The sequence below is a fragment of the Sarcophilus harrisii genome, chromosome 1 (genome assembly GCF_902635505.1).
Source record: "Sarcophilus harrisii chromosome 1, mSarHar1.11, whole genome shotgun sequence".
NCBI classification, from domain to species: domain Eukaryota; kingdom Metazoa; phylum Chordata; class Mammalia; order Dasyuromorphia; family Dasyuridae; genus Sarcophilus; species Sarcophilus harrisii.
Window position 1 is genome coordinate 134768032 of NC_045426.1, and position 60948 is coordinate 134828979.

At 35.1% G+C, this 60948-nt stretch overlaps 1 protein-coding gene and 1 pseudogene across 5 annotated transcripts; both read left to right on the forward strand.

Moving 5' to 3' along the window:
* Window positions 1-4556: 4556 nt before the first annotated feature.
* On the forward strand, window positions 4557-7371 carry LOC111719112 (annotated as a pseudogene).
* A 21263-nt stretch (window positions 7372-28634) lies between these two features.
* ZNF131 (zinc finger protein 131) lies at window positions 28635-59491 on the forward strand. Of its 5 annotated transcripts, XM_031964665.1 has the most exons (8): window positions 29501-29772; window positions 29980-30118; window positions 31169-31270; window positions 37364-37508; window positions 46479-46839; window positions 46942-47164; window positions 56121-56251; window positions 57622-59491. In XM_031964665.1, the coding sequence occupies exons 2-8, from the start codon at window positions 29995-29997 to the stop codon at window positions 58285-58287; spliced, it is 1752 nt and encodes a 583-aa protein (XP_031820525.1). In that variant the 5' UTR covers window positions 29501-29772; window positions 29980-29994; the 3' UTR covers window positions 58288-59491. The 5 variants fall into 5 exon arrangements, with proteins under 5 accessions (XP_031820520.1, XP_031820503.1, XP_031820514.1 ...); XM_031964660.1 differs by lacking the exon at window positions 29501-29772 and adding an exon at window positions 28635-28669 and having other exon boundaries at window positions 46479-47164; XM_031964643.1 differs by having other exon boundaries at window positions 29498-29772; window positions 46479-47164.
* Window positions 59492-60948: the final 1457 nt, after the last annotated feature.

A 60948-nucleotide genomic window follows, 5' to 3' on the forward strand; every position in this document is an offset into this window, starting at 1 on the left:
TAAAAACCATTACATTGAATTCCCAGTCCCTATATTTATGCACACCTGCATCTTTGATTTCCTTCACAAGCTAATTGTACAATAATTCAGAGTCTGATTCTTTTTGTACAGCAAAATAATGTTGTGGTCATGTATACTTATTGTGTATCTAAGTTATATTTTAATATATTTAACATCTACTGGTCATCCTGCCATTTAGGGGAGGGGGTGGGGAGGGGGGGGTAAGAGGTGAAAAATTGGAAAAAGAGGTTTGGCAATTGTTAATGCTGTAAAGTTACCCATGTATATATATCCTGTAAATTAAAGGCTATTAAATTAAAAAAAAAAAAAAATAGTGGAATGATTTGCCATTCCCTAATGCAGCTCATTTTACACATGAAAAAATTGAAGCAAACATGATAAAGTGACTTGCCCAGGTTCACACAACTACTAAGTATCTGAGGCCACATTTGTACTCAAGAAGATGAATTTTCTTGACTTCAGATAGGGTACTCACTCTATCCAGTGCCATCTAGCAGTCCCATCTAGACTAGTTTTGGAATACAGTTACTCATATCTATTTCAATCTACCTTGCTCTCAGCCTACCCTTTAGGCAAAATTTCACAACTGCATAGATGGGATATGTGTAATACCTGTATGAGAAACCTTGTCAAAATCCTATGTAATGAAACTTTTAAAGCCTGAAGGAGAAAGAGCCTCATCTCCTTTCCAGCTGACTGTCCTGTATCAAATGACCAAATATAATTTCTTTTTAAAACTTTTTCATATTTTGGGGTCTGTTCTCTTGAACAACAAAGTAGGTAATTGGTAAGGAAAGAGAATGTCTTGAATTACTAGATAATAGCTAACAGAATGTTAATCAGATGATTCAGACTGTAAGAATCTCAAAAGAGAAGTTACTGAGTAAAAATGAGGGAGTCTGGATGTGGTAATGAAGACCAAAGAATATTCTGACTCCCCACCATGACCAAAGAGACTAATGATCATTATGCCTTCCTTCACTACAGAAGTAAGCAGAGCCTGACCCTACCCACAATTCCAAAGTCAAAAAACAGGCTGGAAGAATGTGCAAACAAAAAGAAAATCCTACTATAAAAAGAACTAGAAGAAATATAGTATTGGAGAAACACCTCAGATAGATCAAGAGTACCTTGCTCAGGAGAGTTGGTATAAGATTGGAAGGTTTGAAAAGGATGCTATAGCATTTGAAATCATATTTAGACTAGCTTTCTGAGGCTAGAGGAAGGTGGAAATGACTAGAAAGGTAGAATAGAGATTCAAAAGAATGACGAGGGTTTTGATTTGATTCTTTTTTGAATATGTGGGAAAAGTAATATTCTCTAACTTGGCTCTAACTAGTTTGCATCAGTCTCCAAATGTAAGTAAAGAAGCACAGTCTTATTTACTTAAGATAAACCTGTTTTGTTTTTCCATTTTTAAAATGGGACTATACTACTTAAAATACTTGTTTCACATAACTTTTGTCCAAAAAGACTTTCCATCAGTTTTATAGCTATTGCCCTTTTCACCCAAATGAAACTGACCTTTCCTGATGTTAACTAAGATGCACTTAACTCTTCAGCAATATAGTGATCTAAAACAATTCCAATAGGCTTTGGATGGAAAATGCCATCAGCATGCAGAGAAAGAACTATGGAAACTGAATGTAGTTTGAAGCATACTATTTTCACCTTTTCTGTTTAGTTTTATTTTTACCTTTTTCATGGTTTTCCCCTTTTGTCCTGATTTTTTCCCCCAACATTCCTTATGTAGAAATGTTAAAAATGATTGTACATGTATAACATATATGAGATTGTTTGCTGTCTTGGGAAGGGGGAAAATAAGGGAAGTAAAGAGAAAAAAAAATTAGAACTCAAAATCTTACAAAAGTGAAGGTTAAAAACCATCATTACATGTAATTGGAAAAATAATATATTATTAGAATAAATTTTTCTTAACGAACTTTGCAATACTTTGTAAAGAGCTTAGCAAATGCTTATATCTACGAATTATGCAATTCATAGGTGCTGAAATAAGCAGAAAGACAATGAAGCTAGATTGGTTGTATCTGAAGATAGCAATTTTGCAGTCAAATTATATTTCATATTTGCAAACAAGACTTTAAGTTTTTTATTCATTTGATCTTCAGAAAATACTATGGGAAAAGACTGCATGGAGTAGTCATCTCATATAACAAATAATGCTTTAATCTTGGACAAAAAAAGTGGATATCACTTTTGATTTGGGGATATGTGATTGTGCTTTCTGCTTACATTGTTGTAGTTATTGTGTATATTATATATAGTGTATATTTTCTTAGTTCTATTTTCTTCATTCTATATCAATTAATGCAGGTCTTTCAATGCTTCACTGTATACATTATATGCATAATTTCTTATGGCTCAGCAATATTCTGTTACGTTCATTTAGCACAATTTGTGAAGCCATTCCCCAGTTGATGGGCATTTAATTTGTTGCTAATTCTTTGCTATCATAAAATGCTGATATTAATATTTTTATGTGTATGGGCTCTTTCTTTTTATCAAATGATTTCTTGGGATATAAACCCAATAGTGAAATATCTGATTTAAAGGGCACAGGTATTTCAATCACTTGATTTACATAATTTCAAATTACTTTTCAAAACGTTTGGGTCAGTTCACAGCTCCATTAACAATGTATTAATATGCCTGACATTGAACAAGCCCTTCAATAATGACTATTGCCATTTATGGTCATTTTTGCCAGTGCAGGATGTGAGGCACAAGCTCAGAGTTGTTTTGATTTATATTCTTGTAATTAGTGGTTTAGAACATTCTTTCATGTGGTTATAAATATTTTTCAGATTTTCTTCTGAGAGCTAATTTGTTCTCTGACACCATATCCTCTGAACATTTATCAATTGGAGAATGGCTATTAGTTTTATAAATATATATTGTTTCTATTTATTTTGGAAACGAAGCTCTTATCCCAGAAAATTTTATAAGAAGATTTTCCCCTCCAAGGCAATCCCAATAGCCTTTGCATAGAAAATTCCATCTGCATCCAGAAAAAGAACTAAATCAACACAAGCTATGTTGTTCACTTCTTTTTTTCTGGTGTTTTTTTCTCTTCTATGGTTTTTCCTTCTTGTTCTGATTTTTCTCTCCTAGAATGATTCATACAGCAGTGTGCACTAAAAATAAACAAATAAATTGGAAACAATAACAATAACAAAGATTTTCCCCATTTGACCATATCTGTCTTATCTTAGGTGCATTTATGTCTGTGAAGATGATTTTCGGTTTCATATAATCAAAATTATTTATTTTATCTTTGGCAATTGCCTTTATTTCTCATTTGATTGAGACTATATGTGTGTGTGTGTGTATGTATACACTAGCTGTGAGAGGTATATCATTTGTGTTTTTATAATTTTTAATAGTATGGTCTTTAATATTAAGGATGTATATCCTTTTAGAATGTACTATGGAATAGGGTATTAAGTGTTGGTCTAAGCTCAATTCCTGCTAGACTGTTTTTCCAGTTTTCCCAGAAGTTTTTAACCAAATGATTTTTTTTTCCAGATAATTTATCTTTTTCACTTTATCAAATATTGGGTTATCAAGTTCTTTGTTTCAGATTGTCCTTTCTCTAGTCTGTTTCTTTGGTGTCTCCTGACTTCAGGGCTGATGCTCTATCCACTGCAGTACCTAGCTGTTCCCATGTATAATCTTTAGGACCTAGTTCAAATCTGACTTAAGACATTAACATTTCCTAGCTGTGTAACCCTGGGCAAGTCACTTAACTCCAATTGCCTCGGCAAAAAAATATAGATATAGATATAGACATATACATGAATATCTTCAACATTCACCCTTGCAAAACCTTGGGTTCCAAATTTTTTCCCTCCTTTCCCCCCACCCCCTCTGCTGCTACACAGCAAGTAATCCAATATATATTAAACAGGTACAATTCTTGTATAAATATTTCCACAAATATCATGCTGCACAAGAAAAATCAGGTCAAAAGGGAAAAAATGAGGAAGAAAATAAAAGGCAAGCAAGCAACAACAAAAAGAGTGAAAATACTATGTTGTCATCCATACTCAGTTCCCACAGTCCTTTTTCTGGGTGCAGATCGCTCTCTTCATCATATGAACATTGGAACTGGCCTGAATCATCTCATTGTTGAAAAAAACCACGGCCATCAGAATTGATCATCACATAATCTTGCTGTTGTCATGTACAATGATCTCCTGGTGCTGCTCACTTCACTCAGCATCAGTTCATGTAAGTCTCTCCAAGCCTCTCTGAAATCATCCTGCTGATTGATTCTTACAGAACAATAATACTCCATAACATTCACATACCATAATTTATTCAGCCATTCTCCAACTGAGGGGCATCCCCTCAGTTTCCAGTCCCTTGTCACTACAAAAAAAGGATTTTTGTACATACAGATCTCTTTCCCTCTTTAAGATCTCTTTGGGACTTAGGACCAATAGAAACACTGCTGGATCAAAGAGCATGCAGTTTTATAGCTCTTTGAGCATAGTTCCAAATTGCTCTCCAGAATGGCTGAATCGGTTCACAACTCCAACGATGTTTCAATGTAAGGACTTCCACTTTATAATAAAATTTGAGATCTGGATGTTCTATTACAAATGAATTTTGTTATTATTTAGTCAAATTCTATAAAGCATCGCTTTGATCATTTGATTAATATAGCATTAAAAGTGTAAATTAACCTTGGCAGCACTGGCATTTTTATTGGCACAACCTAGCCTTGAGCACTCAATATCCTTCAACTATTTAAACTGTTCTTAATTTACTTATGTGGCTAGTTGTCGTTCTTCAGTCTCAAAGAGGACCAAAATGACATCACTATGTTAGAGTCAAGTTATGGTGTGGCTGACTGTAGTCAATCAGATCAAATCCAAGTTTGGAATAAATACTCTGCCACAGGTTGGGCACAAATTGTCCATGTAAACATTTGGAGTGAATTCTCTAAGTTTGCGTATCTCATGTTTCTTTTGAGCTTTTCCCTCTTGTTCTGATTTTGTTCTGGTCTCATGGTTCCTCTGAGCTTTTTCAATTCTGCTTTGCTCATAGAGTACAGCATTTCTCTGAGGGGGGCTTGCTGTGCTGGGCTGTCCTGTATCAGTGTCTCACATGTTGGCAATCAATTCTAAAGTTCATAAGAGAGATCTTGGGAGTGTCCTTATATGGCTTTTTCTGACTAACAAATGAGTTCCTGCTCTGTGTGAGTTCTTAATAAAATAGTCTTTTTGGCAAATGTATATTTGGAATTCAAACGATGTAGCCAGGTCTATGCAGTTGCACTCTCTGCAGTAAAGTTTGAATGTTTGGTAGTTTAATTCAAGAAAGGACATCAGTGTCTGGTATCTTATGCTGCCAGGTGATCTTCACACTCTTACTAAGACAATTCAACTGGAAGTGATTAAGCTTCTTGGCAAGAAACTGGCATACCTCCCAGGTTTCAAGGTATTCAACAATGAAATCAGCACAAAGGTTTTAAGTTTGGTAGTGAGTCTAATACCTTTCCTCTCCCCCACTTTTCTTCTGAGGCTCCCAAACACTGAACGTTATAACTCTGGCAGCATGTGTGTCAAGCTTATTATCAATGTGAACATCCCTGGAAAGCATACTGCCAAGGTAAGTGAACTTATCCACAGTACTCAAAACATTTTCATTTGTTGTACCTGCATTTTCTTGATGTTAATTGTTAAGATAAAATGGACACAAATAGCAGATAACTGATCCATACTTTTGTCGCATCTAAGCTTTGGAGGTTGCACTGAGTGCACAATCAAATCATCTGCAAACAAAAAATCATGCACCAACAGTCCCTTCACTTTTGGTTTGTAGTGATCCTTGAACGTTATGTAGACCTAGAAGGAGAGTGCTGCTCTTTTTAGCTACTGTCTTAGCAATGGATAAGAGTGGGGGGGGAGCAGTTTATCAGGAGGACTGTCCTGAAAATCCCAGTTGTTGAAATAGTAGAAATCCTGAGAATATGGAACTTTCTTTATGTCCTAATATATGGTCAATTTTTGATTGAGAATATGGAACTTTCTTCCAGAAAGTCAACTGAAGAAAATAAATCTTCAAAAATACAATTTTTGTTAGTTTGTGACAAAGATATCTCCCAGCAAATGGTTGAACTTTGTAAGAAGAAACATGAAAAAATGAAAGCTGCAATTTTAGACATAATTTATCATCAAACTTGCTAAATCAAGAAAATTTGCATTGTTTATAAAATGACTAAACTCCCTGGTGAAGAGGTTGACCTTTCTGATATAGAAAAATTTAAAGATACTTTAAAGAAAATTCTTCAGAGAGCCTTAAGAAATGTACATACCAGCTTCAGAGATAGTAAGGATAATAATGTAATATGGATTTGAATTGCCTGGGGAACATCTTACATGAAACCAGACCAGTACAAAATAACTTATGTGATATATCATTCTTAAATTCTTTTCGTCTTCATCTCTTCCTGCCGTGTTAAGAAGTACATTCCAGAGCTCTGATACGCACTCATGACTACTGGCAATCAACATAAGATCCAACAAGTGGAGCTCCAAAGTCTATATCTGGATTCTCTTAAGGCTATTGTTTTTAAACAGTAAAGTCCGGATTTTCAAGCTTAGTATCTTACACCTTTGCAGGAAGGAAATACTGAAATAAAATAGTGGACCCAAGGATCATTCATGAAAATATAAAAGAAAAGGAAAGAATCCAAAAGAATGACATGGAAAATTTGGGGGGATTATATTCAACCCAGAATAGAATTTGCACAGTATAAGCTTAAAACCAAATTCAAAATTGACTCTAAAAATGGCATTTTGATTGAAAGGGAAGAACTTTTCACATACTTGGTTAAATTCTCTAGTCTACATCTTTTGGAAGCATTGAAATCTTTAGCACCAGATGGTATTCTCTATAAAGTGTATGCAAAAAAAAAATTTTTTTTTTGATGATTTTGTTCTTTAAAGTCAAAGCTACAGAAGTATAAAACCATGGGTTGGACATATAGAAAAACTATGGCAGTTGCTGCTTATGAGAATGCATAACTTTAGTGCTTAGTGCACAGCCCTCTTTATTTTAGGACATTTATGGGCCTACTGCAGTACCAATTCTAGAGTCAATCTTACTTTCATCTGCTGTCATGCTGGGAGAACAATTTATTTGGTTTTCTGAGAGAGAAGAATCCAGTTCACTAAGAAAACAAGTATTTTTTCTCAATGGACAGATAGTCATAGAAACATGCATGAACTGTGAATGGTTTAATTGGAACATACTTCTGTTGATTTAATGTTTTAGATTTACAATTCATTCAAAACACTATGTGCCAAACCACAGCTTATAAATAAAGATGTGAAAAAATTAAAAAATCAGTTATCTTAATTAAACTTCATGTGACTGGGAAAACAAACAAACAAACAAACAAACAATCTTTTGGCTTGTAGCCTTTTCAATTTACTACCAGTGTGATAGTTGATCTTGATTCCATGTTCATCTTCATTGAAGGTATTTGACAACATGGTTGGAAATATGCTAAAAAGCATGGGAGCAAGCACAGTCTTGTTTCACTCCACTGATGACTGGGAGAGTACAAGGGCATCGTCCACTGTGCAGAACCAGGCAAGCATGCCATCTTGAAATTGACAGACAATACTGATGGCAAACAAATATCTAACCAGTCTTTGGGTGCTCTCATAAGTTAGTCCCCAAATGTTTTGTGGATTTTGTATTTATTTGGAATGAGATTTCCTTGATGATTAGTATCATCCTCTCAGATTTTCCAAATATACTATCACTTTATCAGCAAAGAGGGAGTAGTTTTATTTTCTCTTGACCTCTGTTGGTTCCACTAATTTCTAGTAATTGAATTATTGCTATTGGTGCATTTCTGTAACTATGCCAAATAATTGTAAGGAAAGCAGACATTTTTGTTGTGAAAGAAGAATCAGAATAAAAGAGGAAAACCATGAATCTTTCTCAATTAAAAAAAAAATTTGTAAAGTACTGGTACTGTTTTTTTAAAAATGTATTTATTTAAAACAAATGAAAAATAAGAAAAAACAAAATAGAAAAAGAAAATGAAGCACTGTCATGTATCCAGAACTTTTTTTTTCTAAAACAAATTCCACTCCTGATCATTGTTATTGTATTTGTGTATATCTCTTATTTCTTTCTGTTTTTCAAAAGTTTTTTTGTTTTTGGTTTTGTTTTGTTTTGTTTTTTGCTTTAGTTGTTCCTTTCTCCTTTTCTGAGATTGGGCTAAATTCTCCATTTGATCTGATAGTTTTCATATTTCATATTTTTTAAAGAATTTCTCTATTTCTTTTGCTTTAGTTTTGTTCTTAGCTGTAGTCCCAGCCCAGGAAAAGTCCTATCACTTTTTCTCTCTCCAAGACTTCATTAGAACAACAGGATCCTTTACCTTTTCCAAGCACATCTGGTTCCTACCTCCAAGTCCTAATAATCCTGTTACTCTCTCCAGGAACCTGAAAGAACAAAGGCGACTTTTACTTTTTCCACACATACTTTAATCCTATCATAAGGACTTTTCCGAGATTGTCCAAAAGTATTCAAAAATCCCCTGAGATCATCCAATTTTTCTGCTCTGCCCAATTCTCCTGTTTTTTCTTCTCTAATCCCTCATCTCACTCTGCTGGGTTGCCCCTCTCTGTTAAGGAAGAGGCCTGCAGAAATGTGGCACTCCTAAAATCAACTAAATGCACATGCTTGATTTGGAGATAGTTTAAGCCCGAATTCTTTCAAAGATGAAATCATAGCCCATGCCCTGGTTCCCCAATATCTTTGATTTATTCCGATATTTTTATTATTCTTTTTAATTTCTACTTTCATCGTGATTTCATCTTGTTCTTTCCCCTTCCTCCTCAACAACTTCTTTGCAAGCTCTTCCTCAGAAACTAAAGGCATCAATTCTCCTCACTGCTAGCCCTTGATTTAACATCATACACACTTCAATATGGCCCTGCTCCCCTCCCCCCTTTCATGGACCCTCCCATTTGATAATGTCCTATAAAAAGCATTTACATCTAGGTAGGGTGGGTAGGGTGTCGTTAGATTCAGTACATAATGTCCCAGACTCCCTTCTTCCATGTTATCTCCATCTGATTAATTTTCTTGTATACAATTAGAAATAAATCTCTTATTGAACTCTGTCAATACTCTATTGCTAGAAATGTCCTTGATTTCTGTATTCCTTCACTTCCCCTACATTTTTGTTGTCTGGGGTGTTTGAGAAGCAATCTCCAAATTCTTTTAAAGAATGTTTTAAATGCCAATTTATTTTTGAACATCCATCTATTTTGAAATTTGCGGAATAAGTCACCCAGGGCTTTTTATTTGAGTTCCACCTAGAGTTTCTGATGGATGCAAAATACTCTAGTATTATTCAAATTTCCTCCTTTTTGTATTTAAAGGACTTTCTCCAGCTCACTTTCAGAACTTGTTTCTGAATTGAATTGTTAAATTGGGAAAGTTTGAAGCCTTGGTTTGTTTTTTGTTTTTTCTAGAGGTGATTCATGAATTGGTATTTCTTCCTGTTGGTATTTAATTTTCAGTATTGTGGTTCTATATTCTCCTTGAATTACACAGGGTCCTTTGCTCACCAAATATTGTATCATTTCCCTTTATAATACAGAATTGGCCACATTTCATTCTTTTAATGTTTTTCTTGTTGGGTTCAAGATCTTTGAGTTTTCTTCCTGAAATCTTTGATAATTTCAGACTTTTTTCTCCCTGTCTTTTCACCTTTCTTTGCTTCTCTACTTTTCTGTGGAGATTTTTTTTGCACTCCTAGAGCCTCTATTGCATGGGGAATATAGGAATGGGGAGTGGGGGGTGGGGGCTGGGAAGAGGGATATGGAGCTTGGTCATAGCTGTCTTAACCTATCTCTGAGGAGAGGTGGTGGTGGCAGATACCTTGCTACTTCATCTCCCTCAATTACAAGGAAATTGAGTTTCAGTTTTGAAGGAGGTTATGTAGGAATTCTGAAAGGTGGAAGAATGCAGTCTTAGCATAGAATATAGCCAACAACATGAAAACAAAAGGTATATTAGTGTATATGAGGAACAGAAAATAAGATCGTTTGGCATGAAAGGTAGTAAAGTAGAAAGAAATAAGATTAATGCCAGATCATGAAAGGGAAAGCTAGCTTTGACAAGAAGAAAGAACTAAGAACTATCTCTTTCTCATAAATTTGAGAAAAGAAAAATAGGAAAGATAAAAATATGGAATGATTTGAAGTACAATGCAATGAGTACTGACTCTGGAGCCCGTTGATAAATCACTTAACCCCCAAAGCACTTCAGTTTTCTCACTTATAAAATGAGGGGGATGGTTTCTTCCACTTCTAAATCTATGATCTTATGAAGTGTGGTCTTGAGAAGATGAAAACATTCAGGATTAATGGCTTCCAAATAATAACATTTAATCTTAATGATAAATACTATTAAATTGTTAAGTACTGTTAGTTGGTATTTTGGACACTAGGGGGCAATCTAAATCAATAAAGTGTAAAGCATACAACAAAATTTTATTTTATTTTTTTTCTGTTGTTGAAGTGGAAGAAAGTCTTTATAAGATTGGCAGAGCTAGATGACTGCCTCTGTAATTCTTGCTCTCTAGGAAATCTTAAAAAGACAGATTGGTATTATAGAAAATAAAATGTGAGCTGATGAAAGCAATGAAAAAGTAGATATTGGTGATTGCTGAGGTGCTATCACTGATCTTTGAAAAATCATGGAAAAAAATGAAATGCTTCAGGATAAAGATCAAATGTTGCCTTGATTTTTTAAAACTGTGAATTACTTTGTTTTTTATATCATATTCATGTCATAATATCTATTCATATGTATATACATATGAATTTCCTACTCTCCTGTCATTTCTTATAACAAAATGCTGAACAAGAGGGGGGGAAAGTTCCAGAAATGAATTTATCAACTATTTATGCCATCATACAAAGAATTATTTATTTTTGACTCCAATTAAAGTTTTCTTGGCTGAGACACCAGAATGGTTTGCCATTTCCTTCTCCAGCTCATTTTACAAATAAGTAGACTGAGACAAACAGGATTAATTGATTCACTTAGGGTCAAATAGCAAGTGTCTGAGACTAGATTTGAGCTCAAGGAAATGTCTTCCTGATTCTAGGGCCAGCTCTCTCAGCACTGTGCCACCTAGCTGCCTAGGCTCTGGAGTTAGAGGACTTAAGTTCAAATGCAACAGCATAGCTGACGTTTATTACTTGTAAGATCTTAGATAAGTCATTCAAATTTCCTGACCCTAAACAAATTCACAAATCATAGGTTAAGAACCCTTGACCTAAAGAGATCCTGGCTTCCATATTCTTTCTCTGCCCTTGGAAGTGGTAAGAAGAATCAACAGTTTTGCCCCACCACATTGAGCCTCAAACCAGAAGTTGAAATATAACAAAAGACAACCTCCAGAGGGATTCTTTGTCCCAACTTTTTTCTCTCCTACATTTGAACACCATGCATCATTATAAATCTTGAGCATTTGGATTCACTTTTGGTTTTGTTCCTTCTATTTACATTGTGGTAGTCATGGTATAATTGCTGATTTCCAACATCTTACTTCATTTACTTTCCATAAGTTCTTATAAGTGGTCCTAAGTTCCTATTCATTGATCGTGGCTCAGCACTCACAGCTATTTTTCCATTGATATTAAATCCAAGTTATCACTAATTCATATTTTATTTTCTATAGTGCCAATTTGTCTTTCTAAGCCTGTTTAGAGAGCAAACTGTTCATATTCATCCTATCTTATGATACAGTAATACATATCACTTCGATTTAGCCATTCCCCAAATGATAGGTACCTATTTTATTTTCAGTTTTTCATCACCACAAAAATGCTATTAATAATCTAGAACTTCCTGACTTTCCATCTGTTCTTGATTAAGTAAGAATATATGAAGTGAAATCCTTGGGTCAGAAGAATGCATACACATTTTTTCCTTTATTATAGCTTTTTATTTACAAGATATATGCATGGGTGATTTTTCAGCATTGACCCTTGCAAAACCTTTTGTTCCAACTTTTCCCCTCCTTACCCCCACCCCTTCTCCTAGATGGCAGGTAGACCAATACATGTTAAATTATATATATATATACATTTTTTAAAAAATTAATTCCAAATTATTTTTTCAGAATGGTTAGACCAATTCATAGCTGCACTAAGTATATTAGTATTGGTTCCTGCCCTTTGACCACTGGCACATATCAAGACCTTAATAAGTATTTTTTTCTTTATTATACCTACATCTGCTGTTTAAATATAGAGATAGGTTCGTAGATAGCATGCATAGATCTCTGGAAGTGCATTAGGATGAATAATATCTTCCCTTCCACTTCTACTCCTAAATCTTTCTAGGATAAGGACACAACAAGTTTAGAACCAGAATTATTTTCTGAGTTCTTAAGGGGGGAAGATAGCCCCAAGCTTATACTTGCCAACTTTACTTTTCAACAAATACTAGTTACATAAAAGATCATCATAAATGATAACTACAGAGATTTTATCTAGGAGTGAACAAGTTCAAGTTGGGAGCGAGGTAAGATCTTGGTTCAAACCAAAAGAGAGCTCTCACCAAGGGAAAAATTGTCTCAAGTCTATATAAAGAGGCAAACTAGAAAGCAGGGAAATCAGAAGCTGGCTTTCTCTGCAGCTTCTAAAGTCTTTCTGTCTACATTTTTCTCTGGGAAGGGTTTTTTTTGTGAAATCATGCATGTCTGATATCAAGTCCTTCCCTCACACAGTTATACAGTGTCATTTTAGTATTCTTCCCACCATGTACAAGTTGCCCTTCATATGCAGCATACAGTCCAGTGATGTTCCTCTTCATCCCTGCTTGTGTGGGAGATAGGATTACACAGATTTGAACTAACTCAAATTCATCAGATTTAAGATTAAGGTTTCATCATCTTCCTATCCTAAAGAATGAGACATTATTTGCCATATGTTATGGACTAAATTAAAGTTTCAACCATTAATTAAAATAACTAATAGAGACAATTCTTAGTGTGCAAAAAATTGTTGAGGCACTGCAATGACACTATACTTCTGTTTTGTATTTGTGCTCATTTGGAAAAGATTCTCACACGAACAGTTTGATATAGATAAGATAAAATAGATTTGTAAGGGTATGGAACAAAGAAGAAAATCAAATTCTTTTAGTGAATCAAAAACTCTATGATGGTGATAACAGTGCTATTATTTAACTTAATAGTATATATATTTTTTCTAATGACATCTAAAGATAGTTTTAAATATTCATTTCTGTAAGACTTTGAGTTTCAAATTTTTTTCTCCCTCCTTCTCTTCCCTTTCTCTTTTCTAAGACAGTAAACAAACCTGATATGGTTTATGCAATCATTTTAAAATATATTTCCATATTAGTCCATGCTATCAGAACAAAAGTGAAAAATATACAAGAAAGAAAAAAAGCAAACAACAAAACAAGTGAAAATAGTATACTTTGACCCACATTGAGTCTCTCCATAGTTCTTTCTCTGGATATGGATAACATTTTCAATCCAAAGGCTATTGGAATTGTTTTGGATGGGGCAGCTAGACCGTGCAGTGCATAGAATACCAGCCCTGGAGTCAGTAGGACCTGAGTTCAAATTTGTTATTACTTAACACTGTGACACTAGGCAAGTCACTCAACCCCAATTGCCTCAGGGGGGAAAAAAAAAGGAATTCTTTTGGATCATTGTATTGCTGAGAAGAGCTAAGTCTATAATAACTGATCATCACACAATCTAGTGCTGCTACTTTTAAGAAAAGAACCTCAGCAAATCTTAAAACAGGTTCCAGTTCATTCACAGATATTTTTAATTTGTTGTTAATGATTTTCTTATAGATGTACACACAAGGTATGGGTAGATGTGTCCTGTATCCTTTAATATCTCAAAAATTGAAATTTTATTTCTCATTGTTTAGGATTCATATATTTTAATTGTACTTTAATTGATAATTAAAACTAACCTTTAATTTCTTTAGTTTGACTAATTAAAAAGGGATTTGTGATTACTCGATAAAATTTAGCTTAAAAAATAAACTTCGTTGGGTACCCATCCTAATGAAATGTGATGTACAAGCCTTTGTGTTCTGTATCTTATTGTCAAACAAATAAATTCATAAAATACTGTTACATGGAAGCAGGCTTAGTGAGGGGAGTTTCTCTGTACTCCAAGTCTAGTCCTTTCTCCTGACCTTTCCATAATTACTCTTTACTCTTAAAGAGGTCCCTTCTTAGGGATATATAAATTATAGTATTGGATAAAGACGGAATATTAAATGGCTAGAGAATGCTGTGTAGTTCCTCTAAAACAATTTAGTTTCTGAAAAATATTTCACATTTCAGGATATTTCTCAATTTTGGATAACTTAAGAGAATAAAAGGAAGCATAGACAAGCAGAACAGTTTTGAATGTAATCCACAGAATTATATGCTTTTAAAATAAGACAAGTAGTATGAAATGGAGATAATTGGTTTCAAAGAAAATCAGCTTTTTGTGTTCTATGTTTATGGATTTTTTTGGCGTTTAAATTCAGATAAAAAGATAATTAATTTTTAAAATCTGGTATATAACTAGCTTATTTTGAATTATTACCTAGTATAGTAGATTACCCTGGAATGGTTTAGAAGGAATATGGGAGAGGAGAGTTAAATAAAAGAAAGTTTTGAACGTGACATGAGCAAATCATAGAGAGGCTCAGAATTTTAATTCAGGAAGGTGTTTTATAAATGGCTCTTTCTTCCCAAACCCCTAAATTTCAGAGACCAATCTGGTTCTAAGTCTTATTTACAAATGCAGGTCTAGATTAAGGGGAAATTGAAGATGAACTGAAAATCTTACTTCAGATCATGCCATTAATATCAAATATTCGAAGGGTGCAATAAATCACTGATTTAGAGATGGAAAGGATCTCAGAAAATATCTATTCTAGTCATCTCATTTTAGAAATAAGGAAACTGAAGCATAGAGAAGTAAAATGGCAAAGCCAATATTCCAATTCAGGTATGACTTAAAGCTCACTTCTCTTTACCACACTCTAGCTTTACATCTATTTTAAGATGGAGTCTAACAATCCCAAATTGAACCAGAAACCCAGGGCTGTGCCAGAATAAGAACTACCCATAGAAATAAGAAGGTAGATTTCACAAACATAAATCCAAAGGGAGTTCAGGACATAATTACTATTTAAGTCTTGGTAATTGATACTACCAAAAATCTTGGTAAAGAACCAACCATTTTGAAGAGCAATTAGAACTAAGCCTAAAGGGCTATAAAACTGAGCAAATCCTTTGCCCCAGCAGTGATACTACTGGTTTGTATCCCAAGAAAATTATAAAGGAGGGGAAAGGACCCACATATACAAAAATGTTTATAGCAGCTCTTTTTGTGGTAGCAAAGGATCGGAAAATGAGTAGATGACCATCAATTGGGGAATGGCTGAATAAATTGTGACATATGAAGGTAATGGTAATGGAATAATAATTCTATAAAAAATAATGAACAAGATGATTTTAGAAAGGCCTGGAAAGATTTACATGAATTGATGCTGAGGGAAACAAGCAGAACCAGGAATACGTTGTATATAGCAACAGCAAGATTGTGAGACAATCAATTATGAAAGATTCGGTTTAAGTGGTTCAAGTGATCCAAGGCAATCCTAATAAACTTTGGACAGAAAACGCCATCTGCTGGACGTGGCTCTTTTCAACAATGAGGTGATTCAGGTTAATTCCAGTAGACTTGTGATGGAAAGAGCTATCTGCATCCAGAAAGAGGACTATGGGGACTGAGTGTGGATCATCTTTTTGGTTGTTTTCCTGCTTTTTTTTTTTTTTTTTTTTCTCTCTTTGATTTGATTTTTCTTGTGCAGTGTAATGTTCGGGCGAGCTTTCTGTCAAAGTCTGACCCAGACTCAGTCTGAACCAGTCTCTTTGAGCAGTCCAGCAGTCTGGTAGTCTCAACCAGTCTCTCCCTCAGTCTGACTTTGTCCCCAGTTTAAATACCCTATTACAATTACATCATTACAGTATGCTGATTATATGTGAACTAGAGAACCTTCATCTCATCAATTCTACTGAGTTAACACTTTGTTTCGAGTATACTTCTCCAAATTCTGCCCTCTACATGGAATCATGATAAATTTAGAAATATTTAGAGAAGAACTGCACATGTTTAACATATTGGATTACTTGCTATTTAGGAGAGGGAGTGGGGAAGAGGGAGAAAAATTTGGCACACAAGATTTTGTAAGAGTAAATATCTTTGCATGCATTTTGAAAATAAAAAGCTATTATTAAAAGGAAAAACAAACAAACAAAAAAAACCCACCATCTGCATCCAGAAAGAGAATTAGGAGATTAAATGCAGATCAACACATGCTATGTTCACTTCTTTCTTGTTGTTTTTTCTCTCATATTTTTCCCTTTTGTTGATTTCTCTTCCAACATGATTCATAAAGAAATGTGTATTTAAAAAGTTAATATACTTGTATAACAAGAGAAAAATAAAGCAATTAGAAATTTGTTTTTTATTATTATTCTTTTTTTTTTTAAGAATAAAATAGAAAAGGAATGAAAAACAAAATGAAACAAAAGAGCACATTGTCATGTGCCCAGCAGAACTTCAGGAAGGATTCACAATATATAACAAATTCCCAGATCACAATAGGATATATATTAGAAATTATATTCATGACTGTTCATTTTTCTTTATTCCTTTGTAAATTGTTCTTTTGTTTTCCATTGTGAACTTTTTTATTTTATTCTTTTTCCCCTTTGCATCCTCCCTCTTACTCCCAAGCAGGCTATAGTTTTAAAAGGATATTTTTATGTATACATATGTAGGTATATACATGCACATACTATACATGCACATACACATATATCTTTCTGATTTCTGCAGGCTCTTTGCTTTAATTCTCCTCCTAATTTTCCTTGCTATTACTTAGTCTCCCCCACCCATGAATCCTTCCCTTGTCTTCTATTCACACCTCTTGCTTCCCAGTCGGCCCATCCTTCTCCCCTTATTTCTTATAGATTTTGGAGGGTGCTATACTGTGTATATATATAGTATTACCTATTTAATCAATTCCTGATGTGAATAGTTTTTCAGAACTACGAACTCTCCTCCAGCCTCTAATGACTTAAGAGTCAAGTTATATGGAGTACATTTAAGAGCAAAGTAATGACTGTAATGTTATAAGCAATGGGTGAAACAAATAATAGGATCATGTATTTAGAGCTAGAAAGGATCTCAAGTCCAATCCTTTCATTTTAGCAATTAAAAAAATGAGACCAGGAAAACTTAGATTTAAATTATTTTTTTTAATTAATTTTTTTTATTTTCAAAACATATACATGGGTAATTTTTCATCAACCCTTTCAAAACTTTGTGTTCCAAATTTTTCCCTTCTTCCCCCCATCCCCTCCCCTAGATGGCAAGTAATCCAATATATATATGGTTCCTCCTATGAACCTCATTTGTATAACATAATTACTATTTTTTATCTTTGTCCCAATCTTTCTTTTGAGCTGCCCTATTGTTGATGTCAACATAAGGTATTCGTTTTTCCATGTAAAAAAAAAAAAAATTTAAACAATTTGTCCATGCTGATTCCATGAAATTGATCTTTGATATTGGTCTTTTATGTTATATTTTCTATTAAAAGTTCAGGTTTGGTTGACAGAAAGTAATGAAAGTCTACAAGTTCACTGAATAAACATTTTATCTCGTTCAATATTATAGATAATTTTGCCGGATATGATATTTTTGGCCACAGGCCTAGTTATTTTGATTGTTGGTAGATATGATTCCTGGATCTATGGTCTTTTATTATGGCTGCTAAATCCTACACAATTCTAATTGTAACTCCAGCATTTTCCTCTTTGATTTGGGAGTTTTGAAATTTGGCAATAATATTCCTATGTGTTTTCCACAAAAGATCTTGAGATGGTGATCAGTGAATTTTTTCTATTTCTACTTTCCCCATATGTTCTTCATTCCAGGACAATTTTCTGGGATTATTTTCTTCCCAGACTCAAACCCCAACTCCATACACAGTCCTGGAGGTGAAAATTGCTATGGTTTCTGCTGAGGGTCCTGCCACACCTAGCTAGCCATTTTGGTGTTTCTATAGAGATAGCCTGAAGGTGTCTGCACTTCCCTTAGTTTAAGCCCTGCCCCAGGGTCTTTCTTCCCATCCTTTTGATTGCATCAGGAGGATCCCTATTTTGCCCCAAGTCTTCATTTTTCACTTATCTATGTACACGCTAAGGCGAAAAATTATTCTATTTGTGGGGGAAATCTGGAGAGCTTGAAATTTGCCAACCTACTCTATATCTTCCCAGAATCCTCCCTCATAATCAGTATTCTTAAGACAGTACTTGGACATCCAAAGTTGCTCAAATTTCAAATCCTAAAAAAAATCTCCTGGATCTACCCATTTCACTTAGCATCAGTTCATGTAAGTCTCTCCAGGCTTCTCTGACATCATCCTGCTGATTATTTCTCATAGAACAGTAATATTCCATAACATTCATGTACTATAACTTATTGAGCTCCAACTGATGGGCATCCACTCAGTTTTGGATATAAATTCTTTCCCCATCTAAATGATGTTCTAGTTTCTAGTCAAAGGCAGTGAGGTGGCAAAGGTACTGCACCTGGGGACAATAAAACCTGAATTTGAATTTGCCCTCAGATAATTTGCTAACTGTAGAAATCTGGGCAAGTCTCTTTTAACACCTGTCAGCTACAGTTTCCTCATCTGTAAATGGCAATAATTGTACCTCCTTTTCAGGGTGTTGTGAAGATCAAATGAGGTAATATAGAGTGCTTTGAAAATCATATAAATTATTTATAATTTTTTTTTTTTAATTCTAATTCCTATTTAACCAGACTGTTATGAGTCAGAGTTCTGACTCATAACAAGGATTCTTACAAGGTGTTGTTAAGTCAGTGGAATTGATAATACAATGGTTATCTAGTTTAGCATGGTGATTAAATAGTTCTCTAAGTTCATTATGACTGATTTAATCTTACAACAAATAATGGTTTCCTGGTGATATAATGATTGGTTTATACTCAGTGTAGAGCATAGAAGCTGGGACAAACTTGGCCAGGGTCAGAGCCAAATTCATTCACTTCACCTCCCGGTGGCTGGCCTCCTGCACATCCCCCACTGAGACCAAGGCCAGTCTGAAAGGCTCTCCAGAAAGCTGCCCAACCCCAGGCAAGGAAACTAGATTGTGAAGGAGATAATATAGGATTTGGCCTTTAACACCTGGCTATTCTAGTGGAGATTACTCTGCTGAAAGGAAGGCTGGTCCAAGACCTCCAGAAAACCCAACAGAAACACAAGACTCTATAAAGGAATACTTTCAAATGCAGCTTTTGCCTTGTTTTATCCAGTTTTCATTTGGAAACTTGAAGGGGGAAAACTTCCTTCCTAGACTATGCTAAGAATGAGCAGAGTGGAAAGATTGCTGTTCAAGGAATAAGTACTGAAATTTGTTTCCATTTCTGTTCCAATTAATTTTTTTTATTAGTTTTGTTGTTTATTGGTATTTCTCTTAGTGAGATACTACCTAAGACTCAAATTGACTTTAAAAGTTCCTAATCCCTGATTGGATAGAGGCATAATGAATTACTTGTAAATAAGGCTTAGAACCTGTCTGCTCTCTGGGAGTTGGGGTTTTAGGAAGAAAGAACCATTTATTTTTATTTTTTTCCTGGATAATTTAATTATGTTGTTAATAATGCTAGCATTTTAATAAAAGTGTGATCATTTTGGCTATCTCTCTCTTAGACCAAAGACCAAAAGAACCATTTATAAACTAACTCCTACCCCCCCCCCCCAACTCTTGACATAGTGTTTAATTAATGTTTTTTTCCAAAAGAATTCTCCCATATATTTGATTTCAAGTCTTCATGGACTAGTGTTGCCCAGAATTTAGTGACATATCCTTTTACAGAAAAGTGACATTACAAGGCTTACAAGCCTTTCCTTGAAAAAGGTAGGTAGTTTTTCAGTTTTAAAAAAAATCCATACATCAATTTCTAAATTTATGATTTCATCTAGATATTCCTCCAATGCTGCAGATAACCCTTCCATGTCTTCTCATGCTGGGAGAATTTTTCTTTTCTCTTCCCCCAAAACCTTCATAAGGGAATGATAGGATCTAAAGGTATGGAGGACTCAATCTTGAAATATTCCATGGGTACCAGTGCAACATTTGGGCTATCTGTCCCTGAACATACTAAATGCTTGGCCTAACTCCTTTTCTGCTTATACACAAAAAATTAGTCCCATCCTCAAGAAGCTTACATTTTAATGGGAAAACAATGTACAAACATATCCGTGGCTACCTATATGCAAAACAAATAGAAAATAACTAACAGAATGAAGGCATTAGAATTAAGAGGGTTTGGGAAAGGTTCCTGTAAAAGACGGAATTTTAGCTAGAACTTAAAGGAAGCCAAGGAGGCTCAGGAGGGGAAATTGAGGTAGGGAAGCATTCCAGGATGGAAGCAGCCAGAGAAAAAGCCTGGAGCTAAGAGTTGGAGTGTGGATCTAAAATACAGGATGGGGAGAAATAAAGCTTAAGAAGAGTGACAAAATAGAAGGGGTTAGGTTATATGGATTTTTGAATGCCAAATATAACACTTTGTAATCCATCTTAAAGGAGGTAGAAAACCATTGTAGTTCATCAAGTAGAGTAACTTGGTTGGATTTGAATTTTAGGAAAATCACTTTGGTAGCTGAATGAAGGATGGGTCAGAGTGGAGAGATTTGAAGCAGGCAGACCCACCAGCAGGCTACTTTGATAGACCACGTGAAATGATTCTGAAGATTACACTTATTAAAGGTTTCCAATGGACTTTGAGAGTGGCCTGCACAAGATTTACTCTTGACTCTGACTACAACTTACTTAAACCTGGGTCTCACTGTACCTCCTTATAGTCTTAATATTACAGTACTATTTTATTGAATGATTTGTCAAATTCATCACCTCTGTTTAGGAGTGTTTAGAGTTGCAAAGGATCATAGCAGTGAAAATTTTAGAGGTTATCTAATCTAACCTCTAATTTGGACAGATGTGGAACTAAAGTCCAGAAAGGTTAAATGATTTACTGAGATCATGGCTGAGTTGAGAGTCAAACCAAGGTCTTTTGATTTGGAATTCTTTCCACATTCATAGAATATTTAAATTTATTCTGAGCAGAGGCTATTTCCTCATTGGCCATGTTGGTCACAGTGTTATGGGAAGAGGCATTGGACCAGCCATAAAAGGACTACATGAGGACCCTGAGCCTCAATCCTGCCAACTGGAGACTGGGGGTGATAACAGCTTTGTTCAATCATTTAAGTCGTGTCTAACTCTTTAAAAAGAAATAGTATTTTCTTTTTCCAATTACATGTAAAAATAATTTTCAACATTCATTTCTGTAAGATTTTGAGTTCCAATTTTTTTTTCACCCTTCTTCCCTTACCATCTCCTTCCCCAAGACAGCAAGCAATGTGATGAAGGTTATGCATGAACAATAATTTTAAACATATTTTTGTATTAGTCATATTGTGAATGAAAAATCAGAACCAAAGGGGAAAACCACAAGAAACAAAAAGCAAAAAAAAAAAAAAAAAAAAAAATGAAAATAGTTTGCTTTGATCCACATTAAGTCTCCATAATTTTCTCTCTGGTTGAGGATGGCATTTTCTATCCCAAGTCTTGGAATTATCTTGGATCACTGCATTATTGAGAGTAGCTAAGTCTACCATAGTTGACATAATCTTGCTGTTAATGTAAATAATATTCTCTGTTCACTTCACTCAACATCAGTTCATTTAAATCTTTCCAGGCTTTTCTGAAATCAGACTGCTTATCTTTTCTTACAGAACAATAATATTCCATTACTTTCATATACCATAACTTCTTCAGCCATTCTCCAATTGATGGGAGTAATATGAAATATGCCTGGAAAGACAGGTGGATATCATGTAAAAGGCTTTAAATGCCTTCCTTAAGATTTTGTATTTTATTTTAGAAGCAATAAAAAGCCACTGAAGATTTTACAATGGTGAAAGGTAAAGTAAAATAGTCAGTCAGATTTGTATTGTAATAATATCATTTGCCAAGATAAAGTGGTACTTGCTTAAAATTCTTGCTATTAGGAGTGTCTGGTGGATTGATTGAATTTTGGAGTGCTCTAAACTTCAGTGAAGCTAAAGCCAATTTGGATATCTGCATTAAGCCCAGTACTAGCTGATTAAAGATGTGTGAACCAGCCCAGGTCAGAAAAATGGAGCAAGTTAAAGCCTCTTCACTGATCAGCACTGAGGTCAGACCTTTGAGTAGATACTCAGTTCCAGTCTAGGCATTATGGGGAGAAATAGTCTCAAAATAAAAGAAAATCAGTTTGGCAGCTTGTAGAGAATAGATTGAAAAGGGGATGGATTGGAAGCAGAGAACCGAATTAGAAATTATTAGAATGATCCTGGTGAGGTAAAAACAAAGGCCTGAACTCAATAAATTAGAGGCTGGGAGTAGAGAGAACACAACTGTTTTCAAGAGATATTGTGGAAGTAAGATCATTAAGACCTGGAAGCTGTTTTGATAAAAGAAAAAAGGAGTCAGGATGATGCCAAAGTTGCAAAACTGGGTCATTGGAAGGATGGTGGTACCAGGGGAAGGTTGGAGGAGGAATGGGTTTTGGAAAAAATATGACTCATACTGTTCTGGACATGTTGAGTTTGAGGTTCCTTTGGGACCTCTCCATCTCAGAGAGAGATAGCCATCAGAGAACTGGTAACCTTAAGGAGGCTCATGGCAGAGGGGAAAGAGCTCAAGATTTGGAATCAAAAGCTTTTGTTTTGAATTCTGTCACTTGCCTGTGTGACTAGGAAAAGTACTTCAACTCTCTGACTCTAGTTTTTGTTGTTTAGTTGTTTTTTCAGTCGTGTCTGAGTCTTTGTGACTCCTTTTGGGAGTTTTCTTGGCAGAGATAGTAATTTTCTATTTCCTTCTCCAACCCATTTTACAGTTAAGGAAACTGAGACAAATAGGGTTAAATAATTTGCCTAGTAGATCTATAAGTAGGAAGTGTCTGAGGCTGGATCTGCACTCAGACCCTTTTGACTCTAGGGCCAGTACTCTATTCACTGTGCCATCTAACTGCCCAATAGTTCATTCATCAGAAAAATGAAGTTAGAAATAGTAACTTCTAAGTTTCCTTTAGATGTAGGTCTATAAGACGAATTTGAGACATTAAAGTTAGATATACCTATTTGGACTCATCTGCATAGAACTATCAACTGGACTCCATAGAAATTGATGAGATTGTCAAAAGATGGAGTGCAGAAAAAGCAGAGAGCCTCAGACAAAACTTTGAAGGACACACATTTAAAAGGCAGGACAGGAGTTTAGGAAAGAAGATTAAGAAAGATCCATCAGACAGGTAGGAGAAAAAACAAAAGAGAACATAGCCACATAAGTCAAAGGAAAAATGTCCAGAAGGTTACTTGACAGTGACAAAAACTGAAGTCAAGAAGAAAGAAAACTCAGAAAAGAAGGCCCACTCATTTTTCAGCAGCTATATTTGTAAATTTAGATAAAGTAGTTACAGTCAAGTAGTAGGTTAAGAAAGACATCATTTGTCAATAAAAAGTTATTTAAAAAAAAAAATGACATCAAGATAGCAAACCTCAACGACTGGAAAAAGGTTCTTTCCCTCAACAGGAGAGTGTCTTGAGACCAGCCCTGTGAAGTAAAATATCTATGATAAAATACATATGATAATCCCCATCTTACAGGAAAGGAATCAAAGCCCAGAGCCATAACTAGAAAGAAAAAGAACCAGGGCTCAAACTTGCCACAACTGGCTCCAGTTCAAGCTGTCTTTCTAATACTACTAGAAGAGAAAACAGGCCCTCCTCTCAGGGAGCTTCCAGTCTAATTCACAACTAAAGAGAGAAAAAAAAAATGAGAAAATTATAATTACTTTTTCTGTTTCTTTTTTTATTAGTAATTTAAAATTTTTTGAGCTTTTTTCTTTTTATAAAGCTTTTAATTTCAAAAACATAGGTATAGATTTCAAAATTGCAAAATCTTTTGTTCCAAATTTTCCTTCCCTTCCCCACCCTCCCTTAGTAATCCAATGTATGTTAAACAGGTACAATTTTTCTATACATATTTCCACAATTATCATGCTGCACAAGAAAAATCAGATCAAAAAGGGAAAAAAATTGGAAGAAAAAAAGCAAAAAAACAGCAATAAAAAGTTTAAATTAAAAAAAAAGACATCAAATTGCAAGAGATTAAAAAGTGAGTGGGATATGAGAAAAAAGAGGCAACCATCATAAAAGGCTTTTTCTTAAACTTTTTGCTGTGAAATAGGGGAAAAACATAAAGCCTGGAGAAAAGATTTAAAGATAGAAGAGAAGCAAGTATGTTTTTAGATGGCGAGTGAAAGAGCCAGCCGATAAGGACAGATTGAAAATAAGAAAAAAGAAGAAATTAGTTGGGGTGGGGGGGAGACTAGAAAGACTAGGACAAAGAATTAAAGTGAAAGTACTGACTTTAGCAAGAAGGTGGTCCACCAATTCATCAGAGACAGGAGCAAAATAGGAAAGAAAAAGGGATGACAAAGGGTTTAGGAGTATAGAGTGGGATAGAAAAGGGACATCTTATGAATGGTCTTTATTTTCCTTACAAAGTAGAAGTTAAAGGTTTTCTGATAAAGAGGCAGGATGTGAAGGATTGGGTAGAAGATGTAGGTATATGAGGTTGGGGGAAAGAAAAGTTGAAATTGCTTCATAAATGTGACAGAATCAGCCAGAGAGAAGAAAAGGATTAATGTGTAGCAATCAGTATCTAGTTGAAATTAGGTAACATAAATTTGTAGATGATCCAGCTTCATGATTTTATGAATTGTTCAGCAGCACTAGAATAAGAATATAGAAGGTAGATCAGTCAGCTCTTTTATAAAAAGGAGGGAATGGGGAAGGGAGTAGGAAGGGGAGAAAGGAAATCAAAAAATGCTTCTTGAAGAAGATAGGATATGAGTTGAGTTTTTTTAATTTTGAGATTGGTTTTTCTTATCTCATCCAGGGTAGAGGTTCTGTAACCAATTATAAAGCAGATGCGTGAGGAAGCTTTAACGCACTCTTTCTTTTTCTTCCTTTCCTCTTTTTTTCCTTTTTCTTCCTTCCTTTCATCCTCCCTCCCTTTCTTCTCTTTCTTTCTCTCATTAGTTTTTTATTACATTTTGATTTCCAATTTTTTTTCTCTCACCTCCTCATCCCTCCCTAAGATGGCAATCAATCTGATACAGGTCATACATGTACAATCATATTAAACATATTTCCACATTAAACATGTTGTGAAAGAAGAATCAGATCAAAAGAAAAAAATTATGAGAAAGAAAAAAACAAAGAGTAAAAATAATTGCTTCAATCTGCATTTAGACTCCATAGTTCTTTTTCTGGATGTAAATATTATTTTCCACTGAGTCTTTTAGAATTATCTTATATAATTGTATTGCTGAGAAGATTGTCTATCAAAGTTGATCATCCACACAATGTTGCTGTTATAGTGTATAATGTTTTTCTGGTTCTACTCACTTCATTCTACATCAGTTCACAAAAGTCCAGGTTTTCCTGAAATCTGCCTGCTCATCATTTCTTATAGAACAAAACTATTACATTGCATTCAAATACCACAATTTGTTCAGCCCAATTATTGGGCATTACTTCAATTTCTAATTCTTTGCTACCACAGAAATCTGCTATATTTTTGTACATGTGGATTCTTTTCCATTTTTTAAATGATCTTTTTGGGATACAGACTTAGTAGAGGTATTGCTGATACAGTTTTATGTTACTTTGGGCATAGTTCCACACTGTTCTCCAGAATGGCTGGATCAATTTATATCACTACCAATAATGCATTAGTATTCAAATTTTCCTGCATTCTATCCAACATTTACCATTTTCCTTTTCTAACCTACTCCATTTCCGAATTGAGCCAGTTCTCCCTCGTTGGGCAGCCCAATGACTCTCCTGTCTCTGGGGCTCACAGTTGTTCAGTCCTGTCCAACTCTACATGATCCCATTTGGAGTTTTCTTGGCAAAGATAATGAAATGATTAGCCATTTCCTTCTCCAGGTCATTTGATGGATGAGGAAGTGAGGCAAACAGGGTTAAGTAATTTGCCCACATAGTTTGAAGCCAGGTTTGAATTCAGAAAGACAAGTCTTCCTGACTTTGGGCCCAACACTCTATTCACCTTACCATCTAGCTGCCCCACCACATTGATGCTCCACTAATTAGTGTGGGTGCTTGATCAGCTTTAGCCCTACTTCAAGTACAGAAGCCTGGAACTCAAATGATCCACCAACTTCAACACCTAACTTCTAGAAGTAAAGGTTACAGGCTTGAACCACTAGTCTCAGATAAGTCAAGTCCTGAAGAAAGCCAGTGAAGTCAGTAAACTGAGGTGAGGGGGGAGATCATTCCAAGTATGATGGACAACCATTGAAAAAGCTTAGTGTGGGGACAAGAGTATTTTATTCAAAGAACAGGAGTGCCACTGAATTGTAGATCATGTAGAGGGGAGTAAGGTGTAAGAATATTGGAAAGGATTAGGTTGTGAAGACCTTTAAAAATCAAATATGGGATTTCATATTTAATTTTAGAGCTAACAAGCATTGGAGTTTACTAATTAGAGAGAGAGAGAGAGAGAGAGAGAGAGAGAGAGAGAGAGAGAGAGAGAGAATATGTAGGTAATCCAAGGTTGAAGTTTGGCAAGGTATGACTGTATATAGAACATGGGACTCAGGAGTAGATGCTGGTGTATAGCTGAACTGCTTAAGCCTATGAAAGGAGAAAAAGGAAATCTGGGCAAGGGGTTGATGAACTGGGAAAAATGATAGAGAAGGGTGGGAACTGGAGTTCATGGTAAAAATAAATAGCTTATGAGGCAGGAGAGATTTAATCAGAGGAGGTTGTATTCTGAGTGTTGAAATTGCAGAGTTCCAAATCATGAAGGTGGAACAATTATGAGTGATGTAACTAGGTCAAGAGGTATGGGCATTCCTGAGTTTGAAGGGAAACATGGGGGTTTAAGACCCTGAAATGTTGGAAAGCCAGAATGCTCAAGTGGACACTGATATACATATTGATGTCTATAAGGAGAAGATCAGGGGCTGGGGTAGAAGAAAATCATGAATTTTCAGTTACTGAACTATCCCAGGAAGGAAAATAACCTGGAGATTGGCAGATGCTATGACAAGGATTTGGACAAGATAAAAGAGATGGAATGACCTTCAAAAGGAAGAGGTCAAGTAATGGGTGCAAAGAGAGTAGAAGGGAGAATGAGGAATGAGGAGTATCCCTATTCCTCTTGCTGGTTCTATGCTTCTAAAGGTATAAAAGAACCACTCAGTAATAGAATAGCTATGGATGCAGTATTTCTTCCAGGAAAGAATCAGTTTTCTTTAGTACAAGACAAAATGAAGAGAATTACAGTAAAAGGGAAGCAAGAAGTTCAGCCAGCACAATGCCACAGGAAGACAGAGGAAAATCTAGATGGTGGAGAAGTAGATTGTTAAGTGTGAAAGTACAGGGAAACATAGATGGGGAAAGAATTTGCACTTTCGGAGATAATTGATATCCTCAAGGATAAAGGAGAAGTGAAGCCCAGAATTTCTAAGATCAGTTGATGGGGAAGATGACATTCCTTACGGCTGGATTTCTTCCTTATTTTTAAATACAAATTTTTTACATACAATTTATAATCTGATCTTTCCATTCTACTAGAAAAACTCTTGTAAACATGCAAAGTCTGCAAGCACTAATTTACTCTTTGGTATTAAATTTTTCTTTATAATCGAGAGATTCACATACAATAACACAGAACTTTAAATTAACATTAAATACCACAAGCTGGGCACTGCACAGGCTTTTGTGAAACAAATAATTGAAACCCTTTAGAAATGGCACATTTTGACAACATTTTAGCGTTTTACCGGGTTTCCATGTTAGAGGAGAAATGAAAAGACACCCTAGGGAGTTCTCTCCGGGTGGGAGGGTGAGAACGGGAAGAAAAATCTTATTTGTGCTTTCTCCTTCTTAGATCACTTACTATTTTGTCTGACTTTGCAGGTTTCTTCTAACTAGGCATTACTTCTTGAGGATAAAGGTCTATTCTTTTCCTTAGCGCGGCACAGAGTATCTTCTCTATTTGTGGAGTTGAATTGTAAACAACGAAAGGAAGGGCCGCGTGTTTGCTCGTAATCACGGTCTCCGGGAGAGGCCAGAGACAGGCTTCTTAAATGGATTAGGTGGAAGCAGCGCGCTGCCCGCCGAGGGGAGGGGGATCCTGCACAAGCATCTGCTGCGCCGAGCAATCACTGCTCTCGGAGCCCGGGCTGGGAGGAGGGCCCAGGCGGCAGGAGCGTGCTCGCCCTCTCCGCCGCCGCCAGGGACCCGGGGGGGGGGGGGGGGGGGGGGGGGTGCGCTTCTGCCGCTCCTGGCGAGGGTGAGTCGGGAACACGTGGGAGTCATTGGATCGGGGAAGAGAGCAGGTGCGGCGCCGGGGGGAAAGGGCACAAGCAGAACTCGTGGGAGGGGGGAATGCCGGGGGTGGCGGGAAAGGGAAGGGCATATAATTTGGGAGAGGGGATTTGTCGGGTGTGGGGGAAAGGAAGAAAAACCTCGGGAATGATGAGGTGGGCTGTCCGTGGGAAGAGCGAGGGGAGTCTTGGGAGAAGGCGGTAAATAAGTCTTCGGGATTGGGCGAGGGGGAAAGGAAGGAGAGAATCCGGGAGAAGGCGAGGGAAGATGGTACGTTTAGGAGGGCAGGGGGTGAGGGGGAGAGCGACCACTTAGAAGAGGAGGCGTGAGTGTCTGGGATGGCGGGGCCCGAAGGGGCCGCGGCTTACAGGCACGCAGGAGGAGCGGAGGTGGGGGCGCAGAAGCTTCTCCGAGACAGTCCGTCGCTCCCACGTGTCCGCAGAAGCTGGGGGACTGGAAAAACAGGAGAGCTCCCGGGGGACGCGGAACGAAGGCGGGTCCCCCTCGCTTGAGAACGCAGACGGCGGCCTCTGGGGAAAGAGGTTTACTCCGGCCTCCACAGGCACCCTGCGCCGAACACGTGGTTCCCGGATCTCGCCCGCGCTGGAATCCCTAAGGCCGCTTTTCCCGCTCCCTCCCCGCCTCCCTCCCCCTTGGCCCGGCCGGGTCGGAGGGCCGGCGCCAGCTCCTTCCGGGAGGCAGGAGAGAGGGCGTGACTTATTTTTCGTTTCTTTCACCTCTCCCCTCCCCCCGCCTTTCCACTTCCCGTCCCTGCCGGCGCTCCAAGGACGTCGCCGTCCGACGTGCTACGTAGGCACGTTGACGTAAGTGACGTCCAGGCCCGGCCCGCTCCTCCTTCCCAGTGTAAGCGCCGGCCCGGTCGGGGCGGGGGAGGAGGGGGAGGAGACCCAGGAGTCGTTGTGGGCCGCGGGCCGGACCGGGTCTCCGGCGGGCGCGACGGGAGCCCCGGGGTCTGGCGGAGAGGGCTTGGCGGGCCGTTAGCGGCTCGCCTGGGGCCCTCCGCTCCCATCCTGGAATTGCTCTGTGGGGAACCCACGAGCCTCCCGGTCCCCGGCCGCCCCGCCGCCCGCCCGCCCAGGAGGGCTCCAATTAGGTCAGGCTGGGAGTTCTGAGCGGGGTCCCTCCGCTCCCGCTGCTCCTCTCCGGGCCTGCGGCCTCCCACCCCATCTCCCCCGCAACCGCGCCTTCCCGCCCCGTGGGTGGTTTTCTTGCTGGTGGGGGGGGGGGTTGGGGTCTATGGGTGGGGGACCGCCGTCGGGGGCGGGGGGTGGGTGAAGGTTATCGTGCTCCTGTCTTGCAGAACAGCTCGCTGGCCATGGAGGCTGAAGAGACGATGGAATGCATTCAAGAGTTTCCTGAACATCATAAAATGATTCTGGACCGATTGAATGAGCAGCGGGAGCAGGACCAGTTTACTGACATCACTTTGATAGTGGATGGTAGGTGCTGGCCGCTGCTGGGTGTAGTACCGGGCAGTCTCTTCCTTGCCATCTGTTCCCCACGCCCCAACCCCCCCCCCCATAACGTCCTTTTTGATCACTCATCTTTCTATCCCTCTTTTTCTTAGCTCCCCAACCTACTTCCTCCCCACTTTAATTGATGTGAATTAGAACTCTAGGTCACCAGCTCTGTCAGCCTGGTGCTCTGAACTGTTTTCTTGTCACAATTTCTAAATTACCTGCTACTCAGAATTCTTTACTTTCTGCAGCCCTCTGGGAGGTTTGTCAGAGAATGAATTTGAAGATTGCTCATTTTCTTTTTAAATGTACCTCAGTTTTTAAGCTGCTTTAAGAGAAGCGGCTCCTTTTTGGAAAATGGTATTACTTTTAGCTTAGCTGATCTCAACATTCAAATATTGCGCATTTTGGGGCTCCATAGGGCCTTCATCTTTCCTTTGTTGGTCCAATAGAATATAAGGAAGCTTAGCCAGTTTGTGCATTTTGTGGAAAGTAAACATGAAAAAGTAAACTCCTTATGGCAAGTAAAACTTGATTGCCTGTTACATTCAGGACCATTCTTTGTCAAAATATCTCCTGGTTGCCAGAGTTTGTGTGAATGGTGCAAAGGCATAGCATTACCCAACTAAGTAATGCTTCTTTTCAAAACTGGAAACTATACATTTAACTTAAAAGGTTGAGTTTTTCTTTCTGTTCATAAATTTCCATTGAATTTGACATGGTCTTTGCTGCCTGATCAGAAATGCTGGAGGCTACTAAACGGCTATCATGCTTTCTTTTAGAGGTATTTTCATTTTAAATGTCACCAGTTATGTAGCTCAAGAGAGAATGACTATAAATTTCTTAGTTTTGAAGTAAAGACTTAGTTTGTTCTCCATTCCAGGTATAAATGTTTGCCAAGTAAAAAGGATAGTGACCTGACTTGAATTCAAAGATAATAACTAAATGGTCTTTTTTTTTTTTTTTTTTTTTAAATTTCACAGAATTGTTTTTCAAAATAGATGGTATTTTACATATTTTTGTCATTTTTAGGTCACCATTTTAAAGCCCACAAGGCTGTACTGGCTGCTTGTAGTCAGTTCTTCTACAAATTCTTTCAAGACTTTACTCAGGAACCTTTGGTGGAAATAGAAGGTAAATTCTTATTTTCAGTTCAGTATTTGTATTAAATGTGTACTACAAAGTGATGAAGGGAGTATCTGGTAAAAATGATCAGTAAGAAGAAACTGTTGCATTATGTATACTTATGCAAATACTTAAGGAACAATAACTGTTAGGTTGTGTTCTAAACTTTGTTGAAACCAATGAGCATCATTTTTGTAGTAATGAGATGTGAAAATTGTGTAACTGAGATTTCTTACTAGTCAGCATTATGAAATATGATCATGTAATGAGTTTTGTAAAGTATCGTTGGAAATAATTTTCTTTTCACATTTGTGGTGATGCTGCTAGTTGTTACCTTATATGTTGAGTAGCATGCTTCTTTTTACTAGCAGAGAAAACATATGTAATCTTTACTTACTGGAAAAGTGAATTTTAAGAATATGAAAACTAGCTATGTGCTAATCATGAGAAAGCCTGAATTGACTACAGAAAGATCAAGGTGAAAGGGATTAGATAATATCCAGATTCTTTCTTGAAAGAAAAGTGGTGTCTTTGATATTTCTCCTAATCAGTCAGCAAGCATTTATCAAGCATTTGAAGTGTGCCATGCATTGTGCTTAGTGCTGGAGGGAAAGGAGAAAAGGAGGAGTACAAAGACAAAAAAATAGTCACTATTAGTGTCCTTAGAGAGCTAACATTTTATGAAAGGGGATTGTATACATGTACATACATGTATGCATATGTCAAAGTACAAATATTTATAAAGTTATAAATATATAGATATAAAGAATTAACTTCTCGTTAGAAGATAATTTGAGGGGAATCCATAAAGATTTTATAGAGGAATTTGGCCCTTGAGCTCCCTAAGTAATGAAAATGGAGATTCTAGGAGGCCTAGGTCTAGGAAACTCATTCTAGGCATATGTATAAAGGCACAGAAAAACAGGAGATAAACTGTCACGGGTAAAGAACAAACAGCAAGACCAAGTTTGTCTGGACAATGAAGGAGACAATGTATGATAATACTTGAGAGGTAGGTTGGAGGCAGGTTTTGAGGAGTTTTAAATGTCAGAAGAGTTTGTATTTAATCCTAAATTTCAAAGTTTATTGAACAGGAAGTGACATCTTCAGGCATGATTTTAGGAAATATTATTTGGGCAGTGGATTGGAGAAAGAAAAGATTTGAAGCCAGAAGATCTGAATAAGAGGTTATTGAGAATCATTGGCTTAAAAGTGACCAGAACTTGAACTACATTGGTGATTCTGAATGGAGAGATGGGTCAGGGTATAAGAGATGGAGAAAAAGAATCAGCAAGACTTGCTTACCTGTGGAATGAGGAGTAAGGAGTTGAGGGTAATTCTTAACAGAACTGGGATAGTTCTGAAAAAGAATGGCTTTGAGGTAAAAGTTGAGTTTTGTTTTGAACATAGTAGTAACCTTGTGAGATCCATTTTGAATTGTCCAATGAGCAGCCAGTGATGGTAGGACTGGCACTCAGAAGAGAAAGTAGAGTTTTGCCCATGATCTGGAAGTCATCTGGGTGGAGAGAATAATCTAACCCATGGGAACTGTTAAGGTCATTGAAACAATATAAGGAAAAACAAGTGCTTTTGTGCATATCCATAGTTAAGTGGTAGAATTATGTTCAGGAAAATAAAACTAAGGAGTGGTCAGACCAGGTAGGAAGTAAACAAAAATTTAGGGGGGAGAGAATATCTAAAAGGAGAGTCTAAACAGCACTGTAAAATACATAGAATTTGAGAAAGAAGAATATAGTAAATACAGCTTCTAGAAATTGCTTTGGGGGAAGGTTGAAAATATTTTCAAACATAAGATTAAAAATAGAAAATTAGTTGTTTTGATTTGGAGTCTTTTATTCTAAATGTTCCTCATCTTTAAGGGTGGATTATTTAGAATATTAACTCAGTCTTAAATTTTGGAGGCAAAGGGAAAGAAAAAAAGGTTAAAGATTTTTTAATCCTTTTACATTGCTAAATTAAAGATTATGTAAATATAGCCAACTTTTTGACTATCCATGATTAGACAAATATAAACTTGTTGATCTAAATTAAGTTATTAAACTCTTTGGAATCGCAACTCATTTATACTCTTAAAAATTATTGAGTACCGCAAAGAGCTTTGCTTATGTTGGGTATATAAATAATTTCTTATTAGGAAAATAATTTTAATCTTAAAGATCCCCTGAAAGTATTTCAGGGACATAAAGGAATTTGGAGGATCACACTTTGAAAGCAGAAAAAGGTGAGATCTATTTCAACTTTCATGGTCTCAAGGAGATTCCAGTGGAAGATATTTTTTGTGGATATCTGGTAGCCTTAAAGATAATATTAGGTGTTTACATGAAGAGAAAGAAGGGAGGTATAATCTCGTAGTTACAATTTTTAGTGATGGGAAGGGGAAGAAGTTGAGCCAGTTCGCTAGCAAAGCCTGGTCAGCTCTGATTTTTAAGCTTGGGACTTTAAGTGTCAAGTTCTTTGTTTATTCTTTTATTACTTCTGAAACTGGCTTTCCCTAACTCAGGCAGGCTGTGAAAGGGTAGCAGTCACTCATGGGCTCATTTCTATTACTGATTGGCATAGGCTTTGATTTTCTTCCTTTCTGATCTGGGCCATTTTACCTCACCAGTCTGTTACCCTTCCTCCTCTAACCTCATTCCTGAGGACTCACTATATTAGTTCCAGATACCCAGTCAGCTTAGCCACTTATTGCAGGGTAGAATCGAATACTTGTATTCAAGTATTATCAAGTAAAAGTTTGATAGCAAACTCAAGTCTCCCTAGTAGTGAGGATTATAGGCATGATACACTAGCATACCTTGTTTCCTAGGTTTTTAAAAAAAAAGGTAGTGTCCAAGGTCATATAGCTAGTGAGTATTTGAGATAGAATTTTGAATTCAAATATCCTTGACTCCTGGTCTCTGTGCTCTGATTCACTCTGTTGCCCTCCAGAATTCAAATCAGGTCCACCACTCCAAATAAGATATTTTGGGATCAGATCTTTGATTACTCATTGGAATTGACATTGGTAATTGCCAACTTAACTAATATATATTATAGGTTCTCCTGCTTATCTACAATAACAGGACTAAGAAAATGTGCCCAGTGGAATCCTATTGAGCTTAGTTACCAGTTTCTGATGTCTCAGGGCAGCTTTAAATAGAAGATTCTCCCAACTGAGTTGTTTCTTTGAGTAACTTTCACTGTCACCTCCCCTAGGGACTATTGCATTATCTTTCAAATAACTGATTCTTCCTGGAATTCCCAGCCTTTCTCAAATTGCTTTTCTAGTGATAATTCCTCCCTTCTAAATCTAAAAAAAATTAAAGAAATAGGATGTCACTGATTTAATATATTTGAAAGGTCTTCAAGTATGTAAATTATTGATTATAGTTTGAAGAGTGCTTTAAAGTACAAATTAGGTGAGTAAAAATTTCAGTTTGTACCAAGTTTAAAACATAAATATTGTGTACCTTCTTAAATGACTGTTTTATTCCTTTTCCATTCCTAACCTTTGGGGCACTGTCTTTTCTCAGAAGATCTAGGCTGAAACTCAAATTACTGCTGTCTTTGTGGGACAATTAGGTGGCCCAGTAGATAAGAGTATCCAGTCTGAAATTAGGAAGATCTGAGTTCAGATCCAACCATTGACATTTCTAGCTGTGTGACCTTAGCCAAGTCATTTAACCTCCATTTGCCTCAGTGTCCTCATCTGTAAAATGAAGATGATAGTATGTACTTCCCATACTTCCCAGGGCTATTGTGAGGATAAAATGAGATAATTATAAAGTGCTTAGCACAATGCTTAATATTTAGCACTATATAAATGTTATTATCATGATCCATAGAGAAACAGTTCCTTTTAGTTTAGATGGTGAATCCTCAACTTCAGGTCACAGCTGTTATATTATTAGGGTTACTTTTATCTGTGACTTCTCTAGCTGATACTGAGCTTTGTAAAGGCAGTGAACATGTCTTAAATGTTGACTCCTCTCCAAATGAGCACAGTCCTCTCCCATTACAGGTATTTAATAGCTTAATATATATTGTATTTGTAGAATCCTTCAAGTCAATATATATTCCTTGCATTCTATCCAACTAACCATTTCTAATTTCTAATTCTGGCCTCTGTCTTAAGTGTAAATAGTGACCACCCTGACTTCCAGCCTCCAGAAGTACACATTTGAACATATTAACTTTCAATAGAGTTGCATATCTCCTAGTAAGAGTCTGTGGGAATTCTCTTTATATTGGTCCTACTCCCTGATTTTTTTTTTTTTTTTCTTTTCTGAGAATTAGGGCCAGGAAGAGGAAGGAGGAAGGGAAGAATGTATGACTTCTTACTTTTGGAGACTCCCATAGAATTTCATGTCTTTTCTTCCAAAGCTATAGATGAGGAAAATTGGCCTGAATTATGGAATATAGATGCTTATTCTTCCAACTATTCCTATTTAAACTGCTTAACTCATCCACTAAGAAGAAAATACCACACTGCGTCTTTTTTTTTTTTTTTTTTTTTACATTTAGCGCTACCCTAATTGAGTTGATATTGATTTTTTTTAATAATAAATTTTTATTTTCACAATATATTCAAAGATAGTTTTCAACATTCACTCTTGCAGAAACTTTGTGTTCCAACTTTTTCTTCTTTCCTTCCCCCCACCCCCTTCTCTAGACAGCAAGTAATCCAATATAAGTTAATGAGTTGATATTGATGAGAATATTCAGACTTCCAAAGTAGGGAAACATTCCATAATTGAAATAAAATTCATGTTAGCATACAACTCACAATTTATTTTGTCTTGCTCATGGAATTCCCTGTCAGTTTATAGGGAGAGGAGTAATTTTGTTACATTCCATAGCAGAGTCTTTTACAAACATGGCTAAATAGTAGCAAAAGAGTTGTCCTTCCAGCTCAGTGTCTCTGTAAGTAATAAAATAACCAAAAGGCAATAACAAGAGGAAGAAAAGTTCAGACTAGGAGCCGTGATAGTCTCTGAATAACCAAGGTGCCTCTGGCAGGCTCATCTGGGAGCATCTCATAGTATTTATAACTTCAGTCCATTAAATTGGTGATCCCAAATGCAGGTTTCAGATCCTGGGCCAGGTGATCACTGAGGAGTAGAGAGAGAGTAGAAAAGTTATTGCAATGGTCTTCACATTCATATGTGTACCACAGCATCACTATTTTTATCTTTATTTAGCTCCAACAAAATATGCAGCATGACTTGGCATAATAAGCAATTATATACTTTTGTAGGCTAAACAAAATGTCTTGCATTTACTACTCTATGAAGTGTTTGTAGATGCTATTATGGTAATACAAATCCAAAACATTACTGAATTCATAGTAGAATTTTGTTGATTCATTTTCTTGAACATAGATACTAATAGAAAAATTTATCATGTAAAAAGTCCCAGAAATTTTTTGATGATCTCATATCAAAGGTTGGGAAACATTGCTTTATTGGGATTGAATGTCAGTAGCTCCTGTGAGGATTTTCTTGAAGGCCACATCCAGAATATAAAAAGAGTTAAGATAACACAGAAATTCTTTTTCAGAGAATGTTCTGTCTGTTCTGAGAAAGTCTTGAGTTGAAATTCTGTTATTAACCTTAAAAGTTATCACTACTTTATTTCTTCACTGTACGTTATCATCCTACACTTCCTTCCCTTCCTTTGATTTATATCTTCTACAGTATTTATTGTACTACAGAAATGCTTATGATATATTTGTAAAGAAAGGTTTTGTGATAAGTTGAAACAAATTGAAATAAAAATGTGAAAGTTAAAAGAGACTTGAGGAGGTCATCTAGTTCAGCTTGCATGTGCTAACCAATGCCAAATATATAGACAGATATGTATATACATACACACATACATGGTCATTATTCATAAAGTACTTTTTTGTTGTAATCTATCAATCCTTCCCATAAGAGAGAAACTTCTTTAAAAAGCAATTTTGGCATTGTGGCTCTGTGAAAGCACCTTCAAAAGTCAGCTAAAGGTAATAAATTACAATGTTCTAGCACTGGGGTTTGTTTTTCTTAACTATAAAGCTTCTCAAATGGTGTAAAGCACTTGTTAATTCAAGTTTCCTTACAGGTGTAAGTAACATGGCTTTCCGTCATTTAATTGAATTCACATATACAGCAAAATTAATGATACAAGGTGAAGAAGAAGCAAATGATGTATGGAAAGCAGCAGAATTTCTTCAGATGTTAGAAGCCATCAAAGCACTTGAAGTTAGGTAATTATATTTCTTTAGCAAGGTACATTCGTATATTAAAGGATGTCTTTAAATGTATATGGTGTTAAATATTATTCAAACATAGTATGTTTTGTGCTGGAATTGCAGTTTTAAGAGGAATAATATTGGGTGTGCAAGACAATTTTGTATTTTTTCACTTGGAATTATGCATTTTAGAACTGGAGTAATCTTTATTCCATTTCCATCATTTTACATATGTGGGAATTGAGACCCAGATAGGGGAGGTCATTAACTCATGCTCACTCCATTATTGTGTGTCAGAGCCAGAATTTGAACCTAGGCCCTCTGGCTCCAAATCTAATTTTCTTTTCTATAATATCATCCATTTTTCCATTCTCTTTTCCAATTTCTGGTTCCTGCCTAAAGCTCTGTCAGGAAAATGAGTTTAGATTTATCTTGCATGTGTATATAAAGTCATTCAGAAGACCTGAATGGAATTTTTTTGTTCTTCAAGAATTCTTTAGTGTTACTAAACGTATAGTATCCATTTAAAAGGTTCTTTTTCTTTTCCTTTTTTTTTTTTTTTAAATAGCTTTTTATTTACAAGTTATATGGATGGGTAATTTTACAGCATTGACTAATTGCCAAACCTTTTGTTCCAAATTTTCCCCTCCTTTCTCCCACCTTCTCCCCTAGATGGCAGGGTGACCAATACATGTTAAATATGTTAAAGTATAAATTAAATACAAAATAAGTATACGTGTCCAAACCGTTATTTTGTTGTACAAAAAGAATCGGACTCTGAAATAGTGTACAATTAGCCTGTGAAGGAAATCAAAAATGCAGGTGGACAAAAATATAGGGATTGGGAATTCTATGTAATGGTTCTTAGTCATCTCCCAGAGTTCTTTCACTGGGTATTACTGGTTCAGTTCATTACTGCTCCATTGGAACTGATTTGATTCATCTCATTGCTGAGGATGGCCAGGTCCATCAGAATTGATCATCATATAGTATTGTTGTTGAAGTATATAATGATCTGGTCCTGCTCATTTCACTCAGTATCAGTTCATGTAAGTCTCTCCAGGCCTTTCTGAAATTCTCCTGCTGGTCATTTCTTACCGAACAATAATATTCCATAATATTCATATACCACAATTTATTCAGCTATTCTCCAATTGATGGGCATCTACTCAATTTCCAGTTTCTGGCCACTACAAAGAGGGCTGCCACAAACATTCATGCACATACAGGTCCCTTTCCCTTCTTTAAGATCTCTTTGGGATATAAGCCCAGCAGTAGCACTACTGGATCAAAGGGTATGCACAGTTTGATAGCTTTTTGAGCATAGTTCCAAATTGCTCTCCAGAATGGTTGGATATATTCACAATTCCACCAACAATGTATCAGTGTCCCTGTTTTCCCACATCCCCTCCAACATTATGCGTTATCTTTCCCTGTCATTCTAGTCAATCTGACAGGTGTGTAGTGGTATCTCAGAGCTGTCTGAATTTGCATTTCTCTGATTAATAATGATTTGGAGCATCTTTTCATATGGCTAGAAATAGTTTCAATTTCTTCATCTGAGAATTGTCTATTCATATCCTTTGACCATTTATCAATTGGAGAATGACTGGATTTCTTATAAATTAGAGTCAATTCTCTATATATTTTGGAAATGAGGCCGTTAGCAGAACCTTTGACTGTAAAAATGTTTTCCCAGTTTATTACTTCCTTCTAATCTTGTCTGCTTTAGTTTTTGTTTGTACAAAAACTTTTCAGTTTGATATAATCAAAATTTTCTATTTTGTGATCAATAATAATCTCTAGTTCTTATTTGGTCATAAATTCCTTCCTCTTCCACTATCCTGTGTTCCTCTAATTTATTTATAATCTCATTCTTTATGCCTAGGTCATGAACCTATTTTGACCATATCTTGGTGTACGGTGTTAAGTGGGGGTCAATGTCTAGTTTCTGCCATACTAGTTTCCTATTTTCCCAGCAATTTTTGTCAAAACAGTGAGTTCTTATCCCAAAAGCTGGTGTCTTTGGGTTTGTCAAACACTAGAGTAATAAATTTATTGACTGTTTTGTCCTTTGAACCTAACCTATTCCACTGATCAACTAATCTATTTCTTAGCCAATACCAAATGGTTTTGGTAACTGCTGCTTTATAATATAATTTTAGATCTGGTACAGCTAGGCCATAAAAGGTTCATTTTCATAAAGAGAGAGGGGTGTGTGTGTGTGTGTGTGTGTATACACTTACATACAGTACACACATAAGAATGTTGGGTCTGTCTTCCAGAATTCAGAGAAGATTGTTGGTTCTATTTTTCTCTAAATGCACAAAAATTTGAAGATATAAACTTGGATCTCAAAATAGTAACATTTTTAAACCACCCATGGAATTCCGTTTGAGGCAATGCACCTACCTCACTCTCCCCAATTTATTTGTAATTTAGTTAAATGAAAAAGATCTATAAACCATACCATTATTAGATTAGAAACCTGGAAGTGAGGTAATTACTTTGTTTTAAGACCCCTAACCAATCATAAAATTAAATGATGCCATGCCCCACCATAGTTGCCTAAAATGGTTTTTGGGATGGTATTAATGGTGATCTTTGAGGGTAGTTGCTGAAATTAGTTTTGGGAGTTCTGCCAAGATCCCTTTAGGCAAAGGTGAATATCGGTACAGTGGTTGTAGGTAAGTCTGAAGTGGGGGTTATAGGGAGTTTATACGCAAACACATATATATGTGTGTCTGCCCATATACACACAAACACTTGCACTATACACACACACACACACACACACACACATATATATATATATATATTTCCAAGCCTGTTTAGAACACTAAATCACTAATGTGTCAGACTCAAATAGAAATAAGATCCCTGTGGTAGCATGTTGATTTAAAAAACTACAAATTAACATGTATTTTATTTCGTTAAACATTTTTATTTATATTTTAATATGGTTGGGGCTGCTCAAGGCTGCAAGTTGGACATCTTTGTTGTAAATAATATTAAATTCATTTGGGAGCTCATTAGAAGAGAGATTACATAGAAAAATTGATCTCAAATACTATCACAGCAGATGCATAAATTTAAAATCAGAATATTAATTTGCCTTTTGAAATACATGTACTGGATGCCCCAGTGTAGTTTTTTCTTTTTATCTTTTTAAAAATTCTGAACACCCCCACCCCCCAAAAGGGTCATTTTCATATACTGCTAAAATATGACAGATACTCTAAATCTCTGAATACCATTCCATAGCATTGGTTTTTTTTTTTTTTAACCTTTTTATTGATATTGTAAAAATTTCCCAGTTTACCTTCCCCTCATAGAGAGCTATCCCATGCAATATACTTTTTTTTTTTTTTTTAAAGAGGAAGAAGAGGTGAAACTTCTCTTCCTCCACAATTTATTTTCTTTTTTTTTTTCTTTTTTTTTTTAATTTTTTTTTTTTTTATTTAATAGCCTTTTATTTACAGGATATATACATGGGTAACTTTACAGCATTAACAATTGCCAAACCTCTTGTTCCAATTTTTCACCTCTTACCCCCCCCCCACCCCCTCCCCTAAATGGCAGGATGACCAGTAGATGTTAAATATATTAAAATATAACTTAGATACACAATAAGTATACATGACCAAAACATTATTTCCATGCAATATACTTTTAAAGAAAAAGAAGAGGAAACTTCTCCCCTCTCCCCCAGCAAAACTTATCAATTCATTGAAAAAGTCTGAACATGATTTCAGAGGTGGGATGGCATGTTTTCTGATAATTCTTTTAAGACATTCTTATATTCTTTGTATTTTTGTAACATGCACTTTTGATTGTTTTGTGGTTGTTCAATCCATTTACATTGTTTTAGATTGTATAATATTTTTGGCTCTGCTTATTTTAGTTTGTATAAATCTTTCTGTGCTTCTGTCATATTTGTCATTTCTTATAGTAAAGTAATATTACATTTGTGTACCACAATTTTTTTGCTATCATAAAATATACTAAATTATTTCACAGACCTAATGCAATCTTTGTGTCAAAGAATATGGGCATAAAATTTTAGTTACCTTATTTGCATGATGAAAGATTGCTTTCTAGAATATTATGTTACTTTCAATACAGATCCATCAACAATATACTGTTGTCCTTATGTTCCTAGAACCTTTTTGACATTTAATTATTCCCATTTTTGTCATTTTTGCTATTTTGCAGAGTATTAAGTGAAGTTCAGAATGTTTTTAATTTTCATGTCTTAGCAATTTGGAGAATTTTTTTCATATATTTTCTGTTTGCAGTTATCCTTTTAAGATTTACTTGTTCATATTTGATCACTTATAAATTAGAGAAGGTATTTTTAAATTATTTACACATCTTGAATACCACCTTTTACAAGTTAGATACAAAGAGTTTTTTCCCAGTTTCTTTACTTTTCGACTTAACCTTGCTTTTAATAAATATGTAATAAATTTAACACATTACCTTCCTTGAATTTAATCATGTTCAAGTAGATGGATCTCTAATTTTTATTGGCATTATTATTGTTACCCTTAATCTTCTTCAATTAACCCCAAAAAAGTGAACATGTCCATTGTCACATAAAAGTATACTTAAGTAAAATATATCCACAAAGTTGCTGTGTCCTGAAATATGTGCCCTTTTGTCTTCTGTTATCTCTCTTTCAGAAAGGAGTTAGCATATACTTCCTATGTCTCTAAACTCATGATTGGTCACTGCTTTGACCAGAGTTTTTAAGTCTTTCAAAAGTCTTTCTTTATATTGTTGTTTTCCTTGTCCAGTTATTCACCTGGCTTTCCTCACTTCATTTTATGTCATCTCATGTCATCCATTTTGAAGTAGGTTTTTTTTTTTTTTTCTTTTTTTTTTTTTTTTTTTTTTCATTTTTTAATGGTGAGGAAAAATTTTATTGCATTCATATATCACAATTTGTTCAACTATTTCTCAGTCATTTAAGAGGCAAGTAAAAGCATTCCCTTTAAGATTCCATTTCTTCTCTCCCCTTCCTTCAGAATCAGAAAGTTTATTTTGCCTGTGATTATTACCTCCTCAAATTCTTTTCTTTTAATTTCCGCATATCCTTTATTTAACTATTAAGTTTAATGTTTCTTCACTATATGTGTATTCTCATCTTTTGTTGTCCATTTCAGAGAAGCGAGGTTCATTTGTCCACTCCCCCCCCCCCTTCCTTATTTGCATATTGTTAATTATATCCCCCACTGAAGGCCATCTCTCATCTTGATCTATATCTGGCCACTGGACCCAGATAGCTCTGGAGGGAAAAATGAGGCAAGTGACTTTGCACAGCCCTCCCTCACTTAATTCCAATTCATACATGTCATGATATCACCTCCCTGACGTCATAAACTTTCAGAACGAAGGACAAACAAGAACAACATACTTCCCAATTCTTTCTCTTTTCAACACTAGTATATTCCTCATTTTATCTGCCTTTTCTCTTTCCCTTCTTCAAACCCACACAACAGAATCCCCATCCCAGGTTCTGTGTTTTTCTTATTTAACTCCAATACACTTTAAAGACATTAAGGAAGGAATACAATGAGACATTTATTTCTTCCCATTAGAATTTTAGTCATTATCATCAGCTGTTTTAAATTGCTTAAAGAAATTTAACTTTTTAGATTTCTTTGGAGTTTTATGTTTTAATTCAAAGTTGATACTTGGCTCTGGTCTTATGAGATATACTTGAAAACCCTCTGTTCCATTAAAAGGTCCATTTTTTTTTTCCCCTACCTTGGTAGGGTTATATTCCTTTTTGTATTATGTATTCCAGAAGCTAGATCATCTTATATGATTCTGCCTTTAGTTCCTCAATTCTTAAAAAATTTATCTTTGGATGCTTATATTTTTTCTTTGATGGGAATTTCCACTGGATATTAGCAGTGACAATCTTGAAATTTGTCAGGAAGTTTTGAGTGGATTCTTTCTACATTTGATTCTCATTCTAACAGATTTGGATAGTTGTCATTTAGAATTTCTTAAAAGATTGACTATCTAAGCCTTTTATTATCGTTTTCATAGAACACAATGATTGGTAAGCTATTTTTCAGGTCAGTTGTTTTTATATTATCTTTTTCCCCCCCATCTTTTGATTTTGTTCCAATAGTCTTTGCTGTCTTATGAAGTCATTGTTTTTTGTTTGATCATTCTTGTTTTCAGGGAGTCTGATTCTTGAGTTAAGTGTGCCACAACTTTCTCTTCAAAGCTATTTAATTTTCCAATTTTTATAGAACTTTCATTTTTAAAAATTCTTCATTTCTTCTAGGTAGTCATTTATAGAATTGTATACGTAGTACTAATTCTAGGGAGTACTTTTTTCCTTTGACTCTGTATATAATCATCATAGCGTTGGATTTACAAAAAATCTTGATATTGATGTTTTCTTTGATTTGTTCTTCTCTACACCTTTAGTTCCTAAATGGGAATTTTATGCTAGGCTTAGGTTTCTTCTCCCTGTGCACTTTTGGGTAGAGTAATTAGCCTACTTGTTCTTTCACTTAAGTATCTGACTTCTTGTGCTGACCTTCATCTCCTTGGGTTGTGCTGCCCCTATATCTCAGAGGTTCAAAATGCTGTATCTTTAGGGACCTCAGACCCTGGGCCTGGGCTGTTCCACTGTTGGACAGCCTGGACAAGGCTTACTGTTTGCTGGGCTTTCTGACCACCATGGAGCTTTTTCAGGAGAGTTATCTGCTATTGCTGCCTCTGGATATAGATCTTTCCATTCTACGTGTACCTTGCCTCAGGATACTCTGGCATTATGCTTTCCTTGTGAAGTCCTCTTTCCTATTATCCATGGACTTCTGAGTGATGTGTGTGTGTGTGTGTGTGTGTGTGTGTGTGTATTTAGTGCCAGTATAGAAAATGTCATTTATTATATTAAGTTCTTGATTGGGTTTTTTGATCATTATTTGATTCAGTAAGAATTTCAGTGTTTATTGGAGTAGTTAGGGAAGAATTAAGGCAGCCTGCTTTCATACAGGGAGCATCTATCATATATTTTACTACTTAATACAAATGGAAAGTATACTTGTTAACAGAATCTTCTCTGGCTTTCAAATGTGAGTTCACATAAGAGTGTCAGTATAGGTAGTATCCCTTTAGTTGTTTATAAGATCAGCTAATTTTTAACCTAGTAATAGTTGGTTATTCTCCCAAGGTTTACATGTTAAAATGATATCTAAGCCAATTTAGAAGTATATTCAATGGTAAAATAGTTTTGTTTTCAAAAGTAGTGTCTTGGAAAAATCCACCTAGGTAATAAGTAACAGTGAGAATTGAATTTGGGTTTTCTGATCATTTTAGCTTTTGAATGCCTTCTTAAACTTCCTACCTGGAGCTTTATTAATAAAGCATGTTAATTTTGAAAATGATTGCAGTGTGATTTTAATATTGTAGCTGTTGTTTTTTAAAGTAAACTAGGGAGTATGATTTCTTTTTTGCTTATTTGTGGGATACTGTTCAGGAAACTAACCTCACAGATACTCATTCTCAAGAATTTAACTCGTTCTTTTGTCCCCAGAAGATAGTCCTGATGTTAATTTAATTTGTAAATATTAAACTTTTAGTATAAAATGACAGTAATTTTCATTGAAGTTATTGATGTGTATCATCCAACTATTTTATCATCAAACATTTTTCATTTCCAAAACTTTTAATTAATTATCATTATAGCTACATGTACTTTCAGTAAAAATGTTTTGTGAAATAGCCACATTATAAGCACAGTTAAACCTTAGTGATGTACTTTAATGGAAAAAGTTGACAAAAAAGATAGCTATGTAATATAAGAGTAATATGAAGTGCATAATTTTTGTAAGATGTCAAATGATTTTAAATTTGTCTTTTTCGTTTCTAGTATGTCAGCCTTTTAGTGGAACATTTTACTTGGTAAAAGGTAGTGTATACACCTGTGGATTCATGAACTTTAAAGTAACCACTTTAGGCACTTTAGTGTAATGCTTATTTTATAGATGATGAAATTTAGGCCCAGAGTAAAGTGACCGTGAAAATTAAATAGCCTTTCATATATGAAGATAATAGTAATTGTCATATTTTTGAGTATAGGAAATTGAATTTTGCTATCTACTAGATATTTTGATACCGTTTTTATTTTTTTTTTTTAAAGATATTGATATTATAGTTGGCATTCTTTGTGTATCTTTGAAGCAGATGTGAAAGTTGTATAGTTACTTTGAGAATTTGAGATGATCCTAAAAGACCATTTGAATAATTTAGACAAAAGATGGCTTAAAGATAGATGTTTCTGCCTGTAACATCCAATATGAATGTTAAACTAGTTTCAGATTTAGAAGAAAGTTCTAGAATTCTTTGCTTTGGCAATAGATATTACAGGGAACCAGGAAACTATCCCATAGGTTCTCAGTCCATACGTTATGTCAGACTGGAAGGATAGGAAAAGAGGATAAATGTTTATATAATATCTATTTTGTACTAGGTACTGTGCTAAGTTATGTTTATAAATATTATTTCATTTGATCCTTGTGAGGTATGTGCTATTATCTCCAGTTTACAGTTGAGTAAACTGAGTCATAAAGCAGTTAAGTGATCTATCCAGGGTCAGCAACTGAGGCTGGATTTCAACTCAGGTCTTGACTTTAGGCTATTATCCCACCAGCTATTTGCTTTTGTATATAGCATAAGATATATGTTTACTATATAATGTATATAATATAGTTTTTGGATCAAGATCTCTATATAAATACTATTCACAGAACAGTTGATGATGATGCATATCTCTGTACTTTCTTAGTGTAGAATAAGGGAATGACTCAAAAAATCAAAATGGTTGTGATCTTTTTTTTTTACTATTGGGAATTCAATCATTGCTTGTTTCAGTACATCCCCATAGAAAAGCTTATTTTGCAAGAAGTAGAGGTCATATAAGATAATGATACATACACTTTCATTGTTCATGCATCTTAGGAACAAAGAAAATTCGTTACCACTAGAGGAAAATGCAACAACAGGGAAAAGTGAAGCAAAAAAGAGGAAAATTGCTGAAACTTCCAATGTTATCACCGAATCGTTACCCTCTGCAGAATCAGAGCCTGTGGAAATTGAGGTGGAGATTGCTGAAGGGACAATTGAAGTAGAAGAAGGCCTAGAAACTCTAGAAGAAGTTGCTTCTGCAGAACAGTCTATAAAATACATACAGAGTGCTGGTTCCTCTGATGATTCTGCTTTGGCTTTGTTGGCTGATATTACCAGCAAGTATCGTCAGGGTGATAGAAAGGGGCAGATTCAAGAAGAAGATGGCTGTGCATCTGATCCCACAAGCAAACAGGTAGAAGGTATTGAAATTGTGGAACTTCAGCTGTCACATGTGAACAACTTGTTCCATTGTGAAAAATGTAACCGTTCATTTAAATTGTTTTACCATTTTAAGGAACACATGAAATCACACTCCACTGAGAGTTTCAAGTGTGACATATGCAATAAAAGGTATCTTCGGGAAAGCGCGTGGAAACAGCACCTCACCTGTTACCACCTTGAGGAAGGTGGAGCCAGCAAGAAACAACGACCAGGAAAAAAAATTCATGTATGTCAGTACTGTGACAAACAGTTTGATCATTTTGGGCATTTTAAAGAACATCTTCGCAAACATACAGGTAATTTTTCTTCTTTTCTCCTTAAATTAGGTTATTCATGTCAGTTATATAACATTCCTTCCCCCCCACTCCCCACCCCTCCCAACATACCTTAAAACTTTTAGCAAAATGGTTGCTATTTAAAAGAGGGTGGGGTGGGATTTATGTTGGAAAAGAAGCATTTTCTACATTTTGTTCTCCTTAGTATTACAAAAAATTTTTTAACATCCAAGCTGTTTGCACAAAATTACTGGTAAATATTTGGAGGCTTTTAGAAACAAAATCATTATCAACTTGCTAAAGTAATTACTAATTTTATTATTTTATATCTTGCTTATTTTAGATTTTTTTTGGGGGGGGGAAGAATAAAGGATAATGAGACTAAACAATAAAGACTAATAGTTTGAATTTATGACAGAATAAAAGAAAAGCTTTCATATGTAATGCTATATTCAAAGTACTTTAGAAAATCTTAATTGCAGTGAAATGATCAAATTATTCTCTTGCATGTTTTATATAATGACTATTTCAGCCATCTGTTAACATCAAATATGTGTTTGGGGGATTCCTCAAAATATATTCAAATATTTCCCTTTTCTGTCTTAATTAGGAGGTAGGAATATAGGAGGCATAACACTTTTCCTGGGAATTTTGACTTGGCATGATAGAATAGTCTTTGCCTGATGAAGGATATAAAGTGTTACAATAAATGTCCTTGGAAAGGTTAGAAACTCCCAAAGACCATTCAAGCATTCTTCTACCTTTCATCTTTAAACATAGTGTCAATAATCTGCTGTCCCTGACACGCTCATTGGCTTGGTATTATGGAAATTTGCATGGCTATCTTGTGGAACTAATAAATACATAGAGTATTTATATCATGAAAGGATTTCAATTTTATTTTTTTCCTTCATGCCTTTATATATAGTTTTTTAATTTTCAAAGATATTAGTCATTTTTGACTGAAATGAGCAGAACTAGAACATTGTACACGGTAACAACAACATTGTGTGATGAACAACTACAAAAGACTTGGCTATTTTCAGCAGTACAGTGGATCCAAAACATTTCCAATAGAGTTGGGATGGAAAATGCCATTCACTTGCAGAGAAGGAACTGTGAGACTGCATGCAGATTGAACCATACATACTATTTCCAGTTTTGTTTTTGTTTTTTCTTCTTTTCTGATTTTTCTTTCACAACACGACTAAGATGGAAATATGTTTAAAATGATTGTACATCTATAACTTGCATCAGATTTTTTGCTTTCTTGAGAGGAAGGAGGGAAGAAGAAAAATTTGGAATTCAATCTTAGAAAAATTAATGTTGAAAACTATCTTTACATGTAATTGGTAAAAAAAAGTAAAATACCATTAAGTGAAAAATATTGACTGTTTTAAAGCAGGGTTGCTATTGACAATACAAAGTGGAAAATTTTTATTGGTATTAAGTCCCTAACTAAATTTGTTGTAGGCCAGTTCTGTTTATGAAGCAAACCCAACTTTTTAATAAATCAATATTCCTAAATAGTTGAAAATTTAATATTTAGTCAATAATTAGCAGTGACAAAGTAAATGCCCTGCTTCATAAGTTCTCAGAATTAATTCATGTATATGAGTTAATAAAATTATGCCTAAATTTTAGTTAAAAAGATAGGACTGTTTTTCTATTGACAAGTTAAAAAGAAAGAGGTAAGTAAGCTGTTTGGCATGTTGCAATCATTTCTTGACAAAATGTATTCCCCAAATTCTCTAGAAATGTTGTGGAAATTGCATAGTAAAAACTACATAGCTTATGGGGGCAAAGAAATTGAAATATAATACTTAAAAAATTCATCAGAGACAGTTTAAAAAAAAAAAGTAATTTATAAGAGGTTAGCATAGGTTTTATATTATCTTAAATGGTTAAAAATACATAGATGCCGTAGTAAATAGTGACAGTGTCACCATTGTTTTGAGTTATCTGTCCCCATAGACTTGCACTCCTCAGTTTGGGTCAGCAAAGGTTTGTACAAGTAATTCTGAGCAGGAGACCACGTAGAAGTGAGCAGCAGGGAAGAGGAGTCCTCAGCTACTATTGAAGCATCAGAAGATAATAAATGTGGCACTTCATCTTGACAAGTATTTGGAATTTGTTTGTAGAAGTAGGTATTGGAAGGTTGCAGCTTTTGCATTAGTGTGAGATGATAGTTTTCTTCATTTTATCTTCCTTGTGAAAGAAATTCAAAATTAAAGTAATGCTTAAAAAGGTTCTCTAATTGTCTGTTGCTTTGGAATACATTCTTGAAATAAGCTTCATAGCAGAACTGACTGTACTTTTCATTAGCCTCTATTGGTGGTAATTTCACACTTCAGAAACATTTTGAAAACCATTGAAGAATCATCCAGATCGCCAATGTTCACTCTTTGTAAAATTTATAAATTTTAAATGCTACATAAATATGAATTTTTATTTTGATTAGAGGTAGCAGGAATTGAATGCTGGTCTTAATCTAGAAAACTTAAGATTCAAATCCTTACTTATTTGTTCTATCTTTATTTTTTGATTAAAGCTGTTTTCAGAATTATCTATATGCATAATAATTTTCAATATTGACCTTTACAAAACCTTGTGTTCCAATTTTTTTTTCCTTCCCTTCCCCCTCACTTCTTTCCTAGAAGGCAAGTAATTGGATTTAAATCTTCTCTTGATACTTAATTGCTGCATGATCTTAAGCAAATCATTTAATTTCTGTGTCTTGGGCAGCTTTCTAGGGAATTCTTCTCATTATATCTTAGTCATCATGGTCCTGGTTTTCCACAGGAAGCACAACAGTGCTTCTTGACTTGTCTACTGACCAGTTTAAAAAAAAAAAAAAAAGACAACCTGCTCTTAATAAGGGGCAAAATGAAATTTTTAATTTTTATTTACTTATTTAAGTAAGCCCAGTTCAATGTCAGTAATTCAAGTCTGGGTTGATTATTCAATTATGAATTGTCTAGACCTAGTGCTCCCATGCTCTGGATATTGTTTTCACCTTTTTCTGTTTCACCAGAAGGTGGCAGAAGAAATAAAAGAAAGTTTCTTAGAAGCTCTGATTTTTAAAATCCACCAATAGGAAGATGGCAGAAACTATTGCCTGTAACAGTAATATTTTTTTTGTGTGTGAATTTATTATCTGTAGTACGTTATCAATATTGAGAAAAGTAGATTGTTAACAAAGTGTCGAATATGGTTACTGAGAAAATTAACAATGACAAATTAGAAAACTTGAGTATTAAAGGATCCTAAAAATTTAGTCTTGGGACAGCTAAATGGTGTAGTGGATAGAGTACCAGCTCTGGAGTGAGGAGGACTTGAATTCAAATGGAGCTTCAGACACTTAACTCTTAAGTGTGTGATCCTGGGCAAGTCACTTAACTCCAATTGCCTTGTCAAAAATAATAAAGGCTGTGTGTGTGTGCACGCGCGCGTGCACGTACGTACACAGGCATTTATTTATTGCCATATTTCTTTCCTTTGAAAAATTAGACTAGCAAATAACTGCATGTTTCCTTTTTTTTTTTTTTTTTAACTTACATGTCTTTAGTAAAATACATCTCCTTTTGAAATAGCTATTGTGCCACAGAGAATTTAAATAGATACTTTCTTGGGGTAGACAGGATTAAATTAAAGAAACGGCACTTAGTTGCTTGTTTCCAAATACCATAAATAAGATGTCAGAGAGGACAAGTAGCCATTCTACCTTTACAGCCTCTCACCTTTTTTTCCTTAGCCTCTGTATTCTTGCCTATCTTGGGTTTTCTTTTTGATTCAATTGTTAGCATCTTCTAGGATTATAAATATGCTTCAGCTCCAAACCTGCATTATAAATTGGGTGGAAGGAAAGAACTATATTAGCAAATGTAATAGACCAAATAATTAGGAGTTGGTTGTATTAATAAAGAACGAGGTTAATATAAAAACTGAATGGTCTCCAGCCATCCCCAAAGAAATTAAGTATGTATTCCTTAATCTCTAATTAATGTAGAACCCATCTGAGATGAAAAAGGAAAAGAAGTCACAATTCAATTAAGAATGAATCCATAAAACAAACTGGGTTGATTTTTCTCTAAAACTTGAAGCATTTAAAATTTATTCACAAAGTCAAGTGTTGTCCCCTATTATGATTGCTGTAGAATAGGATGCAGTTCTCCCTGGAGGTTTTAAAGCAAAGGCTAGATATCCATATTTTGGTTATGTTGTAAAGAGAATTCCTGTTTTGAGTATTTGATTAGATGGGTTTTGAAGTCTCTTCTAGCCTTGATAGTCTCTCTATGACAAGTCAGAATATCTTATTTTATTGTGAGAATTTCTTAAACATTCTGACATCTTTTGAAATAATTGGAAACATCCAGGGGTTGGCATAGAATTGTCCCAAAATTAAGTAGGTTGTCAAAGATATATTAATGTTCTCATTGGAGGTTTTTCATTTATTTCTTTATTTTGTGTCCCAAATTTTCTCCCTCCCTCTTTTATCTTCCCTAGATAGCAAGGAATCTGATGTAGGTTAAATATGTGCAATCCTTTTAAACATAGTTTCATATTTGTCATGTTGTGCAAGAAAAATTAGACTCTAAGGGAAAAAACCACAAGGAAGAAAAAGAAACAAAAGGTAAAAATACTGTGCCTTAATCCACATTCAGTCTCCATAGTTCTCCCTCTGAATATGGATGGCATTTTGCATCCCAAGTCTATTGGAATTGTCTGAGTCAGAAGATTTAATGAAAAACTGTTTCTGTAGTATTTATGGAAAGAAATAACACAAAAGAAAAAACAAATAAAGACAGAATATTCTTTGCTACTGATCTACTAAATATTGTTGGTGGGCCTTTATATTTAAGGTGAGAAATATTCCACGACTTGGATGATTTTGGGCAAGGTTCCATTCTTGGTTCTCTATTGGCTCGATTTTTTATAGGAAAATTATTTGTTCTCTATGTACTTTAATTTCTATGTATGTGCAACAGGATAATAATACTTGTATATTATATCTACCACCTGTTAACATGTTTAAGAACAAGCTTGATGACTAATTTTTGATTTAGTAGATCAAGGATACAATAGAGTAAAAGTAAACTTGGTAGAGGATTTCTGACTTCATTTTGAATAATGTGTTCCATATATTTATAATCAATTCAATCAAACTGCTTTACACAGGCAACTATGTTAGGTGCTGGAGAATATAAAGAAAAAAAACAAGTTTCCAGTCTTAAATCTTGTGTTCTGCTTGACAGATAATAACTTGTATACAAATAAGCACAATGTTATTTGAGGAAGGAGAGAACACTTAACTGGGAAGATAATGGAATAAATAGTTCACAAAGAGGCAGTACCTGCTTTGAATGTTGAGAGAAGATAAAAGACTCTGAGAAGGAGAAATGACTTGTACAAAACTGGGATATAAAATATCAAGTTCAGATGATAGATAACTGTTCAATTTGACTACGTTGTCAAATGTGGGGAAGGGAATAATATGAAATGCACCTAGAAGAGTAGAGAGATGTCAAATTGTGAAGGATCTTCAATAATCCAAGTTGGTATTTTCAATTTCAACCGGTGAAAACTTTTCAGGTGAAGCCATGGTCAAACCTATGCCTTCTTAGGAAGATTATTATTATTATTATTATTGATAATAATGAATATTTTTTTATTTTCAAAATATATGCAAAGATAGTTTTCAACATTCATCTTTGCAAAACCTTGTGTTCCAAGTTTTTGTCCCTGCCTTCCCTCTACCCCTCCCCTGGACAATAAATAATCCAATATAGGTTAAATTTGTGCAGTTCTTCTAAACCTTTTTCCCCATTTATCATGCTGCAAAAGAAAAATCAGATCCAATGGGGGGAAATGAGAAAGGAAGAAAAAAAAAAAAAGCAAGCAAACAACAAAAAAGGTGAAAATACTATGCATGTTTTAATCCACATTCAGTCCCCATAGTTCTCATTCTGTATGCAGATGGCTCTTTCCATCACAAGTCTCTCAGAGTTGATGATCACATAATCTTGCTGTTGCTGTGTGCAATGTTGTCTTGGTTCTACTTACTTCACTTAGTATTAGTTCAGTAAGCCTCTCCAGGCCTTTCTGAAATCACCCTGCTGATTATTTCTTTGAAGAATAATAACTTCGATTGTAATACCATAACTTAATCAGCCATTACCCAGTTAATGGGCATCCACTCATTTTCCAGTTCCTTGCTACTACAAAAAAGATGTCTACCAAGCATTTGATGTGAGTAGAATTCCGTTGAGACAGTGGGCTAGATATAAAGATTTAGAATTCACCTGAGTTCTGATGAGGGAAGAAAGGGGGTAAAAGAAAGCTGGATAGAATCATCCCTACAGAGATGGTTGATCATCCTTCAAAAGAGACTAAGAATAAACCATTGAAACACTGGGAACTGAACAGTTTCATGGAAGTCAAGAAAAGAAGAAAAAGAAATGCAAGAGGAGGAGAGAGAAGTGCCTTAGAACAATTTTAATAGTCTTGTCTTTGTGAACTTCACAGATATATTTATGTTTTATAGCAGAAATTTCAATTGCTATTTCATTTTTTAGACTTTACAGATCCAAACAGTATTTTTAAGGTATAATTCTTAACAAAGAAGCTACTCTCATAAAAGAAAATTTAAGTCATTTTAAAGAATATTTTAAACTTGATAATGTAACAATTCCTAATCGTGTCTCCTTTTCAATTTTTTTCTTTGGTGTATTTTAAAAATATTTGTTGATGCTCTTTTCTTTTTTTTTTTTTTTTTTTTGTAGTAGCTCCATCACTATCCATTAATCGAAGGCTCTCCTTTGTAACAATGGTACAGTGTTTTGTAACAGTAGTACAGTTAGGCAAAACAAATAACATATTTACTATATTTTTAAAAATATATAGCATTCTGCACCTCGAGTTCATCACCTGTCTGCTAGAGCCAGGAGGTATTTTTCATTATTAGTCTTCTGAAATCAAGATTATTATTAGTCACTGTATTTATTGGTCAGAGTGCTGAAGTCTTTCAAAGTTCTTTTTTTTTATGTTGTGCCCCTCAACTATAGGTTGTTCTCTTGTTTCTGCCCATTTTACTCTGTTCTTTTAAGTGTCCCCAAATCCATCATTGGTCATATTTACAGCCTGATAAAATTCTGTATTTTACACACACACACACACACACATACACACATACTACAATTTAGTCATTTTCAGTTGGTGGCAAGCCAATTAATTCTCTTAATTTTGAAGTATAGATCTTCATAGAGTGTATATATAGGGTGTCCCCAAAAAGTCTTAGTTCATTATGAAACTTTATATATTTTTCTGAGCAGTGACATCTGAGCAGTGACAGTAACTTAAGTATAGCAAGAAGAAAAGATAGAAAGTATTTTCTTTCTGTACCACCCCCCACCCCCCCCAAATCTCGGCATACTGTCCAAGAATTATACATAGGGGCCATGTTTTTTAAAAAAAAAAAAAGGCAGATATAGTGTGATAGCAAGACACACATATAGGGAACAGGTGGCCTGTCCAACTCATAACTGGAACTGCAAGACTTCTCTGACTTCTTTCTGTAGTATATCTTCACAGAGTTCACTTTGGAGCATGGTATCAGTGATGGAAGAGCTGTGCTATTGCTCTTCTAGGACAATGGGTTCTTCACTGGATAGGTCATTGCATGTAAACCATAGGGATTTGAAGGTAAACCAGTCTAGAAACTTTCTAAGTCTTGTAAAGAAGGTTTTAATTTTTTTTTCCTGATCATATTGAATACAGTGGAATAGTTTTTATGTAATGATCTTATTGTGTTTATTTAACTGAAAAAAGATTTGGGTTTTCACCTGTTAATAAAATTTATAATTCTCAAACTCCTATTTATCACTTTTAAATTTTGGGAAGCATTTGTAATCCATAATAAGCAATTTAGTGCTTAATTATCTACTGCATTATGACTCGGGAGAATAATTAAAATAGATTAATTTCACAAATATATGCTTTCTTTTTTGTTCCTCATCTCAGGCTTGTGAGACGGCAAGTATTCTCGTTTTTCAAATGTGGAAATTCAGATTTAGGGACATTAAGACATTAAATAGATCTGGAATTTAAAAGAAGATTCCTTTTTAATGCTTTTCTGAATCCTCCCTCCCTCCCCCCCCTCCCTTTTTTAAAATGAGATTCAGTATTTGAAGACTGTTGTAAATATTGGATTATGCAACCTCAGAGTTGGAAGGGACCAGAGGTATCACTTCTTAGTAAAATCAGTTATGTATACAAGAATCCCTTTCTACAGCATCTCTATGAAGTAGTCTATGTTTTCCTTGGAGACTACTAGTGTGAATGTACTCATTTATTCCTAAACCTTTTTTTTTTTTTCTCCTACTTGTAGTTAGAAATTTTCACCTTATATCGAACAGTAATATGTCTCTCTGTCCTAATTTTTTCCTCGGCAAAGAAGTAAGATAAATTTAATAGTTTTTTCCACGTGACAACTGAGTGTGTGTCTGTGCCTGTTCTTGTCCCTTTAAATAATAGTCAAACATAAGCATGATGATCTCATCTCATATCCTGAAATTCTCTGATTCTGATTTCAGTAATTAAGCCATCTCCTGGTAGAAGTTATATACATTAGTAATATATGTAACCCTTTCCCCCAAATGAACTACTGATATATACTAGGTTAATTGATATTTTTATTTAAGAAAAAAATTAGATCATTAAATGGATCTGAGTCCAAATTAAAGGTGTTTCCTCAACAGATATTGTAATACTCTTTTTAAACTTGATATACTGAATAATACTATATTTTCCCTTTTTCAGATTCTATAAGAACTTTTTATTCATGAACAATGAATTTCCCATGCCCTAAACACCAGTGGATTTTCAGTCTAGTTATAAAGAATTCTAAAATCAGTCTTTGAAGTGATCTTACTGTTCCTGTTTCCTTTAATTTATAAATCTATTCCTCTTTTTTTAATAGGTGAAAAACCTTTTGAATGTCCAAATTGCCATGAACGTTTTGCTAGGAATAGTACACTCAAATGTCATCTGACTGCATGCCAGTCTGGTGTGGGGGCTAAAAAAGGAAGAAAGAAGCTTTATGAATGTCAGGTATGTAGGGTTTGCTTTTTTCCCCTCCTTTTTTTTTTTTTTTTTAATACAGGAAGTCTGTCTTGTAAATATTTGAAAGTGAGACCTTGTGGTTTTTTCCCCTTGCTTCTAGGATATCAGAGCTTAAGAAAGCTTTAATTAAAATGCTAGATGGATTTAGGAATCAATAATAAGAAAGACCACTATTTTGACTCTTGGTAGTAAATGGAAGAAGGATTAGCTCAACCCCAGGGCACAAAGATTTTTATTCCCTAAATTTCCAGAGGTATTATGAAAGCTGTAATTCCAGACAATAGCAGCTCCTGAATGGATATTTTATTTTTGAAAAATTCACTAAGTTCATTTATGTCTGTCTGAGCCATTTTAAACCAGCTCTCTGAGGGTAGCTGAAATATTTCCCTATAATTGTTGTAACCTGTATGTGTTCCAGGTTTTAGCCTAGGGAAATGTCACTGTTACCTTCTGTTACTAGTTTAGAATATTATAGGACCACTAATATATATGTAAATATTTATAAATGAGTATTATTACAAAAGATCTGTTGGTTGAATCTGTAATCTGAAGTGAAAGAAAACTACAAATGTGGAATTAGCTTAGCTAAGGATAGATGGCAAATTATTAGGATAGCTATATTTAGAACAGTCTGATTGACTTCTCTTTTTTATATTAATGTCCTCTGAATTATGTACCTCAATACTGTATCATGTTTTTTCTAATTTATCCATATGTGCTATTAAAAACTGTTTCACCAGAATTGGTCATTAAACAAAACTTGAACATTTTAAGGATTTTGTTAGCTACCATTTTGCTTTGATTTCTTTTAATGATGTAACAGATTTCAGAAGTTATTCTATAACAAGCACACAAATACAAAATGCCAAGGAACTGGGCTAAAAAAAAAAATGCAAGTTCTCACTTCTCAACAAAAATGACCAAGAATTAATTGATATTATTTTTATTTTTCCTAAATTAAATTTCTAATTGTATATACTTCTTATTTTAACCAAGAAATGATGGGTCAGAATATTTCTTAGTGGCATATTTTGCAGTTATGTTGTTTAATAATATTGGTCTTGTAAAAAATTGAACTCAGGCATTTGATAACAATACAAATTATTTGTCTAAAAACCCTGTGAAATAAAAAATTCTCTCCCATCTTATCATAGTTTATATTCATTGAGAATTGAGGAGATATTGTGTACATATGAAAAATGTTTCCAATAATATGTAAGCAAAGTAAAAAGTTATCTTAATTCTTTTACAGTTAATCCATAATATTCTTAATTTACTATCAGAATTTGTTTTAAGGAATATTCTTTTAAAATAATGTGCATTCGTTTGAAAGTTTGTCATGTGCTTAATGATTTCAGGTCTGTAACAGTGTATTTAACAGCTGGGACCAGTTCAAAGATCACTTGGTAATACACACAGGAGATAAACCCAACCATTGTACCTTATGTGACTTGTGGTTTATGCAAGGAAATGAACTAAGGAGACACCTCAAGGAAATACATAACATTTCAGAACGAATAGTGACAGAAGAGCTTCTTTCTGTAGAGACAGTGGAAACTGAACCTGTGACATCAATGACTATTATAGAACAAGTGGGGAAGGTGCATGTATTGCCACTGCTTCAAGTCCAGGTGGATTCAGCCCAAGTAACTGTGGAACAGGTCCATGCAGATTTGTTAGAGGACAATCAGGTGCAAGGAACACAGGTGGAGGAACTACCAGAACAGGTCCAAGTCAGTTATTTAGAAGTGGGTCGCATTCATACGGAAGAAGGAACGGAAGTACATGTAGAGGAGCTGCATGTTGAGCGTGTAAATCAAATGCAAATGGAAGTACAGAATAACCTTCTAGAAGAAGCTGACCTAGAACAAGGGGACCCTGAAATCATGGACCAGGGAGAATTAGAAGAGAGTAAAGAGAGCCAAGCAGATGCTGCTGAGGCCAATAAGGAAGATCACGAACAAGGTGAAGATTTAAAGACTGAACCAGTGGTAGATGAACAAACTTTAAAAACAGAAACCTAGGATAGAACAGCTGTGCCAGTTGTAGGATGAAATACCAAATGAATATTTTTGTTTTTAATTTACATTTTGGGTTTTTGAACCTAAGGGCAGTGTGACTATCCTTAGGAAAACAGACAGGTGGACCAAAGCTAGAATTTTTCCTATACTGCTGAACCGCTCATATTATCCAGAACTGAATTTTCTTCTCTCTCTCTCTCTCTCTCTCTCTTTTTTTTTTTTTTTTTTTTTTTTTTTTTTTTTCTTCACTAAATGCCACAGAGGAAAAAAAATTTTCCCAGAAATGGGGTAGTTTTGAAAAGTTGATTAGTGGAAACTTAAATGGATTGCAACTTATTATACTGTTTGGTATGAATGTAGCTACTTTCATTGTGATAAAAGTTCCCTCTTCCCCAGGTCATTGCCCTTCCTGAAACATTTTGCATATTATAAACTCACATGTGAAATCATTAGAATACATATACATGTTCATGTATTCTAATGCATGTTAGAATATGTAGAAAACACAGGTTTGCATGAACCAAACACATTTGTCACTGTGCCGTAAAATTTTAGCTTTTGGATTTTTTTTCCCCCATCCCAGTGTTCAGTGAGGCCAGCTCTGCGGCAGGGACAGAGAAATGGTGTTCAAAGTTTCAGAATGCAAAAAAATAATAATAAAACCCACACCCATGTGCCTTTTTCAAAACTGACTAAACTTCTACAAAGCTTCTTTAGCTCTTTAAAGGTTTGTGTGGTAAAGAGCCGTGTAGATAATGCTATAGTGCTTTATATTTTTGTGTAGAATTGTCAGCTACCAATATTGTCTTTTTCATTTAAGTTTGATTTCATACTGTGGCAGTTTTTAAAGGGCCATTTACAATTGGGAGATTTGGCTGCATCTGTGGTAAATTTTATTTGGACAAAAAGTTGCACTAGTATTTTACCACCAGATGGAAAAAAGATTAAAGAAAGGTGTCATTTAAAATTAATGTATTTAAAAGCAAGTACAGAGAAAATATGTATATAATATATCAGGCTTTGGTTTTGAAATGGAACCTTCCCCTCTCCCCTATTCTTAATGTAAAGATCTTGTGCTAAATCTTTTAAAGCCATATATATGAGTGCTAAACTGTGGATTTAAAAGTAGGAGTGTAAATATTTTTAATCAGTATTACTTGGAAAATAAAGTATAACCAACCACACAAAATAAACCAACGTGATATTATTTCCTTGATCTGTTGAACAATTCAGGAGGTATTTTAATGTTTTAAAGTAAACTTTAAAATATTTTGTGCTTCTAATTTTTAATAGTTTACTTTGTGTGTATGCATGTATCTGATTCTGTGGGGTTTTTTTTTTTTTAATGTACCCAGTACATAAAGGGGTTATGTTGGTGACTACGAATACAAACCCAAATATGGAATTCTAAGTAAGGAGCAAACCAAGCTCAATAAATCTTATTGTTTTTGTTTTATTTTTAAAATTTGGTTTTTATTTGATTATTTTTGTTGTCATGGTTTGGAATCCTTTACTAACCCAACAAGAACAAGGAAAGGGAATTCTAAATTATATGACTAGCAATTCCAACATAGTGGGAATTCCCACAGTGCTGTGTGGGAAATGCACTAAATTCATGTAAGGTGATTCTAATGTCAATGAAACCCTCTTTTGTAAAACACAGAAACAAACTTTATTTAGCTCTTGGTAAAATAGAAAGTGGTAAACAAAAATAGTTGAATTTTACAGATATATTTTATGTAGATATATATCCTTGGCCATTATGTAACTATTTTATAGAACTTATTCACTTAAAGGATTTATTATGAAGCCATTTAATACTTTTTGCAATATAATTAAATATACTAGCAGTGAATTTCAGTGAAGAACGCATTCAATGAGACTTTTGGAGTTCTGAATTATCTGTAATCAAAGCTTTGCCAGACAGGGGTCCTCATAGACATTATATAAAAGACTTAGTCATAATCTAATGAGTCTGAAACTGAAAATAGCCTTGGTTGCACCAATAGGGAAGGCCAAAGTATGAAATGGGTTTATTTTTAAACATAATCTCCTTTACTTGCAAGAGCTCATAAGATGAAGATCAGCTGCAAAGGCACATTGAAGGGTTAGATGTTGCTGCTGAACTTTCAGTTTGGCAAAGTATTCTAATCCAGGTTAGCATTCTCAGAAGAGCTGTTTAAAACCAAAAGATCCCCATCAAAAAACATTTCACCCAACCCTCTCTCCCTTAAAGCTCTTGGGGAAAAATGTAACTATTCTATGGTCTTAAATACTTATGTGAATTGTATATCTTTTGGAGTTAGATAATCACTAAGGAGAGTTGAAGACATTTTGTCTTTTCATGTTATCAAAATATTAGCTTGACAGTCCTCTGTGTGTAACTAGATCATAAAAGTCAGGTAAATGTACAATGAAATCCTTAGTACACTATATATGTTATAATGTTATAAGAAACTGTCTTCAGACATGTTACCTTTTTTTCTCCTTAATCCTTAATATAAGGATCGTGCGCTAACTTTTAAAAGCCATAAATATTAGTCTGACATTAAGTCAAATACACTTAACAATGTCAGTGTGTGTACAGACTTGGGGACCTTCAAGCAGTAACCAAAATCTCTGCAAAGCATTACAGTATTTCCCCTGGACCTTCTTAAGGCTTAT

Bases quoted from the DNA above. Each gene is read 5' to 3' on its own strand.
- ZNF131 (XM_031964660.1), top strand. From the start codon at position 29,995: ATGGAGGCTGAAGAGACGATGGAATGCATTCAAGAGTTTCCTGAACAT. The intron at 30,119-31,168 runs GTAGGTGCTGGC...TGTCATTTTTAG, and splicing joins CATCACTTTGATAGTGGATG to GTCACCATTTTAAAGCCCAC. The intron at 37,509-46,478 runs GTAATTATATTT...CATGCATCTTAG, and splicing joins ATCAAAGCACTTGAAGTTAG to GAACAAAGAAAATTCGTTAC.